Raw genomic sequence first — 72089 nt, forward strand, 5'->3', positions numbered from 1 at the left:
TGTTTAACAAGTGTTAGGCTGGCACGCTGTTAATACAGATTGTAGAGGGTCCCAAAAGTTGTAAAATCATGGCATGCCCTTATTATAGCTGTAAGGGTGAAAATCGGTGAATATTGATCCCGGGAGTTTTCTGCGAGATGCACTGAAATCCGGAAGTCTCACGGGAAAATTGGGGGGTTCAGCAAGTAAGCTGCTGAGCCGCATCAGAGTGATCAAAGAGCCGCATGCGGCTCCGGAGCCGCGGGTTGCCGACCCCTGGCATAGACAAAGGCATGTAAAACTAGGGATGGGTACAGTTGACACTTGAACCGATATGGTGCCTGGGAATCGATACTGGTACCCAACAATACCAATTTTCGGTAGGTTTGTGTGTGTTAATAAACGTAATTGTTTCGGACTAAAACCCTTCTTTTTCTAAGACAGAATCATTAAAAAAACGATACCGAAGAATTACACTGATCTCACTTGACTGGATAGGTCCATACTTTCCTCATATTCCCATTATTTAGAAATACATGCAGACTGACTCATTCTTTAGTTGTAAGGCTACAACCTGCAGCAACATTGTTTAGACTACTGGCTCATAGTCCTTTCTGACTAACATAAACCTTGCAGATATGGTGCGTTCCATTTGTACTGGGAAGTCAGAATTGTCGAGTTCCGAGGTGAAATTTCAACTGGAACACTCCCCGACGTCGGATTTCCGACTTGGAAAGTCGAAGCATTCCCAGCACACCCGAGTTTGTTTCAAAGATGGCTGCTCTGGAAATATACAATGATATCCGCTTCTATAATATCCATTATGAGCACTTCAGCTATCAGCTATATACGATGTATTGTTGGACGTTTTATATGGTGACGTCACTGTGGCAGACACTACATTTATTTAATGTGGTATATAAGTTCTCCATTGGCGTGTTTGAAGGTTGCAGAAAGAGTCCATATTTCCCCAAAAGTTGTTTATATTTAGACAAGGCAAGCACAAAAATAGCTTTTTGTGGATGTTGGCCATCTTTGATTTCCGATTTCATAACTGGAACGTTAATAACTCGGCTGTGACGTCATTCCCAGCTCCGGCTTTCAACTTCCCAGGTAAAGGGAACCTCAAAAGATGCTCATTGCTCGCAAGATGGCCTAAAATAGTGTTTCTTAACCATAGAGGGCCACCAAAAGAGGTTTCCTAGGCGCAAAAATATGACTTAAATGATGAAACTGTATTTTCATTTGCGCTTTAATTTTATTGACAGTGCATCCATTCATCCATCTTCTTCCGCTTATCTGAGGTTGGGTCGCGGGGGCAGCAGCCTAAGCAGAGAAGCTCAAACTTCTCTCTCCCCAGCCACTTCGTCCAGCTCCTGCCAGGGGATCCCGAGGCGTTCCCAAGCCAGCCAGGAGACATAGTCTTCCCAATGTGTCCTGGGTCTTCCCCCGTGGCCTCCTACCGGTCGGACGTGCCCTAAAAACCTCCCTAGGGAGGCATCCTGACCAGATGCCCAAACCACCTCATCTGGCTCCTCTCGATGTGGAGGAGCAGCGGTTTTACTTTGAGCTCCCCCCGGATGGCAGAGCTTCTCTCCCTATCTCTAAGGGGAAGCCCCGCCACCCAGCGGAGAAAGCTCATTTCGGCCGCTTGTACCCGTAATCGTGTCCTTTCGGTCATAACCCAAAGCTCATGACCATAGGTGAGGATGAGAACGTAGATGGACCGGTAAATTGAGAGCTTCACCACAGCGGATCGATACAGCATCCATTTTACTGAAGATGCCGCACCGATCCGCCTGTCGATCTCATGAACCACTCTTCCCTCACTCGTGAACAAGACTCAGAGGTACTTGAACTCCTTCACTTGGGGCAGGGTCTCCTCCCCAACCCCAAGATGGCATTCCACCCTTTTCCGGGTGAGAACCATGGACTCGGACTTGGAGGTGCTGATTCTCATCACAGTCACTTCACACTCGGCTGCGAACCAATCCAGTGAGAGTTGAAGATCCTGGACCACATCAGGACCACATAATCTGCAGAAAGCAGAGACCTAATACTGCGGCCACCAAACCAGATCCCCTCAATGCCATGACTGCGCCCAGAAATTATGTCCATAAAAGTTATGAACAGAATCGGTGACAAAGGGTAGCCTTGGCGGAGTCCAACCCTCACTGGAAACTGGTCCGACTTACTGTCGGCAATGCGGACCAAGCTCTGACACTGATCATACAGGGAGCGGACCGCCACAATCAGACAATCCGATACCACATACTCTCTGAGCACTCCCCACAGGACTACCCAAGGGACACGGTCGAATGCCTTCTCCAAGTCCACAAAGCTCATGTAGACTGGTTGGGCAAACTTCGATGCACCCTCAAGGACTCTGCCGAGAGTATAGAGTTTGTTGAAAAACATATTCATTATTAGTTTAGTTTATTTATTTTACCAGAACATAATTGCTATTCAGCCCTGCTTGAATGAAGGTATTTAGTTGGACAGATAAACAGTTCTTCCCTTTAGGGACGAAAAAACCTCCAAGTTGAGGTTGTTAACGGCTTGCCTCCAAATGAAATTACTGTTATAATAATTATGTATAAGTTATCACACAACTCTTATGCTTAAAGGTCGTTGCTATAGTTATTATCAATTGTGCTGAAGTTATACTTTTCTATCTGTGCAAAGGTACACAACTTGTAATTGTCACGACGTGGCGTGAAGGTGAGGACATGATTTATTTAATACTAACAAAGGAACAAACAAAAAGCGCGCACAAGGCGTAAATGCAAACTTGACTATGAAACAAAAACTAGCACAAAGGCAAAACTATGGACAAGAAACAAAAACACTTACTGTGACACAAATACACAAAACTCACGAGCAGCATGAACTATGGCATCATGACAATGGCATGAGCAGAGTGAACAGAAGTAATGTCGCCAGGCCAACTGCCTGGCAACTACAGGCTTAAATAATACAGACATGATTAGTGAAAGGTGCGTGAGTCCAAATGTGCAACAGGTGAAACTAATGGTTGTCATGGAAACAAAACAATGGAGTGAAAACAGGAACCAAAAAGGGTCCAAAAACCAAACAGGACATAACTAAACAAAACATGATCACAGTAATCTTCCATTGCGAGTTGTCTCGCATCAGCAGTTTGTTTCAAGACCCTGCCTGCTGACAGCCAAGGACGGACATCGAGTACCTCAACGCAGACAAAACAGAGACAGGGCGAAATCACGAGTGTCATGTCCATTCTGAGTAATCATGTATTGTGTCTACTGGGGCTGCTTGCCTTCAGAAGCAGCCTTTGTGATGTTAACTAGGGAACTCCCGAATAAATAGAGGAGCACGTGGGACTGTACCTTAGAGCGTAGGGTGAAACTGTAACTGAGTGTACAGCCCCAATCGTTTCTCCACATGAGCAAAATTGAACTCTGTCTCTGCCTGATTCCTTCTTCTTGTCTTGTGTAATAGATAGTTCGGTGTTTGAACCTGACATAAACCTAAAATTAGGCACATGCAAAAAAAAATTGTCAAATGGGCAATGCAGTCTCTATGAGCAAAAACAAGCAACTGAAACCATACAGTAAAAAGTTAGTAGTTATCCTGCTAGCTTAATGCAAACATACAATGGAGTTTGCCTTTGACAGGCTAACAAAAATTAGCATCTCAATCGCGATATTTTTAAATTGTTGCAAACGTCCATAAAATGAGATTTTGAGAGATTAAATATGACTTAAAATAGCATATGTTCAACTACTCACATGCATGTGTCCTCCAAACGCTGTTGCACCAAACTCCAACTCCAACTCTCAAACAAACAACATGCGAAAAACTGCCATGAGAGTTTGTTTTTTGTCACTTATTTATGATTTCCTAACTTGCTTGATTTCCTGTGATTTTTGCTCTTACTCTTAATCATTTCCAGCCAGACATGAATAAAAAAAAGACAATCATTTGCTTTCAAGGACAGTAAATGTGTTTTATTCCTGAGGCCCGTTCGGCAAAAGTTACATTAGCGGCACTGCGGGACCCGAGAGCCATCACGGTGTCTGCACGTCCCCTCGTATAATGATTTTAATCAGGAGCTCATTACGTCTGCCACACAGAGGCCGCTCAATCACGTCAATTGATTAGTTAAGTGCCAAGGGCGTTGGGGGGCCCAGGTGACAATCTGATCCCCCAGGGGGGCCAAAACGCTGCAAGTCCGAAAGCAATAGTCGTTAAATAAACGAGCGAGTAGGGCTCAGCAGAACTGTCACGTGTACCTGCTTGCTCGGGCGTCATTAAAATGTACGCCCAATAAATCTGGGGGGAATGTGCTGCCAGGACAGATGTTGTTGCCGTGTGCTTTTTATTTTTTATTATTATTTTTTTACGTGAGGTTTCATTTGCGCCCCGTAATGCGGGCTAATCTCCATATCTCGAAAGGACGGGTCAGATGTCTGCTGAAAAAGCCACTCATGATACTTCTGATTTAGCCGCTGCAATATTGTGGATAAGGGATGTCCGATAATGGCTTTTTGCCGATATCCGATATTCCGATATTGTCCAGCTCTTTAATTACCGATACCGATATCAACCGATATATACAGTCGTGGAATTAACACATTATTATGCCTAATTTGGACAACCGGGTATGGTGAAGATAAGGTACTTTTAAAAAAAATTTATGAAATAAAATAAGATAAATAAATTTAAAACATGTTCTTGAATAAAAAAGAAAGTAAAACAATATCAAAACAGTTACATTGAAACTAGTAATTATTGAAAATTAGTCAAATTAACTGTTAAATAGAGATGTCCGATAATATCGGCCTGCCGATAATATCGGCCTGCGTTAAAATGTAATATCGGAAATTATCGGTATCGTTTTGTTTTTTATCGTATCGGTTTTTTTGTGTGTTTTTTTTAAATTAAATCAACATAAAAAACACAAGATACACTTACATTTAGTGCACCAACTCAAAAAACGTCCTTCCCCCATTTACACTAATTTACACTCATTCACACAAAAGGGTTGTTTCTTTCTGTTATTAATATTCTGGTTCCTACATTATATATCAATATATATCAACTGTGTGGGCATTAAGGGCGCCGCCCTCAACTGGTTCCGGTCGTACCTAACCGACAGGAGTTTTTGTGTAAAAGTAGACAGTTTTATGTCGTCCACAGCTCCTTTACCACATGGGGTCCCCCAGGGCTCAATCCTTGCCCCAATTTTATTTGCGCTTTACCTTCTCCCCCTTGGTTCTATTTTTAGGAAGTACAGTATTGCATTTCATTTTTATGCCGATGATTGCCAGATTTATTTTCCCATGGCACAAAATAACACGGTTCAAAGTCTTATTGACTGCCTGCACGACATCAAAGTCTGGCTTTCAGCTAACTTCCTGAGCCTAAATGAAGACAAAACAGAAGTTATGTTGTTCGGTCCAAGTCGCTCTCCCTCCCCCAACGTTGACCTCGGCACTCTGACCCCGTATCTCAGCGACTGTGTCACAAACCTGGGGGTAAAGTTTGACTCAGATTTTAAATTCGAAAAACAAATCAGCAGCGTCGTTCAAAAAAGCTTTTATCAATTACGCCAAATAGCGAAAATGAAACCGCTTCTATCAAGACATGATCTTGAGAAATTAATCCACGCTTTTATCTCGACTCGTCTTGATTACTGTAATGCCCTGTATGTTGGCATTAGCCAGGCCTCCCTCGCCCGCCTGCAGCTCGTGCAGAACTCTGCTGCTCGTCTGCTAACACAGACCCGCAGACGTGAGCACATCACCCCTATTTTAGCGTCCCTTCACTGGCTCCCTGTGCGTTACCGAATACATTTTAAACTCCTTTTATTTGTTTTTAAATGTCTAAACAACCTCGCGCCAACCTATCTCTCCGACCTCCTTCAGCCTTACTGCCCCACCTGATCCTTAAGATCAGCCGATCAGCTGCTGTTGACGGTCCCTGACACAAGGCTGAAGCTTAGAGGTGACAGAGCTTTCGCCGTTGCTGCTCCCAAGCTCTGGAACGACCTACCCCTGAGTGTTAGACAAGCCTCCTCTCTTCCTGTTTTTAAATCTCTCTTAAAAACATACTTTTATTCCATGGCTTTTAACACTGAGTGATATCCATCCTGCAATGGCGCCCCATAATACACTTGCTGTGATCCTGTTTTTATGTTTTTATGTTTTTATTAATTCTATTTTAATTATTTATTTTTTATCGTGTTCTGTTTGTGTTGTGTTGTGTTTGCTCGGTACTCGTTTTATCTTTTAACCTGCTCATTGTACAGCACTTTGGCTACCCCTGTGGTAAATTTTAAATGTGCTTTATAAATAAAGTTGATTTGATTTGATTTGATTTGATCAATACAGTCTGCAAGGGATACAGTCCGTAAGCACACATGATTGTGCGTGCTGCTGGTCCACTAATAGTACTAACCTTTAACAGTTAATTTGACTCATTTTCATTAATTTCTATGTAACTGTTTTTACATTGTTTTACTTTCTTTTTTATTCAAGAAAATGTTTTAAATTAATTTATCTTATTTTATTTTATTAATAAAAAAAAAAAAAGTACCTTATCTTCACCATACCTGGTTGTCCAAATTAGGCATAATAATGTGTTAATTCCACGATTGTATATAAAAACCCGATATCGATAATTTCCGATATTACATTTTAACGCATTTATCGGCCAATGCCGATATTATTGGACATCTCTATTTAACAGTTAATTTTACACATTTTCATTAATTACTAGTTTCAATGTAACTGTTTTTATATTGTTGTACTTTCTTTTTTATTCAAGAAAATGTTTTTAATGTATTCAACTTATTTTATTTTATTAATTTTTTTTAAAAGTACCTTATCTTCACCATACCTGGTTGTCCAAATTAGGCATAATAATGTGTTAATTCCACGACTGTATATATCGGTTGATATCGGTATCGGTTGATATCGGTATCGGTAATTAAAGAGTTGGACAATATCGGAATATCGGATATCGGCAAAAAGCCATTATCGGACATCCCTACTGTTAAAGGTTAGTACTATTAGTGGACCAGCAGCACGCACAATCATGTGTGCTTGGACTGTATCCCTTGCAGACTGTATTGATATATATTGATATATATATAGGAACCAAAATATTAATAACAGAAAGAAACAACCCTTTTGTGTGAATGAGTGTAAATGAGTGTAAATGGGGGAGGAAGGTTTTTTTGGGTTGGTGCACTAATTGTAAGTGTATCTTGTGTTTTTTATGTTGATTTAATAAAAAAAAGAAAAAAAAAGAAAAAAATACTGATACCGTTAATAAAAAAAACTGATACCGATAATTTCCGATATTACATTTTAATGCATTTATCGGCCGATAATATCGGCAGGCCGATATTATCGGCCATCTCTGATTGTGGAGTTAATCATTTAAAAAATGAATGCAAATAAAAAGATACATCAGCAGGTTACCTACAGCCGCAGCTTGTATTACCAATATATTTTAAAACACCACCTATTAGAATCCCGGGCAGTATTTTTTTTTAAGACATTTTAAAGCATATGCAGTGGAAGATAAAGCGGGTGGATGTCGCTGACCACTCGTGATACTTTAAAAAAAAATACATCTACTGCCGTATTGTGGAGTTAATTACAAAAGTAATACATCAGGAGGTTGCCTACAGCCGCAGGTGATGATACCAATGTATTTTAACTGAGCGCCTATTCGAACATTTTTTGTCGACCACTCACCTGGCATCTATTGGAGATTAATTGAAGATAGAGGCTGGCATTTCCAAAATGTAATTATTTGTTACATAAAAGGGTCATTTTCTAACTTTAGTAATGATTTAGAATGCATGAGAAAGTGGAAAGGGAAAATGTTAGCTTTTTTTTTTTTTTTTTTTTTTTACATTTTGATTTAGCCGCTGCTATATTGTGGAGTTAAACAATAAAAAAAATGAATACAAATAAAAACACACATCAGGAGGTTGCCTACAGCCGCAGCTGGTGTCGTGGCAAATTTCTGTCCTAAGGTTACCTCTCACCTGAATGCATTAGGAGGGACATGACATGGCAGGGCAGGTCGCCCTGACAATGCACAAGTTCTCTTGGTTGTTGTTATGACATTGTGCATGTTACATAAGTTGTTTGTTATGCTGGACTCTGACCACCAGGAGCGTATAACTAACCAGGTTGGACCAAGTCTTGTGTGTGTGCGCTCGTTCACGAGAGCGCATCACCCAACGTCTCCAGGAAAGTTGTCTGTAATCATGGCAACCCAATCCAACCTTGTACCATCTGATTATGATGAAATTAATCTCTTGTAACAAATTCTCATTTGTGCCTGTTTAAGATTTGGACATTTTCCACTACACTGGTATTACCAATATATTTTAAAACACCACTCACCCGACAGCTATTGGAATTGGAGGCTATTACTTCCAAAATTTCAACATCATTTTAAAATAAAGTTATTGTTTTAAACTTTAATGATTATTAGGGGTGCATGAGAAAGTGGAAAATAAAACATGTGGCTCTTTTTAAGGCATTTTAAAGCATATGCAGTGGAAGATAAAGCGGGGGGATGTCGCTGACCACTCACAATACTTTTTTTAAATGCAGCTACTGCCGTATTGTGGAGTTAATTGAAAAAGTAATACATCAGGAGGTTGCCTACAGCCGCAGCTGGTGATATCAATGTATTTTGACTGAGGGCCTATTAGAAAACCCTGGCAGTTATTTGCTTTTGTCGACCACTCACCTGGCAACTATTGGAGATTAATTGGAGAGAGGCTGGCATTTCCAAAATGCAATTATTTATTATGTAAAGGGATAATTTTTAACTTTGGTAATGATTTGGAATGCATGAGAAAGTGGAAAGGGAAAAATGTAGCATTTTTTTTTTTTTACATTTCAAAGCATACGCAGAGATAGATAAAGCTGTTGAATGCTGACTAGTCATGATTGTTTAAATAATAAAATAATAGTAATACAGGAGGTTGCTTACAGCCACAGCTGGTAATAACAATGTTTTGACTGGACGCTTATTAGAAACCCCGGCAGTTATTTGCTTTTGTTGACCACACACTTGGAAACTATTGGAGATTATTGGAAAGAGGCTGCTATTTCCAAAATGTGAACATTAATCAAATGATGTGATTTACTTTAATAATTATCTGGAGTGCATGAGAAAGTGGAAAAGGGACATGTGTATGTTTTTTGATCATTTTAAATGGTATGCACTGGAAAATAAAGCTGCTGGATGCTGACCACTCATGACACTTCTAATGCAGCTGTTTATGGACTTGAAGAAAAAAAAAAAAACCTAAGGAGGTTGCCTACAGCCGTAGCTGTTAACACTGATGTTTTTTTGACCCAGCATTAATTGGAAATACAGACGGTTATTTTCTCATTTTCTCCACCCTAATGGTGGCATCCTGCAAAAAAAAAAAGCAAAGCTGAAAGAAGACCCTGCCAGCAGCCCCGCAGGCAAGCGGCTGACACCTCGCTGAGGCGGGAGCCCTCGGGACCAGAACCGGCAGTTGGAATCGGACTCACCTGAAGCTGCTCCAGCAGATAAATGGTACGTTTTAATGAAGCCATCCAGGCGGCCACCGGGGGGGGAAGAGCCTGACATATTTTCCATCGCGCCACACCGCTCGATAGGTTTGGGTGCGGGTCAGCAGCCACACATGCATTAAGGAACATCAGAAACAAAACTGCAAGGGTTTTTTTCTTTGAACCTAGCGGCTGAAAATGTGGAGAGCTCAATGTTTTAAAATGCTGTGAATCAGTGCAAAATTGCTACGCATGCACTTATTACTAATAAACATATTAATTATTATTATCCACCATTGAGACGATAGCAGTGTCACTGTTACCTTTTCTAATGTATATTCAAGCTTTTATACCTTCTTTAAACACATTATTATTACACATTATATATATATATATATATATATATATATATATATATATATATATATATATATATATATATATATATATATATATATATATATATATATTTAACATGTTCCTAATATTTACAACATTTATTATAAAATAATATGTATGTTAAAATAATTTTTCAAAAATGGTTATGAAAAATAAATAAGAAATACAAGTAAATCAACGTCTTACAGCAGCTTTTCATTGACCACCATAGCATTTTTCATTTTTTTTTTTTCATTTCATTCATTGAAAGTCAAACAAAAACAAAAAAATCAACATGATATTATAATAAATCATGAATGAAAAGGAGTAGAAAGAAGTATTAACCTATAATATCTGCCCCCATTCACTAATTTGTTGTTTAACTCAAAATTCTATCAAGGCAATATTTTTTCTCATAACATAGAACAAAATAAACAAACATGAAAACATTAATTCACTTCAAATTGCCATGTCTGTGTGATCATGTTTTGTTTTAGTCATGTTCGGTTTTGTCTTTGGACTCTTTGTGCACTTTTGTTTGTTTGTCACCATAGCAACCCATTAGTTTTCACCTGTCATGTCACGCACCTGTAACACGTTTTGAGTCACGCACTTGTTTTCACTGATCATGTCACTGCTATTTAAGCCTGTCTGTTTCTGTTGTTCGTCCTGGTGACATTATCCTTTCTAAGTCTGTTTACCTCTGGCATTATCATGCCCTGCTTTTTCCATAGTGTTTGCTTCATGCCATGCCACGTAAGTTTTTGTTTTGCTCTTGTCACAGTAAGTGTTTATTAGTTTCACGTCCATAGTTTCGCTTTTGTCCTAGTTTTTGTTTTCTTAGCCAAGTTTATCTCCACCTGTGAGCGCGCCTTTTGTTTTTACCCATTTTTTGTAGTTTGTTAGTGGTAAAATAAAAATGTACTCACAATCACGCCTTGCCCGAGCCAACTTTCCTTTGCATTCCGGGAAAACACAACCCAAGGACCACGTTTTGACACAAATTATATATTATATTTTTTACTTTTTTCTTAAATACAGAAAGAGATTTACATTGTTTTGTTTCACCATCAAGTTTGTTCCATGAACAAACACCTCTGATTGAAATGCTTATTTCCATTGTGACTGTTCTAAATCTCAATTTATTAAAGATCTCAGTTCATTTTAGATTATAATTACTTCCCAGCAGACACAAAACATTAAAACAACGTTGGGAACTTGTGGAATTAGGTCCTGACGTTGAGAAACTCAAACCTAACGTTGGAACAACATGCTTTTTGACGACGTTTGATCAATGTTGGGTTCTGATGTTGGTTTGATCATTGAATTTTGGTCATTTTCCAACCGATATTCTACAACACAAATACAACGTTAAAACAACATGTTTTTTCACAACTTTTATTTTCAATGTTGGGTTCTGACTTTGGTTTGACCATTGAAATTTGGTCATTTTCCAACCAATATTCTACAACACATATACAACGTTGTAACAACATGCTTTTTGACAATGTTTATACAATGTCAGGTTGTGACATTGATTTGACCATTGAAATTTGGTCATTTTCCAACCAATATTCTACAACACAAACCTATTGTTGGAACAACATGCTTTTTAACAACTTTTATTCAATGTTGGGTTCTGACGTTAGTTTGACCATTGAAATTTAGTAATTTTCCAACCAATATTCTACAACACAAACCTAACGTTGGAACAACATGCTTTTTAATGACGTTTAATCAATGTTGGGTTCTGACGTTGGTTTGACCATTGAATTTTGGTCATTTTCCAACCGATATTCTACAACACAAATACAACGTTAAAACATGTTTTTTGACAACTTTTATACAATGTTGGGTTCTGACATTGGTTTGACCATTGAAATTTGGTCATTTTCCAACCAATATTCTACAACACAAATACAACGTTGTAACAACATGCTTTTTGACAACGTTTATTTAATGTCAGTTTGTGATGTTGATTTGACCATTTAAATTTTGGTCATTTCCCAACCAATATTCTACAACACAAAGACAACGTTGAAACAACATGCTTTTTGACAACGTTTAATCAATGTTGGGTTCTGACGTTGGTTTGACCATTGAAATTTGGTCATTTTCCAACCAATATTCTACAACGCAAACTTAACGTTGGAACAACATGCTTTTTGACGACGTTTAATCAATGTTGGGTTCTGACGTTGGTTTGACCATTGAATTTTGGTCATTTTCCAACCGATATTCTACAACACAAAGACAACGTTGTAAGAACATGCTTTTTGACAACATTTATTCAATGTCAGGTTGTGACGTTGATTTGACCATTGAAATTTGGTCATTTTCCAACCAATATTCTACAACACAAAGACAACGTTGGAACAACATGCTTTTTGACCACGTTTAATCAATGTTGGGTTCTGACGTTGATTTGACCATTGAATTTTTTGTCATTTTCCAACCAATATTCTACAACACAAATACAACGTTGAAACAACATACTTTTTGACAACGTTTACTCAATGTTGGGTTCCGACGTTGATTTGACCATTGAATTTTTTGTCATTTTCCAACCAATATTCTACAACACAAATACAACGTTGAAACAACATGCTTTTTGACAACATTTACTCAATGTTGGGTTCCGACGTTGATTTGACCATTGAATTTTTTGGCATTTTCCAACCAATATTCTACAACACAAATACAACGTTGACACAACATGCTTTTTGACAACGTTTACTTAATGTTGGGTTCTGACGTTGATTTGACCATTGAATTTTGGTCATTTCCCAACCAACAACGTTGTCTCAATTTACTAATACAACTGTTTTGCAACGTTGTTTTAAAGTCAATTTTAAAGGACATGCATGTATAAAAAATGTTGTGTCAATGTCCTGTGCCTGCTGGGTTTCTCTTTCAACAAATATTTAGCAAAATGATGTAAAAACAATGTAGAGTATTTCCAGTGCAAACCGCCGAGGTGTCCTTCAGCTGTGCTCTCAGCAGAAAGAAGCCCAGTAAGCATACAAAAGTATTGATCACTCACGTGTTAGCATTTATGTAGACGGAGTGGCAAAAACTATGATGGGATGGCTAAGTTATTTTCTATTTGGTTTTTATCACGCCGTCAAACTGTCAGCCATCGCTCACTTAAAGCGATTTATTACTGCAGGAATATGTGCGTGCATCCTATCAATAACAGCAATATGACATACGGGGCTCCTATTGAACATTGAAAAAAGGGGGAAAACATCTCACTGAAGACGCCAAAAGCGGCCGAGAAGTGCTGACACAGCTGCGTCAAACGAGGATCAATCTATAAAAGCAGACAAACATGATTTACAGGCTGAACTGTAAACTTTGATGGACTCCTTGTATGAGCAGTTTTATGTACATCTACACAGGTAGAAGTACTCCTGTACAGTATGTATACTACGCACACTTTGTTTTCTATTTGTGTGACTTGGGTGCGACAGAAGAGTGGGATGTAAATTAAATTACTAAAATAATCATTTTTGCATACGTTGTTAAATGAAGTGTGAAATGTACTCATCCCTAACAGGCTTGGGAGAATGCAGGCATTGATTCCGCTACCTCTTTCCTGCAAAGCAAGTGCTATACCGTTTGAACAAATCATTTATAAACTACCGCATTTTCTCTGACTTAACTTTCAGACGTTGTAGCCAAAGGCTAATTTTTTTGCTGTTTTTATCTGCCACACGTAGAAAGCCGGTTCGTGAAAATAATGCATACATTAAACCGGTCCCTGGTGGAAAAAAGGTCGGGGACCCCTGCTCTATCGTTTGAGCAAATTCCCCACTTTGATATTATGGGCCACTGTCCGTACCGAGATGAAGACCTCTTGAAAAATAGATCTTTAATTGGGATGTATTATTAGTAGGGCTCTCAATTGAGTCAAATATCTAATTGCGATTAATTGCATGTTGTCTGCATTTAACTTGTGATTTTGCAGTAAATCGCAGCTCGATTTCATTTCCAGGAAGTCCCAATTTTTCCTAAGAATACCAATTAAGAAGATGAGGTGGCCGAGAGGTTAAGGTGATGGACTGCTAATCCAATGTGTTCTGCAAGCGTGTGTTCAAATCCCATCCTCATTGCTCTTTATTGTTTACGAACTAAATCTGACTAATAGCATTAAACGTCGTTGAAGACAGACAGAACAGTCTTGTTGCGATCGATTGAATGCCCTTAGAAAACAATGACCTGCATGAATGAGAACATCCATAGTTATGTACTAATTTCTTTGCAATCCCTTAAACTCGGTTTCAAACTAGAGATTGGGTTTTATAGTAGTGTTTGAAGCTAATGTTTGACTTTCAGACTCGGGATGTAAAATTTTTGTGATGGACGATTCCTTACGCATCTTGGGTTACGATGCGATTCAAAAACCATTTATTTGTAAAAACTGAAAGACTTGATGCAATTTGATTCAGTGAATAAACAATTCGATACGATTCGATTCATTGTATGAAAGATTAGATTCCATGTTTAACATTTGTTGATGTTAATGAGTTGTATTATTAGTAGAGATCTCAATCGATTTGAATATTCAATCGGGATTAATTGCAGTTGGTCTGCAGTAAACTCATGATTAATCACAGTTAATCGCAGAAACATTATATTTCCACGAATTCCCACTATTTTTAGTTGGCAGTAAGAGCCTGAAGATGAGGTGGCCGAGAGGTTAAGGCGATGGACTGCTAATCCATTGTGTTCTGCACGCATGGGTTCGAATCCCATCTTCATCGTCCTTTAATGTTTAGGAACTAAATCTGACTAATTTAAGTCTATGAGCATGAAACGTTGTCGAAGACAAACAAAACAGTCTAGTTGCGATTGATTGAATTCCCTTAGAAAACAATGACCTGGATGAATGAGAACATCCATAGTTATGTCAACTAATTTTTTTGCAATCCCTTAAAGTCGGTTTCAAACTAGAGATTGAGTTTTATAGTAGTGTTTGAAGCTAAAGTTAGACTTTGTTAAAACTCTTTCAGACTCTGGATGTAAAATTTTTGTGATGGACGATTCCTTACGCATCTTGGGTTCTGATGCGATTCAAAAACCATTTATTTGTAAAAACTGAAAGACTTGATGCAATTTGATTCAGTGAATAAACAATTTGATACGATTCGATTCATTGTATGAAAGATTAGATTCCATGTTTAACATTTGTTGATGTTCATGAATTGTATTATTAGTAGAGATCTCAATCGATTTGAATATTCAATTGGGATTAATTGCAGTTGGTCTGCAGTAAACTCATGATTAATCACAGTTAATCGCAGAAATATTATATTTCCACGAATTCCCACTATTTTAGTTGGCAGTAAGAGCCAGAAGATGAGGTGGCCGAGAGGTTAAGGCGATGGACTGCTAATCCATTGTGTTCTGCACGCATGGGTTCGAATCCCATCTTCATCGTCCTTTATTGTTTAGGAACTAAATCTGACTAATTTAAGTCTATGAGCATGAAACGTTGTCGAAGACAAACAAAACAGTCTAGTTGCGATTGATTGAATTCCCTTAGAAAACAATGACCTGGATGAATGAGAACATCCATAGTTATGTCTACTAATTTCTTTGCAATCCCTTAAAGTCGGTTTCAAACTAGAGATTGGGTTTTATTGTAGTGTTTGAAGCTAATGTTAGACTTTGTTAAAACTCTTTCAGACTCGGGATGTAACATTTTTGTGATGGACGATTCCTTACGCATCTTGGGTTCCGATGCGATTCAAAAACCATTTATTTGTAAAAACTGAAAGACTTGATGCAATTTGATTCAGTGAATAAACAATTTGATACGATTCGATTCATTGTATGAAAGATTAGATTCCATGTTTAACATTTGTTGATGTTAATGAGTTGTATTATTAGTAGAGATCTCAATCGATTTGAATATTCAATCGGGATTAATTGCAGTTGGTCTGCAGTAAACTCATGATTAATCACAGTTAATCGCAGAAACATTATATTTCCACGAATTCCCACTATTTTTAGTTGGCAGTAAGAGCCTGAAGATGAGGTGGCCGAGAGGTTAAGGCGATGGACTGCTAATCCATTGTGTTCTGCACGCATGGGTTCGAATCCCATCTTCATCGTCCTTTAATGTTTAGGAACTAAATCTGACTAATTTAAGTCTATGAGCATGAAACGTTGTCGAAGACAAACAAAACAGTCTAGTTGCGATTGATTGAATTCCCTTAGAAAACAATGACCTGGATGAATGAGAACATCCATAGTTATGTCTACTAATTTCTTTGCAATCCCTTAAAGTCGGTTTCAAACTAGAGATTGGGTTTTATTGTAGTGTTTGAAGCTAATGTTAGACTTTGTTAAAACTCTTTCAGACTCGGGATGTAAAATTTTTGTGATGAACGTTACCCTACGCATCTTGGGTTGCGATGCGGTTCAAAAACCATTTATTTGTAAAAACTGAAAGACTTGATGCAATTTGAATCAGTGAATAAACAATTCGATACGATTCGATTCATTGTATGAAAGATTAGATTCCATGTTTAACATTTGTTGATGTTAATGAGTTGTATTATTAGTAGAGATCTCAATCGATTTGAATATTCAATCGGGATTAATTGCAGTTGGTCTGCAGTAAACTCATGATTAATCACAGTTAATCGCAGAAACATTATATTTCCACGAATTCCCACTATTTTTAGTTGGCAGTAAGAGCCTGAAGATGAGGTGGCCGAGAGGTTAAGGCGATGGACTGCTAATCCATTGTGTTCTGCACGCATGGGTTCGAATCCCATCTTCATCGTCCTTTAATGTTTAGGAACTAAATCTGACTAATTTAAGTCTATGAGCATGAAACGTTGTCGAAGACAAACAAAACAGTCTAGTTGCGATTGATTGAATTCCCTTAGAAAACAATGACCTGGATGAATGAGAACATCCATAGTTATGTCAACTAATTTTTTTGCAATCCCTTAAAGTCGGTTTCAAACTAGAGATTGAGTTTTATAGTAGTGTTTGAAGCTAAAGTTAGACTTTGTTAAAACTCTTTCAGACTCTGGATGTAAAATTTTTGTGATGGACGATTCCTTACGCATCTTGGGTTCTGATGCGATTCAAAAACCATTTATTTGTAAAAACTGAAAGACTTGATGCAATTTGATTCAGTGAATAAACAATTTGATACGATTCGATTCATTGTATGAAAGATTAGATTCCATGTTTAACATTTGTTGATGTTCATGAATTGTATTATTAGTAGAGATCTCAATCGATTTGAATATTCAATTGGGATTAATTGCAGTTGGTCTGCAGTAAACTCATGATTAATCACAGTTAATCGCAGAAATATTTTATTTCCACGAATTCCCACTATTTTAGTTGGCAGTAAGAGCCAGAAGATGAGGTGGCCGAGAGGTTAAGGCGATGGACTGCTAATCCATTGTGTTCTGCACGCATGGGTTCGAATCCCATCTTCATCGTCCTTTATTGTTTAGGAACTAAATCTGACTAATTTAAGTCTATGAGCATGAAACGTTGTCGAAGACAAACAAAACAGTCTAGTTGCGATTGATTGAATTCCCTTAGAAAACAATGACCTGGATGAATGAGAACATCCATAGTTATGTCTACTAATTTCTTTGCAATCCCTTAAAGTCGGTTTCAAACTAGAGATTGGGTTTTATTGTAGTGTTTGAAGCTAATGTTAGACTTTGTTAAAACTCTTTCAGACTCGGGATGTAACATTTTTGTGATGGACGATTCCTTACGCATCTTGGGTTCCGATGCGATTCAAAAACCATTTATTTGTAAAAACTGAAAGACTTGATGCAATTTGATTCAGTGAATAAACAATTTGATACGATTCGATTCATTGTATGAAAGATTAGATTCCATGTTTAACATTTGTTGATGTTCATGAATTGTATTATTAGTAGAGATCTCAATCGATTTGAATATTCAATTGGGATTAATTGCAGTTGGTCTGCAGTAAACTCATGATTAATCACAGTTAATCGCAGAAATATTATATTTCCACGAATTCCCACTATTTTAGTTGGCAGTAAGAGCCAGAAGATGAGGTGGCCGAGAGGTTAAGGCGATGGACTGCTAATCCATTGTGTTCTGCACGCATGGGTTCGAATCCCATCTTCATCGTCCTTTAATGTTTAGGAACTAAATCTGACTAATTTAAGTCTATGAGCATGAAACGTTGTCGAAGACAAACAAAACAGTCTAGTTGCGATTGATTGAATTCCCTTAGAAAACAATGACCTGGATGAATGAGAACATCCATAGTTATGTATACTAATTTCTTTGCAATCCCTTAAAGTCGGTTTCAAACTAGAGATTGGGTTTAATTGTAGTGTTTGAAGCTAATGTTAGACTTTGTTAAAACTCTTTCGGACTCGGGATGTAAAATTTTTGTGATGAACGTTACCCTACGCATCTTGGGTTGCGATGCGGTTCAAAAACCATTTATTTGTAAAAACTGAAAGACTTGATGCAATTTGAATCAGTGAATAAACAATTCGATACGATTCGATTCATTGTATGAAAGATTAGATTCCATGTTTAACATTTGTTGATGTTAATGAGTTGTATTATTAGTAGAGATCTCAATCGATTTGAATATTCAATCGGGATTAATTGCAGTTGGTCTGCAGTAAACTCATGATTAATCACAGTTAATCGCAGAATTATTATATTTCCACGAATTCCCACTATTTTTAGTTGGCAGTAAGAGCCTGAAGATGAGGTGGCCGAGAGGTTAAGGCGATGGACTGCTAATCCATTGTGTTCTGCACGCATGGGTTCGAATCCCATCTTCATCGTCCTTTAATGTTTAGGAACTAAATCTGACTAATTTAAGTCTATGAGCATGAAACGTTGTCGAAGACAAACAAAACAGTCTAGTTGCGATTGATTGAATTCCCTTAGAAAACAATGACCTGGATGAATGAGAACATCCATAGTTATGTCAACTAATTTTTTTGCAATCCCTTAAAGTCGGTTTCAAACTAGAGATTGAGTTTTATAGTAGTGTTTGAAGCTAAAGTTAGACTTTGTTAAAACTCTTTCAGACTCTGGATGTAAAATTTTTGTGATGGACGATTCCTTACGCATCTTGGGTTCTGATGCGATTCAAAAACCATTTATTTGTAAAAACTGAAAGACTTGATGCAATTTGATTCAGTGAATAAACAATTTGATACGATTCGATTCATTGTATGAAAGATTAGATTCCATGTTTAACATTTGTTGATGTTCATGAATTGTATTATTAGTAGAGATCTCAATCGATTTGAATATTCAATTGGGATTAATTGCAGTTGGTCTGCAGTAAACTCATGATTAATCACAGTTAATCGCAGAAATATTATATTTCCACGAATTCCCACTATTTTAGTTGGCAGTAAGAGCCAGAAGATGAGGTGGCCGAGAGGTTAAGGCGATGGACTGCTAATCCATTGTGTTCTGCACGCATGGGTTCGAATCCCATCTTCATCGTCCTTTATTGTTTAGGAACTAAATCTGACTAATTTAAGTCTATGAGCATGAAACGTTGTCGAAGACAAACAAAACAGTCTAGTTGCGATTGATTGAATTCCCTTAGAAAACAATGACCTGGATGAATGAGAACATCCATAGTTATGTCTACTAATTTCTTTGCAATCCCTTAAAGTCGGTTTCAAACTAGAGATTGGGTTTTATTGTAGTGTTTGAAGCTAATGTTAGACTTTGTTAAAACTCTTTCAGACTCGGGATGTAACATTTTTGTGATGGACTTTTCCTTACGCATCTTGGGTTCCGATGCGATTCAAAAACCATTTATTTGTAAAAACTGAAAGACTTGATGCAATTTGATTCAGTGAATAAACAATTTGATACGATTCGATTCATTGTATGAAAGATTAGATTCCATGTTTAACATTTGTTAATGTTCATGAATTGTATTATTAGTAGAGATCTCAATCGATTTGAATATTCAATTGGGATTAATTGCAGTTGGTCTGCAGTAAACTCATGATTAATCACAGTTAATCGCAGAAATATTATATTTCCACGAATTCCCACTATTTTAGTTGGCAGTAAGAGCCAGAAGATGAGGTGGCCGAGAGGTTAAGGCGATGGACTGCTAATCCATTGTGTTCTGCACGCATGGGTTCGAATCCCATCTTCATTGTCCTTTAATGTTTAGGAACTAAATCTGACTAATTTAAGTCTATGAGCATGAAACGTTGTCGAAGACAAACAAAACAGTCTAGTTGCGATTGATTGAATTCCCTTAGAAAACAATGACCTGGATGAATGAGAACATCCATAGTTATGTCTACTAATTTCTTTGCAATCCCTTAAAGTCAGTTTCAAACTAGAGATTGGGTTTTATTGTAGTGTTTGAAGCTAATGTTAGACTTTGTTAAAACTCTTTCAGACTCGGGATGTAAAATTTTTGTGATGAACGTTACCCTACGCATCTTGGGTTGCGATGCGGTTCAAAAACCATTTATTTGTAAAAACTGAAAGACTTGATGCAATTTGAATCAGTGAATAAACAATTCGATACGATTCGATTCATTGTATGAAAGATTAGATTCCATGTTTAACATTTGTTGATGTTAATGAGTTGTATTATTAGTAGAGATCTCAATCGATTTGAATATTCAATCGGGATTAATTGCAGTTGGTCTGCAGTAAACTCATGATTAATCACAGTTAATCGCAGAAACATTATATTTCCACGAATTCCCACTATTTTAGTTGGCAGTAAGAGCCTGAAGATGAGGTGGCCGAGAGGTTAAGGCGATGGACTGCTAATCCATTGTGTTCTGCACGCATGGGTTCGAATCCCATCTTCATCGTCCTTTAATGTTTAGGAACTAAATCTGACTAATTTAAGTCTATGAGCATGAAACATTGTCGAAGACAAACAAAACAGTCTAGTTGCGATTGATTGAATTCCCTTAGAAAACAATGACCTGGATGAATGAGAACATCCATAGTTATGTCAACTAATTTTTTTGCAATCCCTTAAAGTCGGTTTCAAACTAGAGATTGAGTTTTATAGTAGTGTTTGAAGCTAAAGTTAGACTTTGTTAAAACTCTTTCAGACTCTGGATGTAAAATTTTTGTGATGGACGATTCCTTACGCTTCTTGGGTTACGATGCGATTCAAAAACCATTTATTTGTAAAAACTGAAAGACTTGATGCAATTTGATTCAGTGAATAAACAATTCGATACGATTCGATTCATTGTATGAAAGATTAGATTCCATGTTTAACATTTGTTGATGTTAATGAATTGTATTATTAGTAGAGATCTCAATCGATTTGAATATTCAATCGGGATTAATTGCAGTTGGTCTGCAGTAAACTCAGGATTAATCACAGTTAATCGCAGAAATATTATATTTCCACGAATTCCCACTATTTTAGTTGGCAGTAAGAGTCTGAAGATGAGGTGGCCGAGAGGTTAAGGCAATGGACTGCTAATCAATTGTGTTCTGCACGCATTGGTTCGAATCCCTTCTTCATTGTCCTTTATTGTTTAGGAACTAAATCTGACTAATTTAAGTCTATGAGCATGAAACGTTGTCGAAGACAAACAAAACAGTCCACTTGTGATCGATTGAATTCCCTTAGAAAACAATGACCTGGATGAATGAGAACATCCATAGTTATGTCTACTAATTTCTTTGCAATCCCTTAGAGTCGGTTTCAAACTAGAGATTGGGTTTTATAGTAGTGTTTGAAACTAATGTTAGACTTTCAGACTCGGGATGTAACATTCTTTTGATGGACGATTCCTTACGCATCTTGGGTTACGATGCGATTCAAAAACCATTTATTTCTAAAAACTGAACGATTTGATGCAATTTGATTCAGTGAATAAACAATTCGATACGATTCGATTCATTGTATGAAAGATTAGATTCCATGTTTAAGATTTGTTGATGTTAATGAATTGTATTATTAGTAGAGATCTCAATCGATTTGAATATTCAATCAGGATTAATTGCAGTTGGTCTGCAGTAAACTCATGATTAATCACAGTTAACCACAGAAATATTATATTTCCACGAATTCCCACTATTTTAGTTGGCAGTAAGAGCCTGAAGATGAGGTGCCCGAGAGGTTAAGGCGATGGACTGCTAATCCATTGTGTTCTGCACGCCTGGGTTCGAATCCCATTTTCATCGTCCTTTATTGTTTAGGAACTAAATCTGACTAATTTAAGTCTATGAGCATGAAACGTTGTCAAAGACAAACAGAACAGTCTAGTTGTGATTGATTGAATTCCTTTAGAAAACAATGACCTGGATGAATGAGAACATCCATAGTTATGTCTACTAATATCTTTGCAATCCCTTAAAGTCGGTTTCAAACTAGAGATTGGGTTTTATAGTAGTGTTTGAAGCTAATGCTAGACTTTGTTAAAACTCTTTCAGACTCGGGATGTAAAATTTTTGTGATGGACAATTCCTTACGCATCTTGGGTTACGATGCGATTCAAAAACCATTTATTTGTAAAAAACTGAAAGACTTGATGCAATTTGATTCAGTGAATAAACAATTCGATACGATTCGATTCATTGTATGAAAGATTAGATTCCATGTTTAACATTTGTTGATGTTAATGAATTGTATTATTAGTAGAGATCTCAATCGATTTGAATATTCAATCAGGATTAATTGCAGTTGGTCTGCAGTAAACTCATGATTAATCACAGTTAACCACAGAAATATTGTATTTCCACGAATTCCCACTATTTTAGTTGGCAGTAAGAGCCAGAAGATAAGGTGGCCGAGAGGTTAAGGCGATGGACTGCTAATCCATTGTGTTCTGCACGCATGGGTTCGAATCCCATCTTCATCGTCCTTTATTGTTTAGGAACTAAATCTGACTAATTTAAGTCTATGAGCATGAAACGTTGTCGAAGACAAACAAAACAGTCTAGTTGCGATTGATTGAATTCCCTTAGAAAACAATGACCTGGATGAATGAGAACATCCATAGTTATGTCTACTAATTTCTTTGCAATCCCTTAAAGTCGGTTTCAAACTAGAGATTGGGTTTTATTGTAGTGTTTGAAGCTAATGTTAGACTTTGTTAAAACTCTTTCAGACTCGGGATGTAAAATTTTTGTGATGAACGTTACCCTACGCATCTTGGGTTGCGATGCGGTTCAAAAACCATTTATTTGTAAAAACTGAAAGACTTGATGCAATTTGAATCAGTGAATAAACAATTCGATACGATTCGATTCATTGTATGAAAGATTAGATTCCATGTTTAACATTTGTTGATGTTAATGAGTTGTATTATTAGTAGAGATCTCAATCGATTTGAATATTCAATCGGGATTAATTGCAGTTGGTCTGCAGTAAACTCATGATTAATCACAGTTAATCGCAGAAATATTATATTTCCACGAATTCCCACTATTTTAGTTAGCAGTAAGAGCCTGAAGATGAGGTGGCCGAGAGGTTAAGGCGATGGACTGCTAGTCCACTGTGTTCTGCACGCATGAGTTCGAAGCCCATCTTCATCGTCCTTTATTGTTTAGGAACTAAATCTGACTAATTTAAGTCTATGAGCATGAAACGTTGTCAAAGACAAACAAAACAGTCGAGTTGCGACTGATTGAATTCCCTTAGAAAACAGTGACCTGGATGAATGAGAACATCCATAGATATGTCTACTAATTTCTTTGGCAATCCCTTAAAGTCGGTTTCAAACTAGAGATTGGGTTTTATAGTAGAGTTTGAAGCTAATGTTAGACTTTGTTAAAACTCTTTCAGACTCGGGATGGACATTGTTTTGTGATGGACGATTCTTTACGCATCTTGGGTGATGATGCGATTCAAAAAAACGTTTATTTCTAAAAACTGAACGATTTGATGCAATTTGATTCAGTGAATAAACAATTCGATACGATTTGATTCCATGTTTAACATTTGTTGATGTTAATGAGTTGTATTATTAGTAGAGATCTCAATCGATTTGAATATTCAATCGGGATTAATTGCAGTTGGTCTGCAGTAAACTCATGATTAATCACAGTTAATCGTATAAATATTATATTTCCACGAATTCCCACTATTTTAGTTGGCCGTAAGAGTCTGAAGATGAGGTGGCCGAGAGGTTAAGGTGGTTGACTGCTAATCCATTGTGTTCTGCACGCATGGGTTCGAATCCCATCTTCATCGTCCTTTATTGTTTAGGAACTAAATCTGACTAATTTAAGTCTATGAGCATGAAACGTTGTCGAAGACAAACAAAACAGTCTAGTTGCGATTAATTGAATTTCCTTAGAAAACAATGACCTGGATGAATGAGAACAAGGTTAAGGCGATGGACTGCTAATCCTTTGTGTTCTATACGCATGGGTTGGAATCTCATTCTCATCGTACTTCACTCTTTACTGCCCATTCCAAGTCTATGAGCATGAACTTAAGAAGCCTCCTTAGTTAAGAGGCATAACATCTTCAAAGATTAACCAAACAGTCCAGGTGCAATTGATTTAGAAACCCTTGAATACAATGACCTGGATGAATGAGAATATTCATAGTTATGTTCACTAACTTCTTTGCAATCCCACATACAGTACCAAGCTCCTTTTCCACCAGGTGTTCAGCAAACATAAATGGTCGGTGTTAGGGGCCGGGCAATGGAAACCGTTCCCCAAAACAGCTACTTTTACAGAGAAAGTTAGAAAATGGCTTGAAGGTGAGTCTGTGAAGTAAACTATTGACCAAAGAACTACCATTACATGTTATGTAGACGGTCGATACAGTTTATGAACTCTTCGATTCCATGTTTAACATTTGTTAATATTAATGAAACGTATTATTAGTTAGGCTCTCAATCGATGTAAATATTCAATCGGGATTCATTGCATTTTGTTTGCAGTTACCACACGATTAATCACAGTTAATCGTAGATAGATTTTATTCTGAGGAATTCCCACTTTTTTAGTTGGTAGTTTACCTCGGAGATGAGGTGACTGAGAGGTTAAGGTGATGGACTGCTAATCCATTGTGTTCTACACGCGTGGGTTCAAATCCCATTCTCATTGTATTATACTGTTTACTACCCAATTTAATTCTATGAGTATGAACCGATGAAGCCTTCTTAGATCTTCTAAGACAAACCAAACCGTCCAGTTGCGATCGATTCACCGGTCTGCGGTGATGACGTTTGGTGTCTTGTAGAAAACAGGAGTATTTATTTGTCTGGCAGCCGTGACTCTCATGTTGTTTCAAGGATAAACTGTCAACTGATTGCTGGACTTATTTGATGTGACGTATCTGTGTCTATTTTCGTCTCCAATTGTCTTTTCACGGACAACCCTGACTATTAAGTCATTTTAAAGACAAAATCCATCAACTGATTTCTAGTTCAGCGCTGTAACCTATAATCCTATTAGTCGATTAATTGTTAAAGTAGTCGATGATTAGTCGACTATCAAAATAGTTAGTTGAGGCCATAGTTAGCATGCTAGCAAGCTCGTGCCAAATAAGCGTATCCATGAATTGTAGGTTTTTACCTATAAAATAGACAAACAATAAAATGCTAACTTGCTAACAATGGCATGCTAGCAAGATAACGGGAAGTAACGATATAGGTATAGGTTTGTACTTACAAAATGGGCTCACATTAAGACGTTAACATGCTTTGAACAGCTTGTTAGCAAGATAGTGCCAAGTAAAATAATTCATTCATTGTAGGTATATACCAACACATTTAGCGAGCATGAAAATGTTAGCATGATAACATTAGCATGCAAGATAGCGCCAAGTAATGATATTAAAAATGTGTTGGTTGATACCAACAAAATTGGCTGACATGATAACGTTAACATGCTAACATTAGCATGCTAGCAAAATAGTGCCAGGTAAAGTAATCCATTAATTGTAGGTCTATACCAACACAATTTGCTAGCATGAACATGTTATCATGCTAACATTAGCATGCTAGCAAGATAGTGCCAAGTAAGGGTATAATATATTTTAGTTTTATACCTACAAAATGGGCTAGCAAGAAAGCAGCAATTACCGCAACCTATTAATCGTAGGTTAATACCAAAAAAAATGTTGAGCATGTAAACCAAGGGTGTCAAACTCGTTTTAATTGAGGGCCACATCGCAGTTAGCAATATATTTTTTTTACATAAGCTGCAAAAAAATATTTTACATTTTATTTTAAAAACTGGCAGCTCAGTCACCAGAATTTTACAGTAAAAGCAGTGTTTTTTTTTACAGCATATAAAAAATGGAGTAAATGGAATGGAATGGAGAAACAATACCACTGTTTTTAGCGTTAAAATTCAAGCAACAGTTTTTTGGTTTTTTTTACCGTAAAATATTGTTGTTTTAATGTTTTTTTGTTTGTTTTTTAATGTTTTAGTGACTTACTGTATATGGAAAAAAACTGTACCAAAGTTGGTTTTACGGTAAAAAAAACTCAGTCGGCGGAATTTAACCGTAAAATCTATTATCAATTTTACAGTGATTGATAATTTGTTTTGAAATCATAAGTCAAGCAGATATTTTAGTAAAGTATGTATCTTTATTTTAACAAAACATATTTTTGGAATACATGATAATATCATATTTTGATTGTGATAATATTGAATTTTAAAATATATGCAATTGCATGCAGTGCATGATTTTTAATGTCAAAAAAAAAAAAAAGAATGAATATATTTAGTAAGAAAATATCAAGCATTTTATTAACGCATATTATCATACTTGCCAACCCTCCCGGATTTTCCGGGAGACTCCCGAAATTCAGCGCCTCTCCCAAAAACCTCCCGGGACAAATTTTCTCCCGAAAATCTCCCGAAATTCAGACGCAGCTGGAGGCCACGCCCCCTCCAGCTCCATGCGGACCTGAGTGACGTGTCAACAGCCTGTTTTCCCACAATATAAACAGCGTGCCTGCCCAATCACGTTATAACTGTAGAATGATGGAGGGCGAGTTATTGGTTTCTTATGTGGGTTTATTGTTAGGTAGTTTCATTAACGTCCTCCCAGCGCGGTAACAACACACAACAACAGCAGTCACGTTTTCGTCTACCGCACAGCAGTTCGTCAGCCGTAAACAGCAATGTTGTGACACTCTTAAACAGGACAATACTGCCATCTACTGCACATGCATATGTGACAATAACATCTAGGGCTTTTAGAGAGTGCAGTGCACAACTGCGCACACAACAAGGAGACAAAGCAGAATGCATCATCAGAGAGGGTGTTCAGCATGGTTAGAAAAAATAGTGACAGAGAATAGAACAAGGATGTACAATTCAACCCCTAACTCAACAATGAGTAGATGAGTGTTATGTGTGTGTATATGAGTAAATAAATGAACACTGAAATTCAAGTATTTCTCTTATTTATGTATATATATATATATATATTAAGGCTGAAATGACGCGTCGACGTAGTCGACGTCATCGGTTACGTAAATACGTCGACGCCGTTTTTGTGCGTCGGCGCGTCGCATATTTACGTCACACTACTGTCATGGCGGAGCGCAAAGCAGACGATGCGAGCGAGGGGAAAAAAGCACGCCAAAAGTCGTCAAAAGTGTGGGAGTATTTCAATAAACGGCCTAATAATGTTGTTGTATGCACACTGTGTCGAGCGGAAATGGCCTATCATAGCAGCACAACGGCTATGAAGGAACATTTGAAAAGAAAACCCCCGACAGCGTTCTTGCCATCACCATCAACAAGTCAATCGTCCGCGTGCGTATACGTTGTCATTATTACACAAAAACATGAATGTGTCATTTGTATCTGCGTTGTAAATTCATAAACTAAAGCACCGTTTCGCTCTGAGAGGCGCGTTTGGCGTGCCTGTTCAGTGTTTACAAAGACGCGCTCTTCTTTAACGCTGTGGAGAGGCGGCGGCGGCAAGGCGGGGCGCGCCGGGAGCGACGCCGCAATCGTGCCCAGGTGCGCGATCCGCGCAGTTGGAAGAGAAAAGACTTTGTGTAAAATTAAAAGATTGTAAACCTGGCAAAGCCGTCTGGCGTTCAGTCTGTCGGTCCTGAAAGAACCCCACGGCACAAGACGTGTCACAAACGCTAACGTTAATTAGTTGTGCAAATACCTTTTACAACATTAACAGTTACATATACTATGTACAAACGAACAATTAACTTCCACTTTAATCATACTATCATTGTTGTGTTATTAAGCAAAATAAGCAATACTTTTACTTTTGTTGAAATGTTTACACTGTACACTTTTTTGTATTGGATGTTTAGCTTTATTTTTGCACATTTTAGCAAATAAGCAATACTTTTACTTTTGTTGAAATGTTTACACTTGTTAGAGAATATTTCCGTTTTGCACTTTTTTGTATTGGATGTTTATCTTTATTTTTGCACATTTTAAAGCAAAATAAGCAATACTTTTACTTTTGAAATGCTTATACTATTCCAGAATATTAAGATTTGCACTGGATGTTTACTTTTATATTTGCACATTAAAAAGCAAATAAGCTACTTTTAATTTTGTTAAATGTTAAACGTTTTAAATGTTTACATTGTTACAGAATATTTTGTCATGTTGTTGTCAATGTTGACTGAGTGGCCATACTTTTTTTTTTGTAAATAAAAGCCATGCCTTTTGAAAAAACTGGCCTACATTTATTTTTTCCTCTTCATTTAAAAAAAAAAAAAAATCGGTAAAAGGAAAAATAATCTATAGATTAATCGAAAAAATAATCTATAGATTAACCGATTAATCGAAAAAATAATCTATAGATTAATCGATAGAAAAATAATCGTTAGCTGCAGCCCTAATATATATATATATATATATATATATATATATATATATATATATATATATATATATATATATATATATATATACTGTATATATATATATATATATATATATATATATATATATACTGTATATATATATATATATATATATATATATATATATATATATATATATAAATATATATATATATATATATATATATATATATATATATATATATATATATATATATATATATATATATATATATATATATATATATATAAATAAAATAAAATATATATATATATATATATATATATAGCTAGAATTCACTGAAAGTCAAGTATTTCTTATATATATATATATATATATATATATATATATATATATATATATATATATATATATATATATATATATATATATATATATATACATATATATATATATATATACCGTATATTACCAAATAAACGTCCTTGTGCAAATAACCGCCCATGTCCTAATAGCCGCCCGGGGTCTGACCCCATTTTGTGAAATAAACGCCTCTTCCTAATAAACGCCTATGTCCAAATAGCCGCCCATGGGCTGTTATTTGCATAATTTAGATTAAAATCATATTGACTACATTAAACCCAATTTATAAGCTAAAAGGAAAAGCAAAGGTGCAATAATTCTGGTCATTATGGTAACAGCAGACGTTACGTGGGGATTCTGGGTAATCAACATATTGCAATGGGTGACCGCATATAGCGTAACACACACTCAACGACAACAACAAACCCACGAGGAAAAGTTTCAACATGGCAAGCAACAGCAGCAGTGAGTTGAATGAACAGGATACCGGTACACCACAACTGATGGACGGGAATACTTTAAGGGGGAAGAAGAACAGAAAATTTGACTTGAAGTTCAAGCTAGCGGTTGTGAAGTATGCGGAGCAGAACTCTGGTTTGGCAGCGGCCAGGCAGTTTAACGTTGACCCAAAACGTGTACGAGAATGGAAACAAAAAAAGGGAGAACTACAATCTCAGTCGGCAATCGATGGAAAACGGGCTCGCTTATCTGGTGGAGGTAGGAAGAAAGTGGGCGACGAGCTTGATGCTAATTTGTGTCAGTGGATACATCACGTTCGTGGACTGAACCACCGTGTGTCCCGCAAAATGATCCGCATTAAGGCAAAGGACAGTGACAGTATTATTGTTCTGTTTTGATGGTGGGTTTTATACTTAAGTACTTGGTACCATAATTTTATTTTTCCCGGTAGGCTGCTTTATTTAAAAAGTTTATTTATTTTTAGTATTTGTATTCTATTTGACAATTGTTGCACTACTGTCATGTTGAGGCCTTGTTGATCTCTTGTCTTTTGATAGTCTTGTTTTTTTGTTTGTATGTTTATGTTATTAGCTTTTACATTTAAAGTTTTTAGTACGAAAACAAATACTGGACGCTAACCATTGTAACCAAATAATGGCCTGGTGCAGGCTGGTGCAAAAATAAATAAAAGCCTTGTGCAAATAACCGCCCATGTCCTAATAGCCGCCCGGGGTCTGACCCCATTTTGTGAAATAAACGCCCGGGCTACTATTTGGTAATATACGGTATATATATATATATACACACGCACACACACACACACACACACACACCCACCTCCCGAAATCGGAGGTCTCAAGGTTGGCAATTATGCATATTATTTAATAAAATAAAATAATGTGGCGGGCCAGATTTGGACCCCGGGCCTTGGGTTTGACATCAGTGATGTAAACATGTAAACGTTAACATGCTAACAGTAGCATGCTAGCAAGATAATGCCAAGTGAAATAATCCAATAAATGTCGGTATATACCAACACAATTAGCTAGCATGAAAATGTTAACATGCTAGAGAGATAGCGCCAAATTACAGTATCTATGAATCCTAGGTTTACAACTACAAAATAGGCTAACATCAGAATCAGAATCAGAATCAGAATCAGCTTTATTGTCATTACGCAAGGTAACGAGATTGAGGCCATTCCATACAGTGCGATGTGTGCATGCTAGAAAAACAATGTGCAAATATATAGAAATATAAAAAATGTATCATACTAACATTTATCGAGGAAACCTAGTTTTAAAACACAAACGAATTGGAACAGATTGAGTGCGTTGATGGTAAAATACAAATTGGCAAAAAATGAGGTCATATGCTGGGGCACTGCCTCCCCTGCCCCATTGCAGACTCGCCTCTGAGATGGGCGGAGTCAGCATGCAAATAGCCGCGCCGCTTGCAAATGAAGAGACAACAGTCAGATGATGAGCGATGAAGATGAACAAAAGAATTCCGGGAGGTGGCGAAGGCGCTCCGTCATCCTCCGCGCCAGATTTTTGCCGGCTCTGTTTCAACATAAATCACGTTAACCTCAACATTGCGGCGTTCATCCATTTTTTAAGGCGCTGTCTCGCAGGCGGAGGCATCAAAAAGGAGCCGTGGTGACGGCTGAGCCGCCATTAAGCCTCTCACGCTGCAGAGTATTGTGTCACGACTGTACCATCCGTCAAAGCTCTCAGCTGTCACGGTGGAGCGCCGCGGTGCATGCAAATGATGCCGGCGGGGCCAGAAATAATCATCAGGAGCGGGCAGGGGGGGAAAAGAGATGGTATGGAAAATCAACACTTGAGTGCATTCATGAGGGATCTGCAACTTGATAGGATGACACCCACCATCATCGGCGGTCACTCGAACGAGTATGACGATCCTCCTGGTAGGAGTGTATCCCTTTATGGAGGATGCCTGTGCGTGACTTTGTTTAACGTGGGGAGACTGGTGCACAGACAGTCACCACACGATCTTTGACAGAATCGGGTCAGGGTCCAGTGGCATGGAGTCCAAGACGACTGGAGACCCTTTTCTGCTGCAGCCTTCTTCCGCCATCACAGCCGTTGTGGTAGTTCTTAAATCTACCGTCTTCCGCCTGATCCGCCGTTGAGGTCTTCACCGTATCCCTGGCTAGGGGGCAGTCAGGTACTAGGCCTTTGCCAAGGGCCACCTGGAGTAACAGTAGTAAAGGGGTTAACCTCCTCGTGCCCCAAGACCCCATAGAGGAGCCTCCACTGCCGGATGCACTTTAAAGGGGAACATTATCACAATTTCAGAAGGGTTAAAACCATTAAAAATCAGTTCCCAGTGGCTTATTTTATTTTTCAAAGTTTTTTTCAAAATTTTACCCATCACGCAATATCCCTAAAAAAAGCTTCAAAGTGCCTGATTTTAACCATCGTTATATACACCCGTCCATTTTCCTGTGACGTCACATAGTGATGCCAACACAAACAAACATGCCGCATAGAACAGCAAGCTATAGCGACATTAGCTCGGATTCAGACTCGGATTTCAGCGGCTTAACAACAGATTACGCATGTATTGAAATGGATGGTTGTAGTGTGGAGGCAGGTAGCGAAAACGAAATTGAAGAAGAAACTGAAGCTATTGAGCCATATTGGTTTGAACCGTATGCAAGCGAAACCGACGAAAACGACACGACAGCCAGCGACACGGGAGAAAGCGAGGACGAATTCGGCGATCGCCTTCTAACCAACGATTGGTATGTGTTTGTTTGGCATTAAAGGAAACTAACAACTCTGAACTAGGTTTACAGCATATGAAATACATTTGGCAACAACATGCACTTTGAGAGTGCAGACAGCCCAATTTTCATCAATTAATATATTCTGTAGACATACCCTCATCCGCTCTTTTTTCCTGAAAGCTGATCTGTCCAGTTTTGGAGTTGATGTCAGCAGGCCAGGGAAGCTAGGGTCGATATTCTTCTCTTGATCATCTTCGGTGGCATAAGGGACGGTGTGAGACAAGACATCCAAGGGGTTTAGCTCGCTCGTCTGCGGGAACAAACTACCGCCATTGCTTGCCGTGCTACCGAGGTCCTTTGTCCCTGAATTGCTCACACACTCCGGCAGATTCAATGGGGGTCTGGCGGCAGATTTCTTTGACTTTATCGTTGGAAATGCATCTGCTTTGAGTGTCGCAGGATATCCACACATTCTTGCCATCTCTGTCGTAGCATAGCTTTCGTCAGTAAAGTGTGCGGAACAAACGTCCAATTTCTTGCCACTTTCGCATCTTTGGGCCACTGGTGCAACTTGAATCCGTCCCTGTTCGTGTTGTTACACCCTCCGACAACACACCTACGAGGCATGATGTCTCCAAGGTACGGAAAACAGTCGAAAAAACGGAAAATAACAGAGCTGATTTGACTCGGTGTTTGAGAAAATGGCGGATTGCTTCCCGATGTGACGTCACGTCCGAGAGCCAATAATAGAAAGGCGTTTAATTCGCCAAAATTCACCCATTTAGAGTTCGGAAATCGGTTAAAAAAATATATGGTCTTTTTTCTGCAACATCAAGGTATATATTGACGCTTACATAGGTCTGGTGATAATGTTCCCCTTTAACGTCATGCCCAGGACATACGACCCCCACATGTGCTACGACACAACAATTAACATTACAAACAAAACGTCCACAAGTTGGCTTTTTGACAAAGCAAATTTGTGAATACCTAATAACTACGACGTGCAATTGCGTGTGAAAGCTGAAATGTGAACTGAAATGCGAGCACAGTGGTTCTTAACCTGGGTTCGATCGGACCCTAGGGGTTCGGTGAGTCGGCCTCAGGGGTTCGGCGGAGCCTCCGCTACAGAGGTAAGGACACATACGACTTATTGTGTAAATAAAAACGCCTCCCTATTGGCGTATTATGGATACCCACAAACAATGTTCCCTCTAATTTTCCATCTGATTTGCAGGTTGTTTGATTGATCGATTGAAACTTTTACTAGTAGATTGCAAAGGACACAGTACAGTACATATTCAGTACAATTGACCACTAAATGGTAACACCCGAATAAGTTTTTCAACATGTTTAAGTCGGGGTCCACGTTAATCAATTCATGGTAATGTGTGTAAGGTGTGTAATTTGTTGTGAGTTCATGGACTGTGTTGGTTTTGTTCTTTAAACAAGGTGATGTTAATGCACGGTTCATTTTGTGCACTAGTAAAAAAATATGACTTTTTCTTGAATTTGAAAACATATATATATATATTTTTTTTTTTACTAAAGAAGGGTTCGGTGAATGCGGATATGAAACTGGTGGGGTTCGGTACCTCCAACAAGGTTAAGAACCACTGTGCTAACAGTTTGGCACACTAGCCAGAAAGTAACAAAATATATGGTTGTTAGGTGTACAAAACAACCTAACATACTAACATTCAAATGTGTGACTTTAAAGTGTATGTATACCTGTAAAATGAGCTAAAAAGCCAGCATGCTAACATTACCATGCTAGCAACATAATGTCAAGTAACAACGTGTTTGCCTGTTAAAGGCACACCTGCGAAATAAGTTAAAATATGCGGAAAACGTGGGAAGTAACAGAATATTTGACCCCAAAATTTGCGAAAAAGATTGCTGGCGAACAGTTAGCCTGTGTGATGTACCTACGTATGCATCAGGCGCAGAGATGGGTAGAGTAGCCAGAAATTGTACTCAAGTAAGAGTACTGTTACTTTAGAGATTTATTACTCAAGTAAAAGTAAGGAGTAGTCACCCAAATATTTACTTGAGTAAAAGTAAAAAGTATGTTGTGAAAAAACTACTCAAGTACTGAGTAACTGATGAGTAACATATACACATATATATATATATATATATATATATATATATATATATATATATATATATATATATATATATATATTTATATATATATATATATATACACACATATTAGAGATGCGCGGTTTGTGGACACAACCGCGGAGTCCGCGGATAAACCGCGGGTCGGGCGGGTAAAAATAGATTTTAAATAGATGCGGGCGGTTGGCAGTTGAACCAATTCGGAAATATATATACATAGTTAAATGTTGTTACCCACATACGAAAAACGAGCAGCACTCTTTGAAACAGTCAATTATTCATCAGGCACCGCGTCCCAGCAACAGTGGCGCAAGTGAGCGCTCCTTCAGCGCAGCAGGGCGCATTTTAGAGGCCAGGCGCTCTCGCATGAATCCTGGCACTGTAGATGCCATTTTATTCCTGCATAGTGCTAACAAAAAAAAAAGTAAGTAGACATACGGTTGGATATGTTAAATGAATTAGTCTACGTTACCTAGGCTATACCAAATAAGCCCATGTCTAACCTATATGGAGTTCGGTCAGCTAAATAATTTTGATGGTTACGTGTTGTTTGGGCGCACTACAATGCAAAGGAATTAAGGCAATTGCGTTGTTTATTGTGTTTTTTTTCTATTCCAGATATACTACTATGTGTGAATAATTATTTGGCCTCGCTTTCAAGTGAAGCGCATCTCCGATTGGCGACAATGTAAGGCTATTTAGCCTGCTTTGTTTGTCGCGACCGTCTATTTTCATTATAATTCAAGTTTGATGATAAAGTGCAGTCTGATGGGTTTGATTTCCCCCCCTTCAGCTATTTGCCTTGGCCAATAAGTTGCAGGTAATTTATTATTATTATTTATTTAATTTATTTTTGTTTAAATAGAGATGACATACATATGTTATTGTATAATTTAAGTTTGTGCGTGTGATTGACAGCCTAAGGCTTATGAGGCACATTTTTTATTTCAACTTAAAAACGTATGAGCCTATGCCTACAACATAGGCTATGTGTTTATCTTTATTTTCCTGCCTGTCGTTGACAATGGAGATTGTCTGATATTTTGTCATGGCTGTAGATCAATCAATAAAGGTTCATCTTTGTCGCGAAATTGTTCACTGCTTCACTGTGCACCCGCCCTCGTCCCTATTTGAGCATTATAACGTTAACAAGTTAATATTCATTGAAATAAATTCAGAACATTTTTTTTACCTAACGAAAATTTAGGCCTAGTCTTTCTAAAACATGTTTTTAACTTCTTAAAAGCCTCGTTCTGCTTTCTGCAACTGCGCACACAAAGTGTGAGGAACGCACCCCTGATCTTAGGGCATTGGCAACAATAGTCAACACTTTCTTAATGGAAATGACAATAATATTATAATAATGATAAATAATATTCCATCCATCCATCCATTTTCTACCGCTTATTCCCTTTGGGGTCGCGGGGGGCGCTGGAGCCTATCTCAGCTACAATCGGGCGGAAGGCGGGGTACACCCTGGACAAGTCGCCACCTCATCGCAGGGCCAACACAGATAGACAGACAACATTCACACTCACATCCACACACTAGGGCCAATTTAGTGTTGCCAATCAACTTATCCCCAGGTGCATGTCTTTGGAAGTGGGAGGAAGCCGGAGTACCCGGAGGGAACCCACGCAGTCACGGGGAGGACATGCAAACTCCACACAGAAAGATCCCGAGCCCGGGATTGAACCCAAGACTACTCAGGACCTTCGTATTGTGAGGCAGATGCACTAACCCCTCTGCCACCGTGAAGCCCCCTGATAAAATGCCATTTTTATAAATAATATTATCACGCATTAATATCTCTTAGCCACTATACGTGGCCAAGATATATTAATGCGTGGCACGCATTCAATGTCTCTGCTCAATTGGATCAGTCTCCTTTCTTTAACAAGCAAAAGCTTTCTAACCTCACTAATGCCTTGCATCGTCTATATTAGATATATAACAACGGGCGGGTGCGGGCGGGTGTGGTTTTGATAAAATGTTGGTTCGGGTGGATGGCGGGTGGATGGCGGATGGTTGACGACTTTTGTGATGCGGTTGCGGATGAAATAATTGCCTATCCGCGCATCTCTAACACATATATATATATACACACATATATATATATATATATATATATATATATATATATATATATATATATATATATATATATATATATATATATATATATATATATATATATATATACACACATATATATATACATACATTAATATATACAGTATATAATTTATATTTATTTATTTTGCCATTTTTGTTTACATGTTAAAGGTGTTTTAATGAATATACATGCATGTTTAACACATATAGATTCCTTTCTTTCATGAAAACAAGAATATAAGTTGGTGTATTACCTGATTCTGATGACTTGCATTGATTGTAATCAGACAGTAGTGCTGATAACGTCCACGTTTTCAAATGGAGGAGAAAAAAAGTTCCTCCTTTCTGTCTAATGCCACATGAAAGTGGTTGGTTTTTGGCTTCTTATTTGTCCAGCTTCCATATTCCTTTTTATACACTTTACTCCGTAGCTTACTAGCTTGCTAGATTGTTTGCGCTGGCTTTCGGAGACTCTTATTTTGAAAACGCAGGCGCGATGGAGCGGCACTTTTATTGTGAAGACAGGAACTGTGCAGTCAGTCTTTAGGCTTTTGACGGGATGTACGGTTGAAATAAAAATGTGTCTTTTTTCCTTCACACTTTTGATTGATTGATTGGAACTTTTAGTAGTAGATTGCACAGTACAGTACATATTCCGTACGATTGACCACTAAATGGTAACACCCGAATACGTTTTTCAGCTTGTTTAAGTCAGGTCATGTGACCACCTGGCTCTGTTTGATTGGTCCAACGTCACCAGTGACTGCATCTGATTGGTGGAACGGAGTGAACGTCACCAGTGACTGTATTTGGTGAAACACAGGCACTATGAAGGTCTGTCTGACAGACCAAAACAAACAAGGCGTGCATTAACAGATCGATAAAAATTAGTAGCGAGTAGCAAGCTGAATGTAGATAAAAGTAGCGGAGTAAAAGTAGCGTTTCTTCTCTATAAATATACTCAGGTAAAAGTAAAAGTATGTTGCATTAAAACTACTCTTAGAAGTACAATTTATCCCAAAAGTTACTCAAGTAGATGTAACAGAGTAAATGTAGCGCGTTACTACCCACCTCTGATCAGGCGTATTGCTATAAAATGTGTTTTAAAAAAACCTTTAATGCTAACACATTCACTGTTAGCATGCTAGCTTTTTTAGTCTCTGAATTGTATACCTGTCCCGTTGTTGAAAACGCATGATATCAAATTAAAGTCAAGTAACACATTTGACGACGGTTAAGTGTTTATCTGCAAAATGAGTTTAAAAAGCTAACAAGCTAGCATGCTGACAGTTACGACATGAGAAGTAGCAGAATACTTGACTTTCAGGTGAATACCTGCAATATTTGCTAAACAGATTGCATGCTAACAGCTAGCGTGTGTGAAGTAACACCATATATGTTAGGTGTATGAGTACAAAAAAAATCTAATCTAATGTTAGTATGTTAGCATTCTAGCTTGTTTCACTCTCTACAGCCTGTCATTAAATCAAATCAAATGGTCAGAATAGTGAAGCAAAAATAATAGTTATAAATAATAAGTCTTCATAATAAAATGATAACAATAATAATAAAATATTTTATTTTGTATTTGGACATTCAACAATGAGCTAATAATAATAACTTTACCGTCCAGTTGTTATTTTGTTTTCTTACACTTGAGTATCATTTGCAAGTATGCATTAATTTCAGTTTGTGTTGCCGTAGTCAGGAAGTAGTCTTTGCCATGAAGTGGAATGTGCCAGTCCTATAAAGTGTTGAACTGTAAGTATTGTACTTACTACACACCATCTTAGTTGTAGTTTTCATTACCTAATTTGAAGGTGTTGAAATCGCCAATTTACCATGAATTGATTAACGTGGACTTAAACAAGTTGAAAAACTAATTCGGGTGTTACCATTTAGTGGTAAATTGTACGGAATACATACTGTACTGTGCAATCTACTAATAAGAGTCTCAATCAATCAATCGCCATGTGAAATCGCTAATGCTAATCGGTAGCACTTAAATTAGCATGGCACTTTTGAGTGCTTTCTATCAGGCAGGTTTGCTTTGTTGGCATGGCAAATGCAACATTACATAGAGTTAGATGCTACGAATACACCGTTGCCAATTCTGCAACAGAACTTGAAGTCGATGTATGGGTACCGTTTGATTTCACGTGGTTCTACGGTCAAAAGTACCGAACTCTACACAATCTTAGCCGCGACATTGTAGTGTGCTGCGATGAAATCATCCGACTTCACCTAATTCTTGTGAAAACGACGATTTATTTTTGTATTTTTTATGAATGGAAAACACTTCCATGTGGTCTACATAACATGTAATGGTGGTTCTTTGGTCAAAATGTTGCATAGATGATGTTTTACAGATCAGATGATTGTGGGCGGTCTTATTTACGTGGCTCACCTTCGACAGTGTTTTCTCCCCGTCATCTTTGTTGTAGCGGTGTAGCGTGCAAGGACGGGGGTGGAAGAAGTGTCAAAAGATGGCGCTAACTGTTTTAATGACATTCAGACTTTACTTCAATCAATAACGGAGCAGCATCTCCTCATCCGTTGGAAATATGTCCCGTGAAAAAACGTCCGACCGGAACTCTAATAACTAAAGTTCCTTAGGTGAATAATGTAAACCCACTACACCGGTATGTTTTAGCGCTTTCATGGCGAGTTTACTGACAGATATACGTAAGAACTTTACACTACTTTATATTAGAAATGGCAAGAGCGGAGGATGAATGTCCCATAACAAGAAGAAGCTTATCGACTACGATTTCGTCACAGACTACAAAGGCGGACTCGCGCGGATTTTCAGGACTTATGCAGATCCCAAATAAAGATCAGCAAGCAGCAGAAGGTAAGAAAAGTTGCTTTTGCATAATATTGAGAAACAAAATAGTCAGATAATATGTCTTACCTTATACACACACCATAATAGTACTCATATGTTGAAGCACAGTACAATCCATCAAGCGGTGTGGCTTCATAGCTTATCAAAGTCGTACTAAAACATTGTTGATAGATTTTTGATCGCCGTGTGTAATGTGCTATATTTTCAATGGAACATATAAAATGTTACTGAAGACGGCGCACCGATTCAGTAATGCAGACGCTGCATCGATCCGTTGTGGTGAAGAAGGAGCTGAGCCGGAAGGCAAAGCTCTCAATTTACCGGTCGATCTACGTTCCCATCCTCACCTATGGTCATGAGCTTTGGGTTATGGCCAAAAGGACAAGATCACAGGTACAAGCGGCCGAAATGAGTTTCCTACGCCGGGTGGCGGGGCTCTCCCTTAGAGATAGGGTGAGAAGCTCTGCCATCCGGGGGGAGCTCAAAGTAAAGCCGCTGCTCCTCCACATCGAGAGGAGCCAGATGAGGTGGTTCGGGCATCTGGTCAGGATGCCACCCGAACGCCTCCCTAGGGAGGTGTTTAGGGCACGTCCGACCGGTAGGAGGCCGCGGGGAAGACCCAGGACACGTTGGGAAGACTATGTCTCCCGGCTGGCCTGGGAACGCCTCGGGGTCCCACAGGAAGAGCTGGACGAAGTGGCTGGGGAGAGGGAAGTCTGGGCTTCCCTGCTTAGGCTGCTGCCCCCGCGACCCGACCTCGGATAAGTGGAAGAAGTTGGATGGATGCATGGCATATAAAATGTTGGTGTTGTTTACTTGAGTCATATTGCAGTCTACACGTATCTCTTATGTTTGACTGCCATCTACTGGTCACACTTATCATTACACCATGTACCAAATAAAATTGCTCCGAGGTAAGGACATCAAAACCAGAATTATTCCGTACATTTGGTGCATCGGGTTATAAGGCGCACTGTCGAGTTTCGATTTTAAATGCTCCTTATAGTCTGGAAAATACGGTATGTTAAACAAAAAACAAATTGGCACAATCCAGCACAAATGCAGCACAAACGAATGGCAATGCTATTTTAATATTTGCAAAGATAGGAAGGGGCGACTTGACTCAGGTCTTTATCTACCAACTAGAGACTTTGAGCGATGAGTGAATGTCATCCTGGAGGTGGACTATATAAGTGTGTGCACTTCCATCACTTACAAAGAGAGCTCAAGCATATGTCAGAACATCATATCACTCTCCTTCTACACACACACACACACACATATATATATATATATATATATATATATATATATATATATATATATATATATATATATATACAGAGAAGCGTGCACGCATGCATCAGAGTGGGGTTCATGCTTGGCCAGGTCTGCACCAGAGGAGGGCGGACAGGTGACCGGCCCCATCAGTGTGTCACGTGGAGGCAGGACGAGAATACACTGAGCTGCAAGACTCGCCCGCCATAATTTCGTCCTCGGAACAAGCACAGAGTGGTCCTATGTTTCATTGCTCTTACACTGATGCCAACTGAGGACATGTTTTGTCGTTAGCAGGACAATAGAGGACACATGACAGCATTTTGTGTGGGAATTACATGTCGGAAAAGATTATAATTGGTTTTAAAGTTAAAGTTAAAAGTTAAAGTAGCAATGATTGTCACACACACACTAGGTGTGGCGAAATTATTCTCTGCATTTGACCTATCACCCTTGATCACCCCCTGGGAGGTGAGGGGAGCAGTGAGCAGCAGCAGTGGCCGCACCCGGGAATCATTTTTGGTGATTTAACCCCCAATTCCAACCCTTGATGCTGAGTGCCAAGCAGGGAGGTAATGGGTCCCATTTTTAATAGTCTTTGGTATGACTCGGCCGGGGTTTGAGTTTGAGTTTATTTCGAACATGCAAGCATACAACATGATACATCACAATCTCCAGTTTCTCTTTTCAACATGTTCGAAAAGGAGTAGGAAGAAGCAGAGCTTATTTAATCCTACCACTTTTCTTTTACATAACAGTTGCTAAAACTTTTGTTCACATCCTGTTCTCAATATATTCACAATATACTCCATAAGTAATCACAATAAAAATAAGTAAATAAATAATAATTGGTGAAGTAAGTTACATTTCATATGTTGAGATAAGTAAGATTATTTTGAGAGTGAAAGAATGAAAGAATGGATGAGTTAAATAAATTCAGAATGTTTATCATGGTTCTTCTTCTTTGTACTTTGTAAACACTTTAAGTTTGAAGAGTTTCTTGAAGTGGATCATATTAGTACATTGTTTGATTGCTTTGGGGTTTGAATTCACAACCTACCAATCTCAAGGCGGACACTCTAACCACTAGGCCACTGAGTAGTAACCTGAAATATAATGTGGATAGATCGATCAATCAATCGTCAATCAATATTTGTTTGTATGGCCCTTAATCAGAAGTGCCTCATAGGGCGACATACCCAGATCTGAACAAGGAAAAACTCCAAAAGCCCAAATATGGGGGGAAAAAAGAAACCTCCGCCACCCCCGACATTCCTGGATGAGGCTGCAATGGATCCCAGGTGATACATATATTTACCGTATTTTTCGGACTATAAGTCGCAGTTTTTTTCATAGTTTGGCCGGGCTCCAGTGCGATTTATATATGTTTTTTTCCTTCTTTATTATGCATTTTCGGCAGGTGCGACTTATACTCCGGTGCGACTTATACTCCGAAAAATACGGTATACTTGTTATATTATAGTTATATATCACCTCCAAAATGATTACATTCCCTCACAGGTTTATATTTACAATACGTTAGAAGTGGAAAACACGTGTTTTAAAAAGGGACCGCTTGTGTAAAAGTGCTATTTGTTACGTTTCTATGTTGATCGTTGTTGGATCATCGTCGACTTCAGGAGGCACTAGTCCAGCCACGCCCCCACTCTCCATCGACGGAACAGCAGTGGAGATGGTAAGCAGCACCACGTTCCTGGGGGTGCAGATAACCGACATTGTATTCCTCAACTTTCTCAGTCTTTTTTGCCACTTGTACCAGCTTTTTTGAAACACGTTGCAGGCATCAAATCCCAAATGAGCGAATATTTGCAAAATTCCAGTTCGAAAGTTAAATATTTTGTCTTTGCAGTCTATTAAATTGAATATACAAACCCCGTTTCCATATGAGTTGGGAAATTGTGTTAGATGTAAATATAAACGGAATGCAATGATTTGCAAATCATTTTCAACCCATATTCAACTGAATATGATACAAAGACAACATATTTGATGTTCAATCTCATAAACTTTATTTATTTTTTGCCAATAATAATTAACTTAGAATTTCATGGCTGCAACACGTGCCAAAGTAGTTGGGAAAGGGCATGTTCACCACTGTGTTACATGGCCTTTCCTTTTAACAACACTCAGTAAACGTTTGGGAACTGAGGAGACACATTTTTTAAGCTTCTCAGGTGGAATTCTTTCCCATTCTTGCTTGATGTACAGCTTAAGTTGTTCAACAGTCCGGGGGTCTCCGTTGTGCTATTTTAGGCTTCATAATGCGCCACACATTTTCAATGGGAGACAGGTTTGGACTACAGGCAGGCCAGACTAGTACCCGCACTCTTTTACTATGAAGCCACGTTGATGTAACACGTGGCTTGGCATTGTCTTGCTGAAATAAGCAGGGGCGTCCATGGTAACGTTGCTTGGATGGCAACATATGTTGCTCCAAAACCTGTATGTACATTTCAGCATTAATGGTGCCTTCACAGATGTGTAAGTTACCCATTTCTTGGGCACTAATACACCCCCATACCATCACACATGCTGCCTTTTACACTTTGCGCCTATAACAATCCGGATGGTTCTTTTCCTCTTTGGTCCGGAGGACACGACGTCCACAGTTTCCAAAAACAATTTGAAATGTGGACTCGTCAGACCACAGAACACTTTTCCACATTGTATCAGTCTATCTTAGATGAGCTCAGGCCCAGCAAAGCTGACGGTGTTTCTGGGTGTTGTTGATAAACGGTTTTCGCCTTGCATAGGAGAGTTTTAACTTGCACTTACAGATGTAGCGACCACCTGTAGTTACTGACAGTGGGTTTCTGAAGTGTTCCTGAGCCCATGTGGTGATATCCTTTACACACTGATGTCTCTTGTTGATGCAGTACAGCCTGAGGGATCGAAGGTCATGGGCTTAGCTGCTTACGTGCAGTGATTTCTCCAGATTCTCTGAACCCTTTGATGATATTACGGGCCGTAGATGGTGAAATCCCTGAATTCCTTGCAATAGATGCTTGAGAAAGGTTTTTCTTAAACTGTTCAACAATTTGCTCACACATTTGTTGACAAAGTGGTGACACTCGCCCCATCCTTGTTTGTGAATGACTGAGCATTTCATGGAATCTACTTTTATACCCAATCATGGCACCCACCTGTTCCCAATTTGCCTGTTCACCTGTGGGATGTTCCAAATAAGTGTTTGATGAGCATTCCTCAACTTTATCAGTATTTATTGCCACCTTTCCCAACTTCTTTGTCACGTGTTGCTGGCATCAAATTCTAAAGTTAATGATTATTTGTTGTTTATCAGTTTGAACATCAAATATGTTGTCTTTGTAGCATATTCAACTGAATATGGGTTGAAAAGGATTTGCAAATCATTGTATTCCGTTTATATTTACATCTAACACAATTTCCCAACTCATATGGAAACGGGGTTTGTAGGTTGAAAAGAATTTACAAATCATTTTTATTTACCATTTACACAACGTGCCAACGTCACTGGTTTTGGGTTTTGTATTTTGATCATATCTATTTATTCGCAAACTTTGGAAGTCGTTCGGTGTCCTACATCAGATAAATATTATAGCTTCAATATAGAGGCAACTTGTTTTCCCACTCTGATGGTACTTTAAGATACTGTTACTTTTTGAATAGAATATGTGTTCTATTACTGGTAATTCTTCAGTTTTATGTGTAAATTGCGCCATAAACTATGACAAATCGTGTTACTGTATGAATCATCCACAATAAATCTGAACGTCGAGGCTTCCTAAAATGTTCCTTTGAGACATAAACGTTCTTCATCAAACTTCCGCCTTCGTACGTTTGAATCCGTGAACTCTGCTTCACCCTAAAAATCTTCCATCTTCAAATCAAAACACTTTTAGCTCGTCATGTCGAGTGAAACTGAATATTTGTTCGCTGCTCCCTCAAGCGGGAAATAAGGATCACAAAGCCCCCGCAGCTTCATTGGACCCTTTTTTTTTCATTTTTTTTTAAACGCTAAAATACAATCATTCATCAAAGCGTCCCTTTTTTGCCTTTTAGTCAAGCGAAGGCGGTCGCCATCAAAAGCGTCTTTGTAGCTCCTGAGCCCAGCAGGACCGGCGAGTGCAGATGTCAACAAAGAGACACTTGTTGACGAGCGTGCACGTGTGGACGGACACTGAGGACTTGTTCAAACATGGACAGGCTGAGTTGTGTCTTCCTCTCTCAGCAGCTGCTGCTCACTGGCTGACTGACCCTCAAAGTATACGCAGATGGAGGACTGGGGAAGTTTTGGTCTCGCCGGACGACACGGGTCACCCGAGTCCTGCATGCGGTATGACGGCGTACAAGAAATCACGGCTTTTACACAACGGTGGGTAAATGGGGCCTTGGTGAGTGTGTGGCACACTCACTGGCTGTACTAGGGATGGGTACCGTTCACATTTCAACTGATAAAGTACCAAATTCCCGGTACCTGGGAATCGAAACCGGTGCTCAACGGTACTAATCTTTGGTACTTTTGTGTGTGTTAGTAAATACTAATTGTTTTTGATAATAAAATCTAATTTCTTGAACATATAAAAATGCATGAAAACTGTCCAGTTCTATCTTGTTTCATTATCACATCTAAGAATCTCATTTGCAGATATGACATTAATTTGCAATTGCACTTGCAAGTCCAAGACATTAGATGGTAGTAGTGTATAGTTTATGGTGTGTTTTTTGTTGTGCCCTAAAAAGTATTAATACTAAAAAAAAAAAATGAAAAAAAAAAAAAAAGATGTTTCAATTAATCAAAAGTCTTATTTGGAACAATTTTTAATGGATTAAAAAAAAAAAAGAAAAATCAATTGGAAAAAATAAATAAATAAATACACAGTATATATATATATATATGTCTCCTGTCCAGCCACTCAGGCATTTTATTTTTGATGTAGATTCCCTATATCTGCTGTACTTTAGAAAAGAGAAGTGTGTAACTCTCTTGCCATAAGAGTATTCGGCTTTATGAAATGTTTGGGTAGTTTTTTTTTTATTAAACAAAACCAGTTTTTGTTTTAAGTAATATAGAAATTAAATAGAGCTGTGTATCTACAGTATTTTGTGGAGGACTGTAGTTTAGTATAGAACTGGCATCCAATATTATTTTGAAAAGTATTGATTTTGAATCGAGAATCGATTCTGAATCGAATCGTTACCTCCAAGAATCGAATCGAATCGTGTGATGCCCAAAAATTCACAGCACTAATAAATACTGTGAGTATTGTACTTGTTACGCACCAGCTGTTTAATTGCAACATGCATCTTTGTTGTAGTTTTCATGAAAAAAAATTGGAGGTGTCGAAATCGCCATGTAAAATCGCTAATGCTAACCAGTAACATATCAGTGGCAAAGCCAATGTACATTTTTGGAAAAGTGGAGCTTTACTTAACTTACGTTGGAAAACTTACGTTTTTTTGAGTCAGTTTCTTTGTTAGCATTGAAAATTGAAACCTTACCTAGAGCAGGGATGTTCAAAGTACGGCACACCGTCCTCTCCAATCACGAGTTAAATAAGGAATTTTACCTGCAGGGAGATGGCAATAATTTTAAAAGACTACCCTCAATGCCAACATCTTGTAACCATTAAGCATGCAAAACAAGAATTTTAGGGCAATGACCTTTAATTTTTCCCTAATGATGCGCCACATTTACTTATAGGACCCAATGCAAACTACCTTCCCTAGTCATGCTGTTAAAAAAACAAAATCCAACCAATTCAAAATGTCAACAGACATGGTCACAAATAACACAACCTGCTCACTGAACATTGCGGACATTATAAAACATGTCCATGCATCGTAAAAAAATGTTGGCGAATTAAACTCCTTTCTAATATTCGCTCTCGGAGCGATGACATCACAACGTGGCGTCACATCGGGAAGCAATCCGCCATTTTCTCAAACACCGAGTCAAATCAGCTCTGTTATTTTCCGTTTTTTCGACTGTTTTCCGAACCTTGGAGACATCATGCCTCGTCGGTGTGTTGTCGGAGGGTGTAACAACACGAACAGGGACGGATTCAAGTTGCACCAGTGGCCCAAAGATGCGAAAGTGGCAAGAAATTGGACGTTTGTTCCGCACACTTTACCGACGAAAGCTATGCTACGACAGAGATGGCAAGAATGTGTGGATATCCTGCGACACTCAAAGCAGATGCATTTCCAACGATAAAGTCAAAGAAATCTGCCGCCAGACCCCCATTGAATCTGCCGGAGTGTGTGAGCAATTCAGGGACAAAGGACCTCGGTAGCACGGCAAGCAATGGCGGCAGTTTGTTCCCGCAGACGAGCGAGCTAAACCCCCTATCGACCCTAGCCTGCTGACATCAACTCCAAAACTGGACAGATCAGCTTTCAGGAAAGGAAAGTGGATGAGGGTATGTCTACAGAATATATTAATTGATGAAAATTGGGCTGTCTGCACTCTCAAAGTGCATGTTGTTGCCAAATGTATTTCATATGCTGTAAACCTAGTTCATAGTTGTTAGTTTCCTTTAATGCCAAACAAACACATACCAATCGTTGTTTAGAAGGCGATCGCCGAATTCGTCCTCGCTTTCTCCCGTGTCGCTGGCTGTCGTGTCGTTTTCGTCGGTTTCGCTTGCATACGGTTCAAACCGATATGGCTCAATAGCTTCAGTTTCTTCTTCAATTTAATTTCCGCTACCTGCCTCCACACTACAACCATCCGTTTCAATACATTCGTAATCTGCTGAATCGCTTAAGCCGCTGAAATCCGAGTCTGAATCCAAGCTAATGTCGCTATAGCTTGCTGTTCTTTCCGCCATGTTTGTTTGTGTTGGCTTCACTATGTGACGTCACAGGAAAATGGACGGGTGGTTAAAATCAGGCACTTTGAAACTTTTTTTAGGGATATTGCGTGATGGGTAAAATTTTGAAAAAAACTTCGAAAAATATAATAAGCCACTGGGAACTGATTTTTAATGGTTTTAACCATTCTGAAATTGTGATAATGTTCCCCTTTAAGAGTTGAACTTTCACATACTCTTAATATCCAATGATATTAATTATTAAGGCATGTAAAGGCTATATATATATATATATATATATATATGTACAGTATATATCCATCCCTATGCTGTAAAGACTCTGCACTGATACTGTATTGGTGTTTCAAAATAGCGCCATCTAATGAAAACATTTTAAAAAGTCACGACATGTGATCTGGTAATACAATTTAAAGTAAGCATTTTTTATTTTTATTTTTTTTAAAGAATAGCTGTGCAGAAAGCAATATAAAAAAACAGAACTCTGGTTTGTTTGGGTTTTTTCCCCCAAAAAAATCAGCAGCCTCAATACTGTTTTATTGTTATTTACTCTTAGCAGAAGTTTTGTTTCACTTTAAGCTTGTATTACAAAAAGAGAGAGCTAGCTTGAGCATTTGATCTTATTTAATATTTTTGTATAGTTTACTAAAAAATTAATGCACTTTGTTGATACATACGTTTTGAATTGGGACCCTCTGTCGGTTGATGCCTTCCTCGATCTTGGTCGTAGTAAACCCAGACCACAACACAAATAAATAACTTATGTTGTGTAAATCCCACCAAAACCCCTCATTAATATTCAAACTATGCCGGCGTGTGCCAGAGGTCAGGAGTCGTCTCCTCTTCGGAGCGCAGAGAGAGTGACAGCCTCATTAATTGGCCTCCTTCAGAGAGCGTCATTAATGCCCGTGAATACAAATGATGTCGTCTCTGGAGAATGACGCGCACGTCCATTCCCGCCTCCTGTGGGTGAGGATGTGCATTAGTATGACGGCTTCGCAACTACGATGCCGAGCGCACGCATTATGGGCTGGAACGCTACGCCGTGTTCACGTACCTGCCTCGATTTTAAATTCATGGCTCGGCTCAACAAAAATGAAACGTAAGAAAAAAAACGCAGACTGTCAGCTCGGCAATTCTCCAGTACATGCAATTATTAAACTAATAAAATCAAAACATGTTACACACATTTAAATTACAATGGGATTTTTCTTTTGAAACACATCCTGTTTTGCCTTCGTTAGAGACTTGCTTTTTATGAATGCACTTGACACTTATTTGAAAGAAGTGGATACTGTATATCATTGTGCCTTACCCTTTAATACTGGTTGTGCCTACCTTAAAGTTAAAAGTTAAAGTACCAATGATTGTCACACACACACTAGGTGTGGCGAGATTATTCTCTGCATTTGACCCATCACCCTTGATCACCCCCTGGGAGGTGAGGCTTATTCACCATTGCACTTTATATGCAAAGGCAAACTGTACATCTTTTTTTTCAGTACACAGATTTTCTCGATGGATGTTTTTTTATACAAAACCCAAAACCAGTGAAGTTAACACGTTGTGTAAATGGTAAATAAAAACAGAATACAACGATCTGCAAGTCATTTTCAACTTATATTCAATTGAATAGACTGCAAAGACAAGATATTTAATGTTCGAACTGAGAAACATATTTCTTTTTTGCAAATAATCATTAACTTAGAATTTAATGGCAGTAACACATTACAAAAAAATGGCACTTGGGCATTTTTTACCACTGTGTTACATGGCCTTTCCTTTTAACAACTCTCAGTAAACGTTTGGGAACTGAGGAGACACATTTTTGAAGCTTTTCAGGTGGAAATATTTCCCATTCTTGCTTGATGTACAGGTCTGAAAACAGGTCTGGACTACAAGCAGGCCAGTATAGTACCCGCACTCTTTTACTATGAAGCCACGCTGTTGTAACACGTGGCTTGGCATTGTCTTGCTGAAATAAGCAGGGGTGTCCATGATAACGTTGCTTGGATGGCAACATATGTTGCTCCAAAACCTGTATGTACCTTTCAGCATTAATGGCGCCTTCACAGATGTGTAAGTTACCCGTGCCCTGGGCACTAATACACCCCCATACCATCACAGATGCTGGCTTTGGGACTTTGCGCCTATAACAATCCGAATGGTTCTTTTCCTCTTTGGTCCGGAGGACACGACGTCCACAGTTTCCAAAAACAATTTGGAAATGTGGAGACGTCAGACCACAGAACCCTTTTCCACTTTGCATCAGTCCATCTTAGATGAGCTCGGGCCCAGCGAAGCCGGCGGCGTTTCTGGGTGTTGTTGATAAATGGCTTTCGCTTTGCACAGTAGAGTTTTAACTTGCACTTACAGATGTAGTGACGAACTGTAGTTACTGACAGTGGTTTTCTGAGGTGTTCCTGAGCCCATGTGGTGATATCCTTCACCGTTGCTGCTCCCAAGCTCTGGAACGACCTACCTCTGAGTGTTAAACAAGCCTCCTCTCTTCCTGTTTTTAAATTTCTCTTAAAAACATACTTTTATTCCATGGCTTTTAACACTGAGTGATATCCATCCTGCAATGGCGCCCCATAATACACCTGCTGTGAACCTGTTTTTTTGTTTTTATGTGTTATTTATTCTATTTTATTTATTTATTTTTTATCGTGTTCTGTTTGTGTTGTGTTTTGTTTGCTCGGTACTCGTATTATCTTTTAACCTGCCCATTGTACAGCACTTTGGCTACCCCTGTGGTAAATTTTAAATGTGCTTAATAAATAAAGTTGATTTTATTTTATTTGATATCCTTTACACACAGATGTCGGTTTTTGATGCAGTACCGCCTGAGGGATCGAAGGTCACGGGCATTCAATGTTGATGATATTACGGACCGTTGACAAATGTTGTTCTTAAACTGTTCAATAATTTTCTCACGTATTTGTTCATAAAGTGGTGACTCTCGCCCCATCCTTGTTTGTGAATGACTGAGCATTTCATGGAAGCTGCTTTTATACCCAATCATGGCACCCACCTGTTCCCAATAAGCCTGTCCACCGGTGGGATGTTCCAAATAAGTGTTTGATGAGCATTCCTCAACTTTCTCAGTCTTTTTTGCCACTTTTTTGACATCAAATTCCAAATGAGCTAATATTTGCTAAAAATAAAGTTTTCCAGGTTGAACATTAAGTATCTGGTATTTGCTGTCTATTCAATTGAATATAGGCTGAAAAGGATTTGCAATTTATTGTATTCTGTTTTTATTTACGATTTACACAACGTACTAACTTCACTGGTTTTGGGTTTTGTATATAAATCACTTATTGGTCTGGTTCCCCCTTATTTACGTTTCTTTTTTGTGTAGAGACTCCAGTCTCTACAACGTAAGGTCGCAGGACCCACTTAGCATGTTTGTTCCTTGAGCCAACACAAAGCTTGGAAAACAAGCTTTCATATATGCTGCTCCATGGTCATGGAATAACTGATAGAAGAACCTGAGGTTACCTAAGCTGATCCCTTTGGGGTATTTCAGGCCATTTTAAAGCATTGATAAACTGTTTCTCTTGGGCTTTGTATTTGTTTTAAATTGTTTTTAATGAAACATTTGATACATTGTTTTGACTTGGCACACAGTTTTTATGTTTTACAAACCCCAAAACCAGTGAAGTTGGCACATTGTGTAAATCCTACATAAAACAGAATACAGTGATTTGCAAATCTTTTTCGACCTATTTTCAATTGAATAGACGATAAAGACAAGATACATAACGTTCGAACTGGAAAACGTTGTTATTTTTTGCAAATATTAGCTCATTTGGAATGTGTTTCAAAAAAGTTGACACAAGTGGCAAAAAAGACTGAGAAAGTACAGGAATGCTCATCAAACACTTATTTTTAACATCCCACAGGTGAACAGGTTGATTGGGAACAGGTGGGTTCCATGATTGGGTATGAAAAGCAGCTTCCATGAAATGCTCAGTCATTCACAAACAAGGATGGGGCGAGGGTCACCACTTTGTGAACAAATGTGTAAACAAATTGTCGAACAGTTTAACAACAACATTTCTCAACGAGCTATTGCAAGGAATTTAGGGATTTCACCATCTACGGTCCGATAATCTGGAGAAATCACTGCACGTAACATTGAATGCCGGTAACCTTGGATCCCTCAGGTGGTACTGCATCACAAACCGTCATCAGTGTGTAAAGGATATCACCACAGGCTCAGGAACACTTCAGTAACTACAGTCTGTCGCTACATCTGTAAGTGCAAGTTAAGACTCTACTATGCAAAGCAAAAGCATTTTATTAACAACACCCAGAAACGCCACCGGCTTCGGTGGGCCCGAGGTCATCTAAGATGGACTGATGCAAAGTGTAAAAATGTTCTGTGGTCTGACAAGTCCACATTTTAAATTGTTTTTGGAAACTGTGGACGTCGGATTGTTATCGGCGCAAAGTTGAAAAGCCAGCATCTGTGATGGTATGGGGGTGTATTAGTGCTCAAGGCATGGGTAACTTACACATCTGTGATTAATGCTGAAAAGGTACATACAGGTTTTGGAGCAACATATGTTGCCATCCAAGCAACGTTATCAAGGACGCCCCTGCTTATTTCTGCAAGACAATTCCAAGCCATGTGTTACTGCATTGTGGCTTCATAGTAAAAGACTGCGGGTACTAGACTGGCCTGTCTGTAGTCCAGACCTGTCTCCCATTGAAAATGTTTGGCACATTATGAAGCCTAAAATACCACAACGGAGACCCCCGGACTGTTGAACAACTTAAGCTGTACATCAAGCAAGAATGGGAAAGAATTCCTTCTTAAAAGCTTCAAAAATCGGTCTCCTCAGTTCCCAAATGTTTACTGAGTGTTGTTAAAAGGAAAGGCCATGTAACACAGTGGTAAAAATACCCCTGTGTCAACTTTTTTGCAATGTGTAAATTATAAGTTAATGATTATTTGCAAAAAAAAAATAAGTTTCTCAGTTGAATGTATAGAATGTGGAAGGAATGAGATACTCTTCAACTTTTTCTTTCGAAACATGGTCTTGTTTTTAAACCGTTATACACCGTGTGTATATATATATATATATATATATATATATATATATATATATATATATATATATATATATATACATACATACACACATTATATATATATATATATATATATATATATATATATATATATACATATATACACACACATATATATATATGTATATATATATATATATATATGTGTGTGTGTATATATGTATATATATATATATATATATATATATACATATATACACACACATACATATATATATTTATATATATATATATATATATATATATATATGTGTGTATATATGTATATATATACATATATACACACACATACATATATATATATATATATATATATATATATATATATATATATATATATATATATATATATATATATATATATATATATATATATATATATATATATATATATATATATATATATATGTATAGGCATCAAAACTATGAATGGACACATGTAAGGTGAAATAACTGAAAACATGTTTTATATTGTAGTTTCTTCAAAATAGCCACCCTTTGTACTGATTACTGTTTTGCACACTCTTGGCATTCTCTCGATGAGATTCAAGAGGTAGTCGACCTGAAATGGTGTTCACTTCACAAGTGTGCTTGAAGCTCATCGAGAGAATGCCAAGAGTGTGCAAAGGGTGGCTATTTTGAAGAAACTAGACTATAAAACATGTTTTCAGTTATTTCACTTTTTTTTTTGTTAAGTACATAACTCCACATGTGTTCATTCCTAGTTTTGATGCCTTCAATCTACAATAGTCATGACAATAAAGAAAATGCATTGAATAAGAAGGTGTGTCCAAACGTTTCACCTGTACTGTATATATGTAAATATTATAATTATCATCATCATAATACATTATTATTTTTTATTATTATTACAATTAATTATAATCATATAGAATACTGCAATAGCATATGTTTCTGTTTATTAGTTATAATAATTTATTAGTACTATTTTATAATTATTATTATAATTGTTTTTATTAATATTATTATTAATATTATTCTGATTGTTATTAGTAGTATTATTTGATAACTGCCTTTCAAAACACCAGGGCCACCTCTTAATGTTTAGAAAGATAACATGATTATTATCAGGGCAAAACCAACTTTAAGAAATTACATTTTGGATATATTTTCCTGTTAAATGTGCTGTATAAATAAAGGTAGGTATATTTCAAACATAATAAATAACTTCAGATTGCCATGAAAAACTTTGTTCAAATATACTGTCATTTTCCGGGTATGGATGCACCACCCCTGTTTGTGTACGTTTGAATCCATTTCATAGCCCCGCTAAACGCGCTAACACAAAGTCAAACACACTTCGTCAAATAGCAATTAAGAAGTGAATTGCTGCCACCATTAAGCAGATGTTTTTTAAAGTGGAAGAAGCTCCATGTCGAACAAATGTTGACTTTTTCTAAGTACACACTCCAACACCGCAGCATAAACAAACCCAACCACTCGGCGTTGAATGGCGCCAGGCTAAAAGTCTATCAAACACAGGAGCTCTGAAAGGGAAATTAATTCAATGTCAAACATCCTGGTGCAATTTGAAGTTTAAACCACAATGTGTGATTTACAAGTTAAACAAAAAGTTTGTGAGTACTGACCGATTTCCGTACATACTATATTAAGTATATACTATATAATTATATTCCTGTAAAATCAAACAGTACCATATTATACTTTTGTTGCGCATGACGTCTGCAGACTCCGCACCAGCTCAAACACGTGGCAGGGAAACAAGCAATCTCTAGGTAATGTTACAATTTTCCATGCCAACAAAACAAGCGCTCAAAAGTAAGGCTCCACTTTTCCAAATGCGCTAGCTCGATGCTAATTTACATTGGATATGCCGTGTATGTGCTAATGATTCAGGTTAGAGTTAGTATTTTAAACACCGATTTCAACACTTCCAAATGTGGTAATAAAAACTGCAACTTAGTTGTACGTTGCAACACTTTTGTTTGTTAGTGTTGGGGTGCCCACTTCTCAGCGTTGCTACGCAACCTTATGTATAAGTTTATGTGTCGGGCGTCTGAGTCTGAAAATGACATAATCACTGTGATAACGAATCCTGTAGGTACTCATCTGGTCTGTGGAACCATTGGCACACATGTTTGTATGTCAGAAACTGACATTTGGGCTTTATGTTTTATTGTTTTGTTTTTTAATGTTGTATTGTTTTGTTTTTAATGTGTTTTTATATGTTTAATGGGTCTTAATGTCTGCAATAAAGATTGATGATGATGATGACTTATAGTACAAACACTTTGTAGGACTCAACACAAGACGAGACTGGTGCAGTCAACTTAATGGCAAAGAGTACTTCCTGATGATAGCAACACTACTGCCATCTAACATCTTGGAAATGCAACTGCATATAAAGATTACTATTTAATACTTGCAAATGATACTCAGAAGTGTAAGAAAACAAAGACATACAAACTGGACAGCACAGTTATTATCAGCTCACTGTTGAATGATAAAAAAATACATGTTATTATTAAACATCCTTTTCAAATATGTAAAAAAAAAAAAAAAAAAAAAAAAAGGCCAATACTCATTTGTTTTCGTTTTTTTATTCTCCATTGTTTTCATTTTGTTATAATGGCTGTTAAGGCTATAGCACTGTATTGGATCAGGCTTGCTCTTGTTTTTATGCATGTTTGAAATAAAAATATATCAATCAATCAATCAATCAAACATTAAACATACAGCTTAACCTATTTTACCATAACAATCTACACGGTTACAGCAGATATATTGGCATCTACATCAACAATATGATTTGCCTGATATGCATACATATAAATGTGTATATATATATATATATATATATATATATATATATATATATATATATATATATATATATATATATATATATATATATATATATATATGTATGTGTGGGGGAAAAAAAATCACAAGACTATTTCATCTCTACAGGCCTGTTTCATGAGGGGGGTACCCTCAATCGTCAGGAGATTTTAATGGGAGCATTCGCATACCATGGTTTATATAGGGCACAGAGTGGGTGGGTACAGGCTGGCCTAGGGGCGTGGTGATTGGTTCATGTGTTACCTAGGAGGTGTTTCCGTCTATGGCGGCATGTTGTTACAATTTCGCTGCGCTTGTTGAGGGATGACAGGTCTGGACGGTAGATAATAAACAGTTTCTCTTTCAAGCATAGGTTGCATCTTGTATTACCACTATTGTAAGGTGTGCTGGATGCAAGAATTTGCCATGTTATTGAATATTCAACATAATTGTCTTTGAGGTCCCAAATGTGTTTGCTGAGTTCTGTGGTATTTCGCAGGTTTTTGTTCCTGAAAGAAGCCTTGTGGTTGTTCCATCTGGTTTTGAATTCACCCTCGGTTAATCCTACATATGTGTCGGATGTGTTAATGTCCTTGCGTATTACCTTAGATTGGTAGACAACTGATGTTTGTAAGCATCCCCCGTTGAGGGGGCAATCAGGTTTCTTTCGACAGTTACATGCTTTGTTGGTTTTGGAGTCGTTCTGACTGGGGGTCGACGGCTCATTTGCAATTGTTTTGTTGTGGTTTGAGATGATTTGTCGTATATTGTTCATGCAGCTGTAGCTCAATTTGATGTTGTTCTTGTTGAATACTTTTCTTAGGTTGTTGTCTTTGGGAAAGTGTTTGTCAATCAGGTTGAGGAATTTGTGTCCAATGTTCGTTGAGACGTTTTTGCTGTATGGGGGGTTGTACCAGATGATGCCGTTTCGTTTTCTGTTCTTTTTTGGCTGGTTTCCTGGCGTGGGTTCATAGGTGAGGGTGAAATTGTATCCGCTTTCATCAAGGGCTTTTTGGTACGGAGGGGTTGCTTGGTCAAATTCAGCTTTGCTAGATGACAGCATCGATAGCCTTTTATTGATTCCGGTAGGTATTCTTTTCGTGGTGGTGGGTGGATGGTTGCTGTCATGGTGCACGTATTGGAGTGTTGTGTTGGGTTTCGTGAATGGTTGGTGGCTGTTATTTCTCAGGTTGAAAGTGACGTCAAGGAAGTTGACGGTTTGCTTGTTGGCTTCAATCGTGATCCGTAGGCCGTTCTCTTTGAAAATTTGGCATATGCGCTTCTTGGTATTCTCGCTGCTCCTTGGCGAGGCGCGACACACTGCCAGTCCGTCATCACGGTAAATACCAAGGTTCAGATTGAGGCTAGCGAGCTGGGAGAGGAGGAAACTCCCAACGAGTTCACACGTTTCTGCTCCGTCAAAACTTCCCATAGTGACGTCAAATGTTGCATTGTTCTTTTTTTGCCATGGTGTACTGTTGTGGATGAGAATGGAGTTTTTTGCGTGGATGATGATGTTTCTTTCGTTGCCTGTGATTGAGTCGTAGTCTGAGGCGAAGTCTAGTGCTTGAGTCAGTAGGTCTTGCGTGATGGAAGGGTAAAATTCCTCGATATCAAAGGAGATAAAGTTGTGCTGTTGTTTGTCTTGGATGTTGTTGAACCATTTGATTACTGCTGCTGTATTTCTCCATTGGTTGAGTGGTGTTTTGTCCTTGATTTTTGTGTTGACTCTGTCCAGGATTATTTTGCTGATTTTTCCTATTTAAGCTGAATTTGACCAAGCAACCCCCCCGTACCAAAAAGCCCTTGATGAAAGCGGATACAATTTCACCCACACCTATGAACCCACGCCAGGAAACCAGCCAAAAAAGAACAGAAAACGAAACGGCATCATCTGGTACAACCCCCATACAGCAAAAACGTCTCAACGAACATTGGACACAAATTCCTCAACCTGATTGACAAACACTTTCCCAAAGACAACAACCTAAGAAAAGTATTCAACAAGAACAACATCAAATTGAGCTACAGCTGCATGAACAATATACGACAAATCATCTCAAACCACAACAAAACAATTGCAAATGAGCCGTCGACCCCCAGTCAGAACGACTCCAAAACCAACAAAGCATGTAACTGTCGAAAGAAACCTGATTGCCCCCTCAACGGGGGATGCTTACAAACATCAGTTGTCTATCAATCTAAGGTAATACGCAAGGACATTAACACATCCGACACATATGTAGGATTAACCGAGGGTGAATTCAAAACCAGTTGGAACAACCACAAGGCTTCTTTCAGGAACAAAAACCTGCGAAATACCACAGAACTCAGCAAACACATTTGGGACCTCAAAGACAATAATGTTGAATATTCAATAACATGGCAAATTCTTGCATCCAGCACACCTTACAATAGTGGTAATAAAAGATGCAACCTATGCTTGAAAGAGAAACTGTTTATTATCTACCGTCCAGACCTGTCATCCCTCAACAAGCGCAGCGAAATTGTAACAACATGCCGCCATAGACGGAAACACCTCCTAGGTAACACATGAGCCAATCACCACGCCCCTAGGCCAGCCTGTACCCACCCACTCTGTGCCCTATATAAACCATGGTATGCGAATGCTCCCATTAAAATCTCCTGATGATTGAGGGTACCCCCCCTCATGAAACAGGCCTGTAGAGATGAAATAGTCTTGTGATTTTTTTCCCACACATACATATATTGCGCTCTACTACGGTATCGAGCACTATTTTTTGGATAACCTTATTAAGACATATATATATATATATATATATATATATATATATATATATATATATATATATATATATATATATATATATATATATATATATATATATATATATATATATATATATATGTCTTAACTTGCATGTGTAAGTTTAGTTGAAGTTGACAGTAAAGTTAGGACCAAACTTTTGTGTTCTCGGAGTGTATTATGCTCAGTCTTAACATCTTCAGTATTATGCTTTTCATTAAGCTACGACAACAAGTCATTTGTGAAGAGGTTGAAAAAAATCACAAGACTATTTCATCTCTACAGGCCTGTTTCATGAGGGGGGGTACCCTCAATCATCAGGAGATTTTAATGGGAGCATTCGCATACCATGGTTTATATAGGGCACAGAGTGGGTGGGTACAGGCTGGCCTAGGGGCGTGGTGATTGGCTCATGTGTTACCTAGGAGGTGTTTCCGTCTATGGCGGCATGTTGTTACAATTTCGCTGCGCTTGTTGAGGGATGACAGGTCTGGACGGTAAATAATAAACAGTTTCTCTTTCAAGCATAGGTTGCATCTTTTATTACCACTATTGTAAGGTGTGCTGGATGCAAGAATTTGCCATGTTAAATTGAATATTCAACATTATTGTCTTTGAGGTCCCAAATGTGTTTGCTGAGTTCTGTGGTATTTCGCAGGTTTTGGTTCCTGAAAGAAGCCTTGTGATTTTTCCATCTGGTTTTGAATTCTCCCTCGGTTAATCCTACATATGTGTCGGATGTGTTAATGTCCTTGCGTATTACCTTAGATTGGTAGACAACTGATGTTTGTAAGCACCCCCCGTTGAGAGGGCAATCAGGTTTCTTTCGACAGTTACATCCTTTGTTGGTTTTGGAGTCGCTCTGTCTGGGGGCCGACGGCTCATTTGCAATTGTTTTGTTGTGGTTTGAGATGATTTGTCGTACATTGTTCATGCAGCTGTAGCTCAATTTGATGTCGTTCTTGTTGAATACTTTTCTTAGGGTGTTGTCTTTGGGAAAGTGTTTGTCAATCAGATTGAGGAATTTGTGTCCAATGTTCGTTGAGACGTTTTTGCTGTATGGGGGGTTGTACCAGATGATGTCGTTTTGTTTTCTGTTCTTTTTTGGCTGGTTTTCTGGCGTGGGTTCATAGGTGAGGGTGAAATTGTATCCGCTTTCATCAAGGGCTTTTTGGTACGGGGGGGTTGCTTGGTCAAATTCAGCTTTGCTAGATGACAGCATCGATAGCCTTTTATTGATTCCGGTAGGTATTATTTTCGTGGTGGTGGGTGGGTGGTTGCTGTCATGGTGCACGTATTGGAGTGTTGTGTTGGGTTTCGTGAATGGTTGGTAGCTGTTATTTCTCAGGTTGAAAGTGACGTCAAGGAAGTTGACGGTTTGCTTGTTGGCTTCAATCGTGATCCGTAGGCCGTTCTCTTTGAAAATTTGGCATATGCGCTTCTTGGTATTCTCGCTGCTCCTTGGCGAGGCGCGACACACTGCCAGTCCGTCATCACGGTAAATACCAAGGTTCAGATTGAGGCTAGCGAGCTGGGAGAGGAGGAAACTCCCAACGAGTTCACACGTTTCTGCTCCGTCAAAACTTCCCATAGTGACGTCAAATGTTGCATTGTTCTTTTTTTGCCATGGTGTACTGTTGCCCCTAGGCCATGGTGTACTGTTGCCCCTAGGCCAGCCTGTACCCACCCACTCTGTGCCCTATATAAACCATGGTATGCGAATGCTCCTATTAAAATCTCCTGATGATTGAGGGTACCCCCCCTCATGAAACAGGCCTGTAGAGATGAAATAGTCTTGTGATTTTTTCCCCACACATACATGTATATATATATATATATATATATATATATATACACACATGTTCGTCTTCCAGCCGTGCATAGCGTTTCTGCTCATATGGATTCATCATTCATCACTCCAAGCAACGTTTGTAAGTTTTACAATATAACTAAAACTGTTATACTTACTAAAGAGTGGCCGCCCTGAGATCGTTAGGTTGTGAGTTCAAACCCCGGCCGAGTCATACCAAAGACTATAAAAATGGGACCCATTACCTCCCTGCTTGGCACTCAGCATCAAGGGTTGGAATTGGTGGTTAAATCACCAAAATGATTCCGAGCGCGGCCACCACTGCTGCTCACTTCTCTCCTCACCTCCCAGGGGATGGAACAAGCGGATGGGTCAAATGCAGAGGGGAGTTTCACCACATCTAGTATGTGTGTGACTATCAGTGGTACTTTAACTTTAACTTCAAACCGTCCCATGTGTGATGTCTGTAGGAGTGTTTTCATGCATATGTATACGTGCTATCGTAATGTAATCAAGCTCGCGTCGTCAGTATTATTAACTTGCGATGGTTTTCTTTTTGTGCTGTTTCAGCTTTACAAATTCCTCAGTAAATTCACCAAAACGTCACCGTGGAGTCTGTTTAGCTGATTGGAGAGCTAGCTTCCGCAGCATGACTATGACTTCTGTTTTGTTTTAAATCGACGTTTTACTGCCGTGTTACAGGCACCGTTTGGAAACAATTAAGGTATGTAAATAAACATTTACAAAATATTTCTGTGAAAATTTTAAACAACGCATATATCTGCGGCTTACAGTCCGGTGCGGCTAATATATGGAACAATATTTTGGTCTTCTAAAATGTTGTGGGTGCGGCTTATACACCGGTTTTGGAAAATCCGGTACACGCATAAACAGCCGTTAAATGCAAAAAATGCCAACTCAAAATGCGGTAATTATCTGCCTGTTCTTTTCTTACTCCAAACCCTCTTTTTGTACCTTTTCAGCAAACTCTGGACTGTGTAACACAATTTCCTCTACTTCCTTATTGAACATGTGTCTACCTGTGCTCGCAATAAATGCCAGTAGTGGCGCATGCAATGTTACAACCCATTGGGGTTTTGGGCAAATCAAAAACTGCACTAAACTGAGCTGAATCCCAAACACTCAGCGGCGGATGGGTGATACAAATTGTGAGTTCAAATATTTTATTTCTTTATTTTTTCACGTTTAATATGTTTTATTTTTTACAATTAGTTTAATTTTGAAAGTACCACGTAAGATATGTTTGATGCGGGTTTATTGATTTTTAAATGCACCGAAAAAAAGCCTGTTTAGAGTACTGTTGAGGCGATTCAATGCCCGTTTCTGTATAGGATTTTTCCAGCCGTGGTTTTGTGGTGACATAAATTATGGTGTTTTGAGAGGTATTTATTGAAGTCGGACTAAGGCCCCGTTTACACTAACATTATATATGTCCACCAGTGACGTGCGGTGAGGTTCATGGCTGGTGAGGCACTGACTTCATCACAGTCAGATTTACAAACATATGAACCCTAAAGAGTATCTTATTCACCATTTGATTGGCAGCAGTTAACGGGTTATGTTTAAAAGCTCATACCAGCATTCTTCCCTGCTTGGCATTCAGCATCAAGGGTTGGAATTGGGGGTTAAATCACCAAAAATGATTCCCGGGCGCGGCGCCGCTGCTGCCCACTGCTCCCCTCACCTCCCAGGGGGTGAACAAGGGGATGGGTCAAATGCAGAGGACAAATTTCATTACACCTAGTGTGTGTGTGACAATCATTGGTACTTTAACTTAACTTTAACTTTACACATACAAACTGTAGCACACAAAAAAGCACATTTAAATAAAAAAAAAACGTTTTTATGGTCTTACCTTTACTTATTAATTAAGTCCATGTGCCGCTGTTGTGCTGGATTCATGAACCCCCTGACGGGAGTGTTATATCAACTAAAGCCCTCACTTAAACTTTCCACGTGCAAGATTGAATCTATTTAAAAAAGTGTAACTGAGGGTTTATAAATGTCGCCTATACTGTATTAAACTACAAAATAACAAACACGGAGGCTCCAGTTTACACGAGGACCACTTTATTTACCTTCTTTCAAAAACCTCCGCAACGTGTCATCACTTCCGCTCTCAGCGCCTTCAAAATAAGAGCTCAAGGCATATACTGTATAACATCGCATAACAGGAACTTAACATCACAAAGAGGAAAGCCCATGAAAATAGGTTACAAAAGTTATTTAATAAGAAGCCAAAAAGTGCAAAAACAATAATGTTCGTGTTGGAGGAGTTGTGAATTAGGTACACCTGCACTCTGCAGGTGTACCTAATGTTGTGGCCCTGCAGTCATTCACAACTCCTCCAACACGAACATTATTATTTTGCACTTTTTGGCTTCTTATGAAATAACTTTTTTAAATACATTCAATCTTGCACGTGGAAAGTTTAAGTGCGGGCTTTAGTTGATATAACAATTCTACGGCGGGGGTGCAGGAGGCGGGATTATTGGAGCCTCAGCCAGTGCGTCTTTTGCAGCCGTTTTATGATCGCTCAGCACAAGAAATACGTTACACACATACAGTTGTTGACAAAAAACACTGTATATTATATACCTCAGCTAACTAAACTATGGAAATGTATAATATAATTCATATAGCAATACGGGCTCACTGCACAGCAGGCCAGCAGTTAGCCGAGTCCGGAATCCATGTTGAGGCACTGAGTGACGTGCCTCAACTGGCTGCTGTTCACCGCACCGTCTCTTCTCAGTATTTGAACGGCAAATGTGAAAATTCAGCGATTTTGAATACAAATAATCTAAAACTGGTGAAGTTAAATGGAAAATAACTTTATAGTATAATCACTGGATACATATAACAATTTAATTTTTTTTTTTTCTTTTTCCTTTTTTTTTCTTTCCATGATGGCAGGTGAGGCGGGGCCTCACCTGCCTCTAGTGACTGCACGTCACTGGTGTCCACACACAACAATGCCACCGTTTAACACCCCCTCCCAACGCTACACAACCGAGTACGCATGCGCGGAAAATGCGCACGTCATAGTCACCTCCAGTGTTGCTTTGTGTGCAAGTTCTTAAATGTAACTTATCTGAACAATATCCAGTGTTGTGGTATTTCAATTACCTGGAATCCAGTGTGCTGTGGGGCCCTATTGTAGTGAATCACACCTGAGTCATCATAAATTAATCAAATCTTTATTAGACATGTAAACAATGTGATAAAGAACATTTTACATCAATCAAACTAGGGATATTTTGCCTTCACCTTCATTGTCCATTCGTTTTTGGTGACTTTATATACTCTGGACCTAGACGTTGAGTCGGCGACATACATGGCGGACAATAACTGATACAGTCTGCTTTGCCAGTCCAAAAGCATTGGCTGTATTCCATAGTTTTCCCTTGTCGGCCAGGTAACACAAAGCACATGCTACCTTTTTCATCACATCCACGGGAGCCTGCATTCTCGTTGTCTCTCCTTCGACAAATGGACAAAGTTGTTCGCTAAGTAGAATCACTGCTGACCCGGACATTGGGAAGTTATTTTGCCATCTGAGAAGTGTTGTATCCCAAATAGCTGCAATGGCTTTCTCTTAAGGTATTCATGTGTGATTTTCACAACCCATCTGTACATGTAGAAGAAGGAGAAACACGGGCATGTCTGGATGACTCGCCTTCATATTTCCAGTGGTTAGCTCCGAGTTACGAAACCACTTTATTATGAAGCTGGCCGTGGCGCGTTCTTTCTGACGTCACTTCCTGTGTGGGGCGCGGCCTTTCTGGCGTCACTTCCTCTCCAAACTCAGTTTGTACACACGTTTGGGGACGGCGTGGCCATACTTGCCAACCCTCCCCATTTTTCCGGGAGACTCCCGAATTTCAGTGCCCCTTCCGAAAATCTCCCGGGGCAACCATTCTCCCGAATTTCTCCCGGACAACAATATTAAGGGCGTGCCGTGATGGCACTGCCTTTAGAGTCCTCTACAACCTGTCGTCGCGTCCGCCTTTTCACCATACAAACAGCGTGCCGGCCTAGTCACATGTTGTATGCGGCTGCTGCAGACACAAGTAAGTGACTGCCAGGCATACTTGATCAGCATCCATACAGGTCACACTGAGGGTGGCTGTATAAACAACTTTAACACTGTTACAAATATGCACCACACTGTGAACCCACACCAAACAACGTTTCGGGAGAACATCCGCACCGTAACACAACATAAACACAACAGAACAAATACCCAGAATCCCTTGCAGCCCTAACTCTTCCGGGCTACAATATACACCCCCGCTATCACCAAACCCCGCCCCCCAAACCTCAACCCCGCCCCTCCCTAACTCCCGAATTAAGAGGTCTCAAGGTTGGCAAGTATGGGCGCCGTTGGAAGAGTGGCCGTGCCAGCAACCTGAGGGCTCCTGGTTCGATACCCACCTTCTACCAGCCTCGTCATGCTCGTTGTGTTCTTGAGCAAGACACTTCACCCTTGCTCCTGATGGGTTGTGGTTAGCGCCTTGCATGGCAGCTCCCGCTATCAGTGTGTGAATGTGTGTGTGAATGGGTTAATGTGGAAATAGTGTAAAAAAGCGCTTTGAGTACCTTGAAGGTAGAAAAGCACTATACAAGTATAACCCATTTACCATTTGTAAACGATCAATCAGTCCATATAAAGCTAAGTGCTGAAGATTCAAGAAATACACGGGGCACTTAGCCATGGAAAAATGTGTCCAAGGAGAGGGACCTTAAACGCTGGTTTAGCGTGGCTGAAACGGGGCTTAGGCTAAATAAATATTCATTCAAGGGGTTAAACGCCTTAGTGTAGACATAGCCTAAGTAGGGCATAACTGAAGGCATAGATGGGAAACGCACGGCTCGCCACTGCAAATACTCAACACTCTTATTGATGTAGCGCGAGGTCACAGAACACTGAAGATCTTCTCATTCAAGGTATTTTTAAGTCCGAGGTATTGGGAAAACATTCGGATAAAAGGGTTTTTCTGCAGTTTTCCCGTCCCTCGATGGAAACAAGTCCACTCACACAGAAAAAACACACACACAGGCACACAAAATCAATGGGCTTTCTTGGGTAGCTTTGAGTGGGACGCTCGGCGGATGGCGAAGCCCGAGGTGAACTTCCCAGAGTGTGTTTGGATGTTGCCCTATTGGCCCGCTCCCATCCACAAGCAGTTCTAAAGCTATTTGAAGTGAAGCGCGCGGGGTTTTAACAAGCTCCGGCACTAGTGTGAATGCCCTCCTCGGGCTCTCTTGCTCTATTTGGCTGATGAAATGGCTCATCCCCTCTGTCCAACATCTCCTTACTCCCGACTAAGTGTTTGAAGAGGGCTATGTTTACGCCGCCGCGCAAAGGTGCTTCATCCACAAGCGCCGTTTAAAATCTGACGAATACTCACACGAAGGGGTGTATAACGAGTACCGATATTTTTTTGCTAACGGTTCCTAAATAGGTCGGTCCAGGTGGAATGTTAAGATTCTGGATAAATGATAGAGCTATCAGTTGCTGCATGTAAAGATTACTATGTAATACTTGCAAATGATACTTAGAAGTGTAAGAGACTACGGCTATCAGTTGTTGCATACAAAGATTACTATATAATACTTGCAAATGATACTTAGAAGTGTAAGACACTACGGCTATCAGTTGTTGCATATAAAGATGACTATGTAATACTTGCAAATTATACTTAAAAGTGTAAGAAACTACAGCTATCAGTTGTTCCTTATAATTATTACTATATAATACTTGCAAATGATACTTAGAAGTGTAAGAAATTACGGCTATTAGTTGTTGCATATTAAGATTATTGTATAGTACTTGCAAATGATACTGAGAAGTGTAAGAAACTACGGCTATAATTTGTTGCATATAAAGATTACTATATCATACTTGTTAATAAAACTTAAAAGTGTAAGAAACTACGGCTATCCGTTGTTGCATAAAAATATTACTATATAATACTTGCAAAGGATACTTAGAAGTGTAAGAAACTACGGCTATCAGTTGTTGAATATGAAGATGAATTTGTAATACTTGCAAATGATACTTAAAAGTGTAAGAAACTACGGCTATCAATTGTTGCATACAGTATAAATATTACTATATAATACTTGCAAATTATACTTAAAAGTGTAATAAACAACGGCTATCAGTTGTTGCACATAAAGATTACTATATAATACTTGCAAATTATACTTAAAAGTGTAATTAACTACGGCTATCGGTTGTTGCATTACAGATGACTATGTAATACTTGCAAATGATACTTTAAAGTGTAAGAAACTACGACTATCAGTTGTTGCATATAAAGATGACTATGTAATACTTGCAAATTATACTTAAAAGTGTAAGAAATTACGGCTATCAGTTGTTGCATATAAATAATACTTGCAAATTATACTTAAAAGTGAAAGAAACAACAGCTATCAGTTGTTGCACATAAAGATTACTATACAATACTTGCAAATTATACTTAAAAGTGTAAGAAACTACGGCTATCAGTTGTTGCATATAAAGATTACTATATCATACTTGCAAATTATACTTAAAAGTGTAAGAAACTACGACTATCAGTTGTTGCATATAAAGGTGACTATGTAATACTTGCAAATAATACTTAGAAGTGTAAGAAACAACGGCTATCAGTTGTTGCATATAAAGATGACTATGTAATACTTGCAAATGATACTTAAAAGTGGAAGAAACTACGGCTATCAGTTGTTGCATGTAAAGACTACTATGTAATACTTGCAAATGATACTTAGAAGTGTAAGAGACTACGGCTATCAGTTGTTGCATAAAAAGATTACTATATAAAACTTGCAAATGATACTTAGAAGTGTAAGAAACTACGGCTATCAGTTGTTGCATGTACAGATTACTATGTTATACTTGCAAATGATACTTAGAAGTGTAAGAGACTACAGCTATCAGTTGTTGCATAAAAAGATTACATATAATACTTGCAAATAATACTTAGAAGTGTAATTAACTACGGCTATCAGTTGTTGCATATAAAGATGATTTTGTAATACTTGCAAATGATACTTAAGAGTGTAAGAAACTAAGGCTATCGGTTGTGGCATATAAAGATGACTATGTAATACTTGCAAATGATACTTAAAAGTGTAAGAAACTACGGCTATCAGTTGTTGCATGTAAAGATTACTATGTAATACTTGCAAATGATAATTAGAGGTGTAAGAGACTACGGCTATAAATTGTTGCATAAAAAGATTACGATATAATACTTGCAAATGATACTTAGAAGTGTAAAAAAACTACGGCTACCGGTTGTTGCATATAAAGATGAGTATGTAATATTTGCAAATGATACTTAAAAGTGTAAGAAACTACGGCTACCAGTTGTTGCATAAAAAGATTACAATGTAATACTTGCAAATGATACTTAGAAGTGAAAGAAACTACGGCTATCAGTTGTTGCATATAAAGATGACTATGTAATACTTGCAAATGATACTTAAAAGTGTAAGAAACTACGGCTACCGGTTGTTGCATATAAAGATGACTATGTAATACTTGCAAATGATGCTTTGAAGTGTAAGAAACTATGGCTGTCAGTTGTTGCATGTAAAGATTACTATGTAATACTTGCAAATGATACATAGAAGTGTAAGACACTACGGCTATCAGTTGTTGCATATAAAGATGACTATGTAATACTTGCAAATTATACTTAAAAGTGTAAGAAACTACGCCTATCAGTTGTTGCTTATAATTATTACTATATAATACTTGCAAATTATACTCAAAAGTGTAAGAAACAACGGCTATCAGTTGTTGCATATAAAGATGACTATGTAATACTTGCAAATGATACTTAGAAGTGAAAGAAACTACGGCTATCAGTTGTTGCATATAAAGATTATTGTATAGTACTTGCAAATGATACTTGGAAGTATAAGAAACTACGGCTATCATTTGTTGCATATAAAGATTACTATATCATAATTGTTAATAAAACTTAAAAGTGTAAGAAACTACGGCTATCAGTTGTTGCATATAAAGATTACTATATCATACCTGCAAATGATACTTGAAAGTGTAAGAAACTACGGCTATCGGTTGTTGCATAAAAATATTACTATATAATATTTGCAAAGGATACTTAGAAGTGTAAGAAACTACGGCTATCAGTTGTTGAATATAAAGATGAATTCGTAATACTTGCAAATGATACTTAAAAGTGTAAGAAACTACGGCTATCAGTTGTTGAATACAGTATAAATATTACTATATAATACTTGCAAATTATACTTAAAAGTGTAATAAACAACGGCTATCAGTTGTTGCACATAAAGATTACTATATAATACTTGCAAATTATACTTAGAAGTGTAATTAACTATGTCTATCGGTTGTTGCATATAAAGATGACTATGTAATACTTGCAAATGATACTTAAAAGTGGAAGAAACTACTGCTACCGGTTGTTGCATATAAAGATGACTATGTAATACTTGCAAATGATGCTTTGAAGTGTAAGAAACTATGGCTGTCAGTTGTTGCATGTAAAGATTACTATGTAATACTTGCAAATGATACATAGAAGTATAAGACACTACGGCTATCAGTTGTTGCATATAAAGATGACTATGTAATACTTGCAAATTATACTTAAAAGTGTAAGAAACTACGGCTATCAGTTGTTGCTTATAATTATTACTATATAATACTTGCAAATTATACTCAAAAGTGTAAGAAACAACGGCTATCAGTTGTTGCATATAAAGATGACTATGTAATACTTGCAAATGATACTTAAAAGTGGAAGAAACTACGGCTACCGGTTGTTGCATATAAAGATGACTATGTAATACTTGCAAATGATGCTTTGAAGTGTAAGAAACTATGGCTGTCAGTTGTTGCATGTAAAGATTACTATGTAATACTTGCAAATGATACAAAGAAGTGTAAGAAACTACGGCTATCAGTTGTTGCATATAAAGATGACTATGTAATACTTGCAAATGATACTTAAAAGTGTAAGAAACTATGGCTATCAGTTGTTGCATACAAATATTGCTATATAATACTTGCAAATTATACTTAAAAGTGTAAGAAACAACGGCTATCAGTTGTTGCATATAAAGATTACTATATCATACTTGCAAATGATACTTACAAGTGAAAGAAACTACGGCTATCAGTTGTTGCATATAAAGATTATTGTATAGTACGTGCAAATGATACTTAGAAGTGTAAGAAAACAAATATATAAAAACTGGACAGCACAGTTATTATAAAGTCACTGTCGAATGATAAAAATAAATGTTATTATAAAACATGAAACATATAGCTCAACCTATTTTTTACCATAACAATCTATAAGGTTACAGCAGATACACGTTATTGCCAAAAGTATTTGGCCACCCATCCAAATGATCAGAATCAGCTGTCCTAATCATTTAGCCCGGCCACAGGTGTATACAATCAATCACTTAGGCATGGAAACTGTTTCTACAAACATTTGTGAAAGGAGCTCAGTGATTTCCAATTGTCATAGGATGCCACCTGTGCAACAAATCCAGTCGTGAAATGTCCTCGCTCCTAAATATTCCAAAGTCAACTGTCGGCTTTATTTTAAGAAAATGGAAGAGTTTGGGAACAACAGCAACTCAGCCACGTAAACTGACAGAGAGGGGTCAGTGGAAGATTTATGGTGTGGGGTTTTTTTTTAGGAGTTGGGCTTGACCCCTTAGTTTCAGTGAAAGGAACTTTGAATGTTCCAGGATACAAAATATTTTGGACAATTCCATGCTCCCAACCTTGTGGGAACAGTTTGGAGCGGGCCCCTTCCTCTTCTAACATGACTGTGCACCAGTGCACAAAGCAAGGTCTATATAAAGACATGGATGACAGAGTCTAATGTGGATGAACTTGACTGGCCTGTACAGAGTCCTGACCTGAACCCGATAGAACACTTCTGGGATGAATTAGAACGGAGACTGAGAGCCAGGCCTTCTCGACCAACATCAGTGTGTGACCTCACCAATGAGCTTTTGGAAGAATGGTGGAAAATTCCTATAAACACACTCCGCAACCTTGTGGACAGCCTTCCCAGAAGAGTTGAAGCTGTAATAGCTGCAAAAGGTGGACCGACATCATATTGAACGCTATGGGTTAGGAATGGGATGGCACTTCAAGTGCATATGTGAGTCAAGGCAGGTGGCCAAATACTTTTGGCAATATAGTGTATACGGGCATCTACATCGACGATATTATTTTCCTGAGTGGCTTAATAGAACAGAAAAAAGCATATTAGACTCCGCACCAGCTCAAACACTTGGCAGGTAAACAAGCACTCATAGCGGACCCAGCCCAACTGTAATCTCTAGGTAATGTTACAATTGTCCATGCCGACAAAACAAGCATGGCCGATAGAAAGCACTCAAAAATAAGGCTCCACTTTTCAAAATGCGCTAGCTCGATGCTAATTTACATTGGATATGCCATATATGTGCTAATGATTCACGTTACAGTTAGTATTTTACACGGCGATTTGTAATGAAAAGTACAACTTAGTTGCAGGTGGCAATCAAACAGCTTATAGTACAAACACTTTGTAGGACTCAACATAAGACTAGACTGATACAGTCAACTTAATGGCAAAGAGTACTTCCTGACGATAGCACTACTGCCATCTAACATCTTGGAATTACAACTGCATGTAAAGATGACTATACAACACTTGCAAATGATACTCAGAAGTGTAAGAAAACAATGATACTAGACAGCACAGTTATCATCAGCTCACTGTTGAATGATACAAAATGTTATTATTAAACAATAAACACATAGCTTAACCTATTTTACCATAACAATCTACAAGGTTACAGTAGTAGTAGTACATCAACAATATGGTTTGCCTGAGTGGCTGAACAGAACAAAAAAAAAGCATATTATACTTTCTTAACAATTCAATTAACACATGAAAAGACACAAAAGTACTGAAATTGGTAGCAGAATTAATTCTCAGGTACCGCAGATTGGTATTAGTTCAAATGTGAAAGGTACCCATCCGTAGTAATGGTCTGAAAATGTGGGTTGTCCGTGCTATTAACTTATATGATGACGACACCACATAATGGCGTTGTTATTAAAACCCCCACAGCATGAGTCGGACTGACTTGAAATTTCTCACACATTTCTAATGCTTGATGTAACTTCAGTGTGTAAATGATATGGCTATCAGTTGTTGTTTGTTTTTTGTCGTAATTATGACACACTGTCACATTCAGTTCAAGTGCATAAAAATAAAAAAAAACATAGCTGCAAGCTCGGCTGGCAAATATTGTACATATTACACATTCTTATGAACGTTTATGTTACTACATCATATAAATACTTGCAGTGTGTATACAAAACGTTGACGGAGGGTTTCGAAGTTGTTTTAGAGGACTTTGAAGCGGACATACCTTGTGTGGTGTTCGGGTCTGTGGGACCCGTTTTAATTTTTTATAAAAAGAAAAATTATACAATTAATACATTTTTCAAACTGAGACTCACTGAGTTTGGCTCATTTTCTGTGAAGAACATAAATCAGAATACATATTTAATGACCACACACCATACACCCCCCCAACACATTTCTATTACATATAAGATGTCTGGGTCCACTGGACCCGGGGCTAATAGAAGTGTGGAAATCGATGTTCTCTGTACCGCACCCACACACACACACACACACACACACACACACACACACACACACACACACACACACAGCAGGCCGAGACAGGAGGAGGACAGAGTGTAGGTACACAGAACATCAGAGGGTCAAATGTGCGAGAAAATGAGAGCAGAGAGTCTTGACAAACAATGTTGCAACCTTGTGTGGGGACCGCAGGTGCAGAAACACAAAAGAAAAATCCCTGTGGGATGCAGAAACTGGCAGAGACATTTTCCGTACAACATGCATATTGACCTCAGACTGGAAGTCTCTCCAGAAAGTGGTGAGGACGGCGGAAAAGATCATCAGGACTCCTCTTCCTCCTATCCAGGTGATCGCAGAAAGCCGCTGCCTGACCAGGGCTCAG

General features: G+C 38.2%; 14 non-coding genes across 14 annotated transcripts; all 14 read left to right on the forward strand.

The window, feature by feature from the left end:
• Window positions 1–14598: 14598 nt before the first annotated feature.
• On the forward strand, window positions 14599–14680 carry trnas-gcu (transfer RNA serine (anticodon GCU)). The gene has a single exon. It is a non-coding gene; the product is annotated as a tRNA-Ser (tRNA).
• A 594-nt stretch (window positions 14681–15274) lies between these two features.
• On the forward strand, window positions 15275–15356 carry trnas-gcu (transfer RNA serine (anticodon GCU)). The gene has a single exon. It is a non-coding gene; the product is annotated as a tRNA-Ser (tRNA).
• A 595-nt stretch (window positions 15357–15951) lies between these two features.
• trnas-gcu (transfer RNA serine (anticodon GCU)) lies at window positions 15952–16033 on the forward strand. Its single transcript has one exon. It is a non-coding gene; the product is annotated as a tRNA-Ser (tRNA).
• A 595-nt stretch (window positions 16034–16628) lies between these two features.
• Window positions 16629–16710, forward strand: trnas-gcu (transfer RNA serine (anticodon GCU)). The gene has a single exon. It is a non-coding gene; the product is annotated as a tRNA-Ser (tRNA).
• Window positions 16711–17304: 594 nt separating this feature from the next.
• trnas-gcu (transfer RNA serine (anticodon GCU)) lies at window positions 17305–17386 on the forward strand. The gene has a single exon. It is a non-coding gene; the product is annotated as a tRNA-Ser (tRNA).
• A 594-nt stretch (window positions 17387–17980) lies between these two features.
• On the forward strand, window positions 17981–18062 carry trnas-gcu (transfer RNA serine (anticodon GCU)). The gene has a single exon. It is a non-coding gene; the product is annotated as a tRNA-Ser (tRNA).
• A 595-nt stretch (window positions 18063–18657) lies between these two features.
• Window positions 18658–18739, forward strand: trnas-gcu (transfer RNA serine (anticodon GCU)). The gene has a single exon. It is a non-coding gene; the product is annotated as a tRNA-Ser (tRNA).
• Window positions 18740–19333: 594 nt separating this feature from the next.
• On the forward strand, window positions 19334–19415 carry trnas-gcu (transfer RNA serine (anticodon GCU)). Its single transcript has one exon. It is a non-coding gene; the product is annotated as a tRNA-Ser (tRNA).
• A 594-nt stretch (window positions 19416–20009) lies between these two features.
• On the forward strand, window positions 20010–20091 carry trnas-gcu (transfer RNA serine (anticodon GCU)). The gene has a single exon. It is a non-coding gene; the product is annotated as a tRNA-Ser (tRNA).
• Window positions 20092–20685: 594 nt separating this feature from the next.
• Window positions 20686–20767, forward strand: trnas-gcu (transfer RNA serine (anticodon GCU)). The gene has a single exon. It is a non-coding gene; the product is annotated as a tRNA-Ser (tRNA).
• Window positions 20768–22024: 1257 nt separating this feature from the next.
• Window positions 22025–22106, forward strand: trnas-gcu (transfer RNA serine (anticodon GCU)). The gene has a single exon. It is a non-coding gene; the product is annotated as a tRNA-Ser (tRNA).
• A 595-nt stretch (window positions 22107–22701) lies between these two features.
• On the forward strand, window positions 22702–22783 carry trnas-gcu (transfer RNA serine (anticodon GCU)). The gene has a single exon. It is a non-coding gene; the product is annotated as a tRNA-Ser (tRNA).
• Window positions 22784–24035: 1252 nt separating this feature from the next.
• Window positions 24036–24117, forward strand: trnas-gcu (transfer RNA serine (anticodon GCU)). The gene has a single exon. It is a non-coding gene; the product is annotated as a tRNA-Ser (tRNA).
• Window positions 24118–24904: 787 nt separating this feature from the next.
• Window positions 24905–24986, forward strand: trnas-gcu (transfer RNA serine (anticodon GCU)). The gene has a single exon. It is a non-coding gene; the product is annotated as a tRNA-Ser (tRNA).
• Window positions 24987–72089: the final 47103 nt, after the last annotated feature.

The sequence above is a fragment of the Nerophis lumbriciformis genome, linkage group LG29, assembly GCF_033978685.3.
Source record: "Nerophis lumbriciformis linkage group LG29, RoL_Nlum_v2.1, whole genome shotgun sequence".
NCBI classification, from domain to species: domain Eukaryota; kingdom Metazoa; phylum Chordata; class Actinopteri; order Syngnathiformes; family Syngnathidae; genus Nerophis; species Nerophis lumbriciformis.